This window comes from Bidens hawaiensis, unplaced genomic scaffold, assembly GCF_021521415.1.
Source record: "Bidens hawaiensis isolate Kalapana, Puna unplaced genomic scaffold, B.hawaiensis_p1.1 tig00050724_1, whole genome shotgun sequence".
NCBI lineage: Eukaryota > Viridiplantae > Streptophyta > Magnoliopsida > Asterales > Asteraceae > Bidens > Bidens hawaiensis.
The window spans coordinates 1-72,089 of record NW_027499096.1 but is presented as its reverse complement, the minus strand read 5'-3'; the positions used below and the strand labels follow the sequence as shown (position 1 = coordinate 72,089).

At 33.9% G+C, this 72,089-nt stretch overlaps 6 protein-coding genes across 6 annotated transcripts; 1 reads left to right on the top strand and 5 right to left on the bottom strand.

Moving 5' to 3' along the window:
- Window positions 1-13,568: 13,568 nt before the first annotated feature.
- On the bottom strand, window positions 13,569-18,392 carry LOC143598701 (CDPK-related kinase 5-like). The gene is made up of 11 exons (XM_077076852.1): window positions 17,773-18,392; window positions 17,113-17,243; window positions 16,969-17,010; window positions 16,748-16,856; window positions 16,231-16,309; window positions 15,846-16,142; window positions 15,656-15,768; window positions 14,878-14,985; window positions 14,736-14,798; window positions 14,472-14,639; window positions 13,569-13,857 (listed from the first exon to the last, which is right to left on the bottom strand). The coding sequence occupies exons 1-11, from the start codon at window positions 18,295-18,297 to the stop codon at window positions 13,717-13,719; spliced, it is 1,776 nt and encodes a 591-aa protein (XP_076932967.1). The 5' UTR covers window positions 18,298-18,392; the 3' UTR covers window positions 13,569-13,716.
- Window positions 18,393-40,019: 21,627 nt separating this feature from the next.
- LOC143598696 (phylloplanin-like) lies at window positions 40,020-43,293 on the top strand. Its single transcript, XM_077076846.1, has 2 exons — window positions 40,020-40,227; window positions 43,013-43,293. The coding sequence occupies exons 1-2, from the start codon at window positions 40,020-40,022 to the stop codon at window positions 43,291-43,293; spliced, it is 489 nt and encodes a 162-aa protein (XP_076932961.1).
- A 6,798-nt stretch (window positions 43,294-50,091) lies between these two features.
- LOC143598699 (peroxidase 10-like) lies at window positions 50,092-51,916 on the bottom strand. The gene is made up of 4 exons (XM_077076849.1): window positions 51,443-51,916; window positions 50,833-51,024; window positions 50,575-50,740; window positions 50,092-50,501 (listed from the first exon to the last, which is right to left on the bottom strand). Exons 1-4 carry the CDS (start codon window positions 51,644-51,646, stop codon window positions 50,092-50,094), a joined length of 972 nt encoding a protein of 323 aa, XP_076932964.1. The 5' UTR covers window positions 51,647-51,916.
- Window positions 51,917-53,028: 1,112 nt separating this feature from the next.
- Window positions 53,029-56,229, bottom strand: LOC143598702 (mitogen-activated protein kinase kinase kinase 5-like). The gene is made up of 10 exons (XM_077076853.1): window positions 55,937-56,229; window positions 55,286-55,492; window positions 55,124-55,211; window positions 54,972-55,034; window positions 54,733-54,896; window positions 54,569-54,644; window positions 53,680-53,736; window positions 53,378-53,503; window positions 53,140-53,289; window positions 53,029-53,065 (listed from the first exon to the last, which is right to left on the bottom strand). Exons 1-10 carry the CDS (start codon window positions 56,227-56,229, stop codon window positions 53,036-53,038), a joined length of 1,254 nt encoding a protein of 417 aa, XP_076932968.1. The 3' UTR covers window positions 53,029-53,035.
- Window positions 56,230-63,923: 7,694 nt separating this feature from the next.
- On the bottom strand, window positions 63,924-64,796 carry LOC143598698 (LOB domain-containing protein 10-like). The gene has a single exon (XM_077076848.1). The coding sequence runs from the start codon at window positions 64,794-64,796 to the stop codon at window positions 63,930-63,932; it is 867 nt and encodes a 288-aa protein (XP_076932963.1). The 3' UTR covers window positions 63,924-63,929.
- Window positions 64,797-70,612: 5,816 nt separating this feature from the next.
- LOC143598697 (upstream activation factor subunit spp27-like) lies at window positions 70,613-72,079 on the bottom strand. The gene is made up of 4 exons (XM_077076847.1): window positions 71,917-72,079; window positions 71,763-71,819; window positions 70,882-71,069; window positions 70,613-70,778 (listed from the first exon to the last, which is right to left on the bottom strand). The coding sequence occupies exons 1-4, from the start codon at window positions 71,972-71,974 to the stop codon at window positions 70,653-70,655; spliced, it is 429 nt and encodes a 142-aa protein (XP_076932962.1). The 5' UTR covers window positions 71,975-72,079; the 3' UTR covers window positions 70,613-70,652.
- Window positions 72,080-72,089: the final 10 nt, after the last annotated feature.

Here is a 72,089-nt window from a genome sequence, read left to right as displayed (position 1 = left end):
TTAACCCTGATGAGTATACATGCGTATTTAAATTTATGTCATTATGATTAATTGTATTTACATATGTATATGGTTGTATAGGGAGGATCCCACTCTGGATGGCAATATCTTTTTTTTAACAGCTTGATGTTGTACATTATGGAGATTGAACCATTGACCTTCTATTTAGCATCCAAACCACCTTACCACCTAATCAAAATGGGAATGGCGGATGGCAGGATCTACGACACATGGTGAATGAGCTTGCAAAATCGGTACATTGAGATTATGAAGCGTTTGATAGTGAGCACTTCAACATTATCATCCACACCCTCCTAGTAGGAAACGAGAGTCATTTTGCCACGACATGATCAATCAAGTACTTGTTACTTTCATCGACATATGGCTAACAGACGGATCTTGGCATTGGTGAACTTTGTGTGAATTATAGTGCTTTTCTTATTCATGCATGGGATTGTTTTAAAAGGGTATGTCATGAATTAATCCCAGCTTAAAATATTCATAAAATCTCGAAATAATATTTTTAATGTCATGTGTACATGTTTCTGCCATACAAAATAAGAGTTTGACTGAAAACTTCCAAAACAAGAAGACTGCCGAGAAATACAAATTAATGTTTCACCAACCCCATTAAAGAAATGCTATTGGAGATGACGCCAACCAGTCAACCACTATACACTGGCCCATGCTAGTTTGGTGTGCTTCTTAATTTGTCTCAAGCCAACATTTTTTTCTATTATATATGGTTCGATATATTTCGGTGCTTGGATTTATTACTATTTGCCGTTAAAGTTTTCAGGTCAAGCTAGAACTGATCAGACGTTAGCTATTTGTTTTTAAAATTTCTGATTTTATCTAGTTATTATTTAGGGTTTTAGTTTTAATTGGGTTATTAGGCCATTTCTTAATTGAAATTATGGGTTTATTTGGGTTTAGTATTTAGTAATTAATTTAGTTTCTTTATATATTTTATCTAAGAAAAAGTTTATTTACTAACTTTTAACTAAAATGTTCTTAATTAACGGCTTTAAATATATGTTTTTTTTTAAAAAATGATATGGTTTCGCTCGTTAATGTGATGTTATACTTATATATAAAACTGAAAATAGATTGGGTGGGTTCGGGCGAAACTGAACCCGCAAGCCTAGCTCAGCCGCTGCCACGTACTGTGCTTAACGCCTAACACTCTAGCATTTCGGGATTCGCAACCAGCATTTCTTGACCAATGTAAGTTAGTTTTTGTTGTTGTTTGCTATCTTAATTATATATGAGCTGAAGCATGACCTTCAGCTCCTTGATCTAGGGAAAACATGCATGCCGCTTTTGGTTTATTCCACTGTAATATTATATATACATTGCAACTTGTGCTGAAATTGAGAATCTTTCTGTTAACTGCCAAGAATCCTTGTACATTTGGTGGGCTATTAAACTAAACAGATCTTAATTGCTTTGGCTGGCTGGCTAGTTAGCTTTATGCGTTATGGAAAGGGCACTTACTCTATACCCGGTGCTCTTAAACAACGTCCCCCCTTTAGTAATATTTATATATGCGTAGATTCTTTTCAAAAATAAAATAATGTTATGGTTTTATTTTATAACAAGATGGAAATGTGTTTAAATAGGTAAAGCATATATCTATTTCCTTATAAATGTTACCGATACAAAGTTGTACTCGGTAAATCCCATCAATTACAAAACTATAGTAAGATCTGAGAAGGATAAGATGTAGACAAACTTACCTTTATCCCTAAGAATAGAAAGGTTGATGAGGCAAAGTAATTAATTAATTCAATTCACAATATGGAACCATATAATAAATACCAAAATAAGCCTGTTAGACCCAAAATATTTTCAAATTAGACATGAAGAAGTTTTTTTTACCTATTTATAATAGATGATCACTCACACACTGGCGAAGCTTGGACCAAGATACCGAGGGAGGGCTCAAATTTTCGAACGAAAACAAATAAATTTACACTACTACGCAAAAAACAGGAGGACCGGGCCCACCCCAGGCCCTAAGCAACCTTCACCACTACACTCACATAGTCAGATCTTAACACATAAGCTTTCATGGCCCCTATTAGGCATCAAAGGGCCGACACAAAATACCATGTAAACTGAGTTGGCAAAACCTTAGTATGGCGTGCATTGTGATCAAGCTATAGAAATGCCTAAACGACGATAAATGGGCTCTAGTGATGCTATACACTTCTTTTTATGTTTCTTGGGAAGGGCAATATCTACAATAATGGTTAGACTAAGGTTATGTTTGTTTTTGCTTAAAAGGTCTACAAGGGGCTTACGTCTTCGGGCGCGCAGATATAAACTTCTGAAGACTGTTTGTTTTTTTTAAAAAAATATGAAAAATGCTTTTATGGTCTTAGAAAATAAGCTATTGTTCAACTTCTTCACACTCCTTCACCGTCTACTACCACCACCCATCGTTCGCCAACACCTCTGTCCACCACCCACCACCACCACCACCACCACCACCACCCACCGTCACCGTCCACCACCACCACCCACACCGTTCGCCACCACCACCGTCCCCCACCCACCACCACCACCACCACCGTCCACCACCGTCCACCACCGTCCACTACCACCGTTCACCGTCTACCCAATCGTCTGTCACCAATCGTCCACCACCACCCACTTCCACAGTTCATACACCACCACTAATTATTTTAGCAGTCTACAAACGTTAAATGACTTCTATCTACTGTGATATGTATGATATGTAACTAATTTTCAGCTTATGCAGACGATATCTAGTTTATAAAACAAACAGTATTATATTTTCAGATTGCAGATCTTCAGACCACATCTTCAGTTGCAGACATGAAATCAGATTGCAGACAGTTTTTCTATTTAAAAACAAACAACACATAAGTTGGAGCCTCACTATCAGCGTCTGGGCAACAGTGGTTGCCCAGGCACATGGTTGCAAAAGTGTTTATAAGCTGCTAGGTCGGTTGACTAGGAAGTAGCGAGTGCTCGACCTATGTGGGGACTGCCGGGGAGTACTCGGACATGGCTAATTACAAAGAAATTAACTTTTGGAAAATTATTTATATGTTAAATTTAATAAGTTTACTAATATTTAAAATCAGATACGTGAATAACAATATTAATCAAATGAACACATTTTCAAAATCGCCTAAATCAAGTAATCGCTGAGTAGTTTTAGTAATAATCGAGAAGTTCCGAGTTGACCACTGACTAGATCCGAGTAATTGTCGACTAATTCCAAGTAATCGTCGAGCAGCTCCGAGTTTAAGTAATAGGGCCAAGTTAGAGAAAAGGGTCTCGAAAGGGTACCGAATAGCGAGTACTCTGCTGAGCATACTGAGTTTTATGACACTGCCCAGGCATGGATGGTGAGGCTCCACCTTAGCCCAGATGTGAAACACCCCTGAATCAGAAACATCTCAGAGATTGGGTTTACACACACAACAGTTTTTAATCTTGGAATTTACCAAAAAGAACAGCGGAAAACACAATATCATACGTACCCAAAGGTACCATATTCAAATATTATCAAGTAAATTGTATGAATATAGCATACTAAAGAAAAACTTTCTTGGATGCCGTACTAAAGAAAAACCTAGCCTTGTGCTGGTCATTCCTTATTTTAACGTCATTCTTGTTAACTTGATGTGCATATGTATTTAAAGTCAGGCGGTGACTTGTATATTTAATTTACCAAACATACAAGTTATCATACAATAGTATAATAACACATACGCATACCTTAGACACTTTATTACTTACTGCATAAGCTACTTATAATTTATTGTTTAAATCTACGCATATATCAGGGATATATGGGTCATAACAACCCCAACCTCATTCAACTCATAATACTGTGCAATTGCTGACAAGCCACAAATTCATTGCCAACTATGCGTCCATACAAGGACCTAACACGTGGCCATCCAAGGGGCCTAATACGTGCCTATACGAGAGGGATCTGATACGTGCCCATACGAGGGGCTTAACAGAGTATTAGTATCTCCTCTTTAGATACATAATTAGCCTTTGATCATTTCCTTTGCTTCCATAACACCTTGACTAATAGTTGGTTAAGGGGGCGTAATACTTGGAACAATAACCTAGAGGTTGTGGGTTCGAAAGCGATCCTAAGCGCCAATAGCCTTTCCGTTGAGAGAGGCTAATTTACCTCTCACGTGATAGTCCTAGGACGGTCTGACGTGGGCCGGTTTGCATGTCCGGAACAACACGTCTTTTGGAACAATAACACCTTGACTAATGACTTTGTTATGCTCCGTTTGTCTTTTCGGTCAACAATTTTCATTGGCTCCTCAATATAGTTTAAATGGTTACCCACTTCTATATCTTTTAACGATACATGAGTCGTATTTTAAGCCAGCAATTCCTTAGATGAGAAACATGGAAAGTAGGATGAATCAGCTTAGCTCGTCTCGTAGTTGCAACCTATAAGCCACTTCTCCATCTTAGACCAAAATTGTAAACAGTCTAATGAATCTTGAACTTATGTTTCCTTGTTTTTTAAATCAAGTAACCCTTTTCTCTGGGTGAGACCTTTAGCATTAGCTTATTGCTAACATTTAATTCAACGGTCTATGCGGCTTATCTGCATAAGACTTCTGTCTGTCTTGTACAATTTACATACCAGCCTTGATTTGGTTGAACTTATAAGAAGTCAACCTAATCACTTCCAAGCCTCCTAGTTCTTTTTTTTTTGTCCAATCTCACCCTAGCACACAAGAGTCCTACATCGTCTCCCATATAGCATCTCAAAGAGTGACATTCCAGTATTTGCGTGATAGTTGTTGTAGGAGAACTCTGCCAAATGCAAATATTCATCCCAACTAGCACCGATATCAATAACACATGCACGTAGCATTTCCTCAAGAGTTTAAATGGTCATTTTCTAAGGATGATATGCTATGCTAATGTTTAACTTCATACCCACTAGCTCATTAAATATTTTCCAAAATCTAGATGTAGCCCGATATCCTGGTTGGATACAATTGGCACTGATATAGCATTCCTTGCCACAACTTTGTTGATAAGCGTCCCAACCAACTACTCCGAGTTAAAAGTCTCGCGTATCTGTAGAAAATGAACACCTTTTGTTAAATGGTCTACTATCACCCAAATGGTGTCAAACTTTAGCTGTTCATGGTAGCTTAGTTATGAATTCCATGGTAATGTGATCCCATTGCCATTCTGATATCTCTAGCGGCTTAAGCTTACCGTAAGGTTTCAGCTTCTCAAATTTGACTCTAGAGCAAGTCAAATATTTGCTTAAATACTTATTGATGTCACACTTCATGCCCGGCCACTAATAATCTTTCTTTTGGTCTTGATACATCTTATTGATACCCGAATGGACCAACTACTGCGAGTTATGCGCCTCATCTAAGATAGTTTAATCAATTGTTTAAGAATTTTGCAGGGTAAACTTTTGATCGGTACATTAAAAAGTTAATCACAGAACAACTAGAAGAAAACTTAAGGACGGTTTGAGTTTCGATTTAATTACGACAAAAAAAAAACACACACACACATACACATTCAAGACTGTAATTCAAAATGAACAAATGTAATTAAACAATAGCCTCTTGTTTTTAAGTTTTCACACCCGAGTTATGCAGAGGAATCGAGGAGCATATGCTTTTTCTTCCCAGCGTATATTGAAAAGACCAAGAGGATCAAAATGCACATGCATATCATCTTGCATTCAATATATAATGCACATGCATACCATTTTTTACATTCAATATTGTAATTAAAGTTTCTCGTTTCTCTTAAAGCGTAGAGATTTGAATTAAGAATTAATAAACTTTTACCATAATCTTGTGTTTAGGTTGCAACTTGCAAGCATATAATGTACGGTGTTAAACATTTACATTGTTTGTGACCATGTTAGTGCATGCATGCAACATGCATAAGCTGTTGAAAGTAGTCCTCTATACTTAGAATATTGCAAGTTGAAGGAAATATCATGTGAGTTTGAGCCGCAAAGTTGAAATATATAATTATTATTAATAATAATAAACTTGAAGTAGCGAGTGAAGGCATAAGGAATATTTGATAGAATCAGTTTAGTTATGGTGGGCGCTGTCTTTTTACCAAGATCCGTGGAACAAAGATACCCCTTCACGTTTGGAGCTTTGCCTTGTGTCTGACACACCTATGTATAATTAATCCTAGCTAGCTAATCACATGCTTAATCTTCACCATTACAGCTGAAGTTTGATTTCTTTTGAGAAGTAGGCAAGTAGTTCGGAGTTGGTTCTCCTTACACTAATATTTTAGAGCCTAGACTGACTTTTGTGAGGTACATAAGATCGTAAGGAGAGGAGGAACAAGACAATATAAACTTTGAAGCATACGCTCGGCACAAAACGTGACTAGCTTGTTAAGAACTTCAATCTAGCTAGCTGCGTAGCTACAATCCTAAGATGATACGCGACTACCAGGATGATGCGTTTACTATCACCGTTCAGTGGATTAACTTTCTTTTCAAGACTTACGCACAAAATAAAGACAATATTACCAATGATATATTTTTCCATGTTGTTCAAATTAATTATAATGATAATATAAAAAGAAAAATGAATAACATAATATAAAATACACTATAGGGGAATGTTTTAACTTCGGCTTGAAGTTGAGGACACCTTGATTAATAGATCTTTGGTTTTTGGATTGACTTGATCACTAGCTAGAATATTGTTCGGCCTCTTGATCTTGAGTTAACTTACTTGATCGACAAGCAGCTTCTTGGTCGAGTTCCTCGGTTTCATAAGCTAGTCTTAAAACAGCCTTTAAGACTGCTTTGTGCCCGAAATTACACTTGCGAACTCGTTATTTTAAAAATGCATGTCTAGTTTATAAAACAAAAGTTTCCTTACAAATATAATAATGAAAAAACCATGTGAGATTTGAGCCGCCAAGTTGGAAAATATAAAATTAAAGTTTGTCATAAAAAAGAATATCTTATGGAATCATGGAATCAGTTAAGGTGGCTGCTTGGTTTTAGTTGTCTTTTACTAGATTCCAGGAGTTTTTTTTTCTTTTTAAACAAATTTATTAATAACACTAGAATTCCACCTAAGGATTTGAAGCCACTATCATAATTGTAAAAAAGACACTATATCACAAAACCAATATATCATAAGTAGATTCTAGGAGCTAGTAAAGGGTTTTAACTTTTAAGTTCCGGAACCATATATAACCACGGTGTTAACAGAATATAAATTATTAACAAGGAAAACTATCAAATATATATTCCGGCCCGATGTTAAGTCTTCTCTATCTTTGCTTAAACATTAAGACCATACGCATAGCCATTAGTTGGAGACCCTCCGTTCCCATGTGGCAAACCCACTCATAAGGGTAGCGATGGATGCGAATTAATTAAGGCTATGTGTAAATTGTAACACCACTATTTTTCAATTGTTGTCATTTGAGTGTTACATCACCATCACCGTCTCACGATATGTGAGCATGCATATTTTTTTAGTTGAGCCCTCACAAAAGAGAAACGATATGAGTGAGCAATTACCACGCGTTAAACACATTACCAGGTTAAGCAAACCATGAACATTTTGGTCTTCACATGATTAAGTGTTTTTACAACCTTTAATCCAAGAAACTAGTACATAAACAATCAACCATCTCCTAGATTAAGCAATAATAACACTTCTTGCTGCATTCAATGAGGGGTGAATGGTGATTTAGGGATGATCAACAAGTTACTTGGCAGTCTAAGTACTTACTATGTTTACAGTATATATACTATCTCTACAAACATACATCCAATATGCATGTGTTTGTATATATATAACTATATAAGTATTATGGATTTTATTAGGACACTTATTAGACCTATCAAAGTTTTTAAGTTTACTTTAAAATAGTTGCAAATAAATGTTAACAAATATGAGGGGTGGTTTAAAGAATTAGTTGAAACGATATGCGGATGCACACAGCCCATAATACAGTTAAGATTCTGTCTTTATTGGTCGTCTACCCCAGGTTGTCGTCACTACCGGCATGCTCTTTGTATTTTACTTAATTAACACCTTTAAGTATAAATAAGTAATTAAATAAACAGTCATCACTACCTCGTTCCTAGTATACCTAACTTTTTCTGTTTTCCTTTGGCTATATTAGCTCCACAAACTAAAACTACTTCATTCTAACGAAAGAGTTGGCATATGGTGTGTCAATTAGCAAGTTTATATTTAACTAATAAACTTTCCGTACCTTCGCATGGTTTAAAGTCCATTTTCAATTTGACATACATGTGACTAGGGTCTAACACAATCAAAGCTTCAATGATTTTTTAGATTGATGTTATATAAATTAAAGAAAATACAACTTGAAAATCTCTTTTATACATAACTCGTGTCTCTCTTATGAAACCCAAACTCGGTTAATCTATATATGTGCTAACAAATCTTAGATAACAAACAAAATCTATCAACCATAGCTTGGTTATTAAGAAACCCATTAAACCCCTTAATTCTTGGGTAGGGTCTCTTTCTAGGCCTATAATCCCCATAATTTCGGACTTGAAATAGGTGAGCCTTCAACTTCAAGTTTGTCATCTTTGTCTTGTTTCTCCCGAGACACTTCTTGATATCTTGTTGTGTTCTTTGGCCTCCACTTAGCTAGAGCAAACGCCTACTTCTTATAATCATTGCCCTTCCTTTGGTTTGTATCGACTTTACCTTTGAATTCTTGAACTTTCTTACTTGGACTTTGAACCTTGAAACTTGGATCTTTGATTAGAATTTGACTCATACTTGTCTTATTACCTTTAGTGCAACTCTTTGAAGATCCCAACCCGAAAAACCCTTCATTCCAATGCCAGCCTTAGTATAATGACTTGCTATCTTGAATGATTAGTAAATCATATTTCATGTGAATATTACATTCACCTTTAGCTTAACCACAACTTATGATATTGCTTTGTTGACTCGGAATGTAGTAAACATCAGTCAACAAGTGTTGCTCCCCGGTTTTCCTTAAGTTAGTGCGACCTCTTGCCACAAATGTCAGTACAAATCTGTTATCGAATTTCACCTTTCACATGATCCATTCATTTAGTTCATAAATTTAAGTATGATTACCCATCATGTAATTATATGCTTCATTGTTGAGATACCAAGTGTCTTACTCCATGGACTTGGTTTCAAAAATCTTTGGAATCACCCCATTTTCTTTTAGAAAAGACTTTTCTTGATCACATCTTATCATGCATATAGCTAGATCCATACAATCAGTTTGGCTAAGTTAGTTGGATCCGTACAACGATATCACCGAATTTGTGATTTATCCTCCTCTCCCCTTTGACAATCCTTAAATCTCCTTTGACTTGTCTGATTTAACCCACGATCTTTACCATCTTAGCTTTCATACCATCTTGGCCCTCATAATCCTGGTCTTAACCTGTTCCTAGGACCCTACCTTTTCCTTTATACGATGACAATTATTAGTAAAAGACTCGTATTTTGGTAAGTATTATCTTGATTTTTCTGGTTTGGCTCTCCTCGTTCCTTATACGCTTCTTATATATATATATGCCTTTAGACATCGTAAAACACAATGCTTTTCAAATCAACAGCGTGTTTGATTGAGGCTACTATATGAATGAAGCGTTTTCGTAACCCATTAAGAAACTTCTTTGGTAATCTTGTTTCCTTGATTATGGACCACAGTGATGCCGCTTTAGAAGAGTCCGCAAGCTAGTACGTAGTTAACAAATATTGTTTTTAGTGTTTATTTAGTTTATTAAATATACACTTAAATGGATATTGTATCTCAATTGTATACAAATTTACAATAAACTACATGCTAGCTATAATGCTGCAAATTCCAGTTTCTTTTACAAATGATCACATTTTCATTCATATCAGGTGAAGTTCTCTCCCTTAAAACACTTACATTTATGCTTTATTTCTATTCATGCTCTTCTACTATAAATAGTACACCTTATTTCTCCTATTCTTGTAGTAAAGCATGTCTTTTGTATCTCTCTAGATAGCTAGCACCAAATCAAATGGCAAAGAGTAATTCTACTTTAAGCTATTGTGTGATTTTATTTGTTTTGGTGTTGCTTGCAAGTGACTTGAGTTGCGTAGATGGGAGGCGTTTGAAGTCCAGAAAAAGTTTAACTAATGTTCAGAAGATCAAGTCTAATGTAGCGTCTTTCAAGTTTCGAAAGATATCATCAGCGGAAGCGGTAACGAGTAAGACTGAAAAGGTGGATGATTTCAGACCAACCGCACCCGGACATAGTCCTGGGCTGGTCATTCTATTCATAACTAGTTTTTTCCTCCATAGGTTGTTTGCATGCATTCACTCAAGACCTTGTAATTTGATTATTGTTTCTTCATTATGCCTAGTGTAAATGATTTGTATTATCTCCTATAAAAACCGATTTGTTTCAGATAATGTGTATCTTAGATCGTTAGAAGATGTGCAATTATGAAAAAAGAATCTCTATATAACATTTCAAAACATAAACAACACACACAAAGTAGTGTTATATGTCATATGCTATTGATACACATAATCTTTTAAGATTGTGGAGGTTTTTCGATCGACCTAGCTTTCTCACTTCGTAAAACCTTCGTACATGCGTTCTTTCGTTTTGCTATTTAACTAATCAAGTGACTATTCAACTAAATAGAAAATATAACAATGCCTTTCTTTAATAGAAGAATGGAAAGCACAATGCAACTTTTACTTTACATAAAACAACTAGTTCAAATAATGAAAAGTAGCCCAAAAAGGTTTAAGGGGTTTCGTTGAATAACTTATTTTGGAAAGGCACATAAATGTTATATTACATTTGCTTGATTAATTAAAGTAGAAGGTGGCGGCTAAAAGTAATGAGTTTGGGCAGTATTTTTTTCCAAAAGTGATTTTGGGCTCTATGATGGTTAAGTTAGTTTAAGTTGAAAAGAATTGACTAGTGACCCTTTAAAATTTTATGCATATTCAAAAGTTACAAGAGAATATTTGATCAGTCACATCCATATTTCTCATAAATTTTGAACTTATTCCATTAGCTAGGAGTTTCCCCGGGCCAATTGGGAAACATGTATACTGGGTATGTTTGGCAAAACTAGCTGGTGGCTGTTAGCTGAAAGCTAGTAGTTGGTAGCTGTTAGCTGTAGCTTTTTAAATATGCTTAGATGTTTGGCAGAGTAGCTGGAGCTTTTTAGATATATTTAGGTATTTAGCAATAAAACTAATTGGGGGTGCGGCGGATTGCGCGCGCAACCTGACATCAACCGCATAATCGGTGTCGGTACGTGATTTCAAATATATAATTTTTTAAACCAACATCTTTTGATCTGAAATCCTATCCGACCCGGCACCGTTTTAATTTGAAACATGTTCTGACTTGGCCCCTTTCGACTCAAAACCGTACCGACACGAACCGAACTAAATTAACCCTTTTTTATCGACTTGTTCCGACCCTAATTTGGTCTTACACATGACCCGAGCTCGTCTGACTTGACTTGTTGGCAATCATAACCGGTAAAGAAGTATAGCAATATCATACTCAAATTAAAGAGAATAAAATGCTCTTTTTTATGATGTAATTTGTTTAAAAAAATATTAACGTGCAACAAAGTTATGGTCTTTTTAAGAGTCATGGGGTAGTTAGTTTTGAATAAGGGTAAAATATATAACTATTATATAAATTAACAAAATTGATAGAAAGTTCAAATACTAAACTTGTAAATTCAAATGTAAAAGCATCTATCTTTTTCTCATACGCTAGTAGTAGTAGTAGTAGCAGCGTTTAAAAAGGGGAGCTTTTTCTCCAAACTTAAAATCTTGAAGATTTTTCAACCAAACAAAGTTTTTTATTGAGTAAGAGCTTTTTCTTAAAATTTTGAAGCTTGAAGCTCCTAAAAGCTTTTTGCCAAACATACCCACTATCTTACGAGGTCGATTAGGGCTCGCCAAACCGCTCAATGATTGAACCCCGCCTGTATGAGGCTGTGACTCTGCTTGACGCCTCGAGTCTTGTTTAGGGCTATCCAAACTGCTCAACACTTGAAAACCGGTCAACACTTGATCGAAAAATGCTCGCTTGATTTCGACTCGATTTGAATACGAGTCAATCGACTGGGTTTGGTTTATAAACAAGCGAAGCACGAGCAGACCCTTGTCTGGTCCGACTCGTGAGCACCCTTAGGACTGGCCCAAGGGTGAGGCAGCCCAAACCCTTGCTTTGGGCCCTCACTTTCCAAAGCACTTCATTTTTAAAATATATATATATATATAAATAAATTTATGTTAGTCTGGCCCAAGTTTCTACTGACTCTACAATCAGACTTCGAGTGGTCCTCTCTGAGTCCCCGACTCCTGTTGAACTGACACAACTTTGTGTGTTAAATGGTTCATAGTTTAGGATAATCCGCACCTTTGTGTTCGTTTCTTTTTATTAGTTAATTCACACTTAGTTAGTCTTCATTTTCTGTGTTTGAAATATTGTGCAATGTAATATTGTTTTGGAAATGAAGACTTGCTTTTTTAGACCAAAAACATAGGTAACAATGTTACCATAATCCTTATTGTTGATGTCTAATATGACCCTTCGCCACCGTTAATCATCGTCGATTTCATCTAAGAATGCTAGATGTTAGCAATTGTAAGGTTATTATTAAATAAGAAGGATTTTATGAGTTCCTATTTCTCTCTCTCTCTCTCTCCCTTTGCATGTGATGAAATAGACAGATACCGAAAAATATGTAACGCTAATAAGAGCATCCCCACCTATAAACCAATTCAAACATTTACCTCATCGTCACATCATATTCTAAACTTTTCACCAAAAAAACCTCAGTTTTCCTCCACCCATAAACCAATCTAAACCCCATTAAAATATAATAAATATGTATATATGTGTGTGTGTATATGATTTGTGTGTAGTGGTTGTGGTGGGGCCACTACAAACCCACCTCCTAAACGTTTGAGAATGCAAACCAAACCTAACACAAACGTTTGTCTCCACCCATAAACTAATCTAAACCTCATGCCATGTCACCAAAAACTAATGAGTGGAGATACTCTAAGAATCGTACAAACTGCATTAAACTAATCTAAACCTCATGCTTAACACTAACACATTATGAGTAGCCAAGAACTTGCAAATTAATAGATATATAATTTCAAACTCAAATCAAGCGAAATCAAAACTATTATTTCCTATTTTGCTTAAAAGTAAGATGCTAATGATACATTTCCATAATCTAGTAAGAACCAAAGAAGTGATCACTGTCCATTAGTGTCACGGACATTTAAAATTGTGGACCTAAGATGAATCTATTCACATCCAACCCAACCAATAGATATTTGTTGTGTGGTGAGTATGCTTCTATCTATTGTCCACATCTTTATCTATCCCATATTAGCCTTTGGCAAAATCATTAATAAGTTATCATAAAATAAGATCACAAACACATATCCCATAAGTTCTTGCACAATGGATTTGAATAATTGCCTTAGAACATGAAATATAATTGATAATACACTGCCAATTGAATACATGTTCTAGCTAGTTTCTTGCTCAATCTGTAAGTAAATCAGGTATAAATAAACCAAATATAAACCCACAGAAACTAAATTTTACAGATTTACAACATGATCATCAATCATTACACTCGGTTATTCATGGCGGCTAGTCTGTTAACGCGTTTTAGCAAGGGTCCGACTGGATACGCCATGCAACAACTTAACAAACCCAAGAAAACTGAGCTTTCCATCGGTGTGCCTGATCCAATCATGCAAAACAGAATGAACTGGAACCGATGGCCCGAGACCAAGTTCCTGAAAAGGCAAAATAATGGGTAAAGGTCAAGAAAAGAAGACGATTTTAAAAGGTTTCTAGGAAAGTTAAACAGCGCAAGTTCATCAACCAACGCATGTTAAAATGGGTCGATTTCGGTCATATTTTATTGTTACAAGCAAAATTTTTAAAATTGGTTAAAAGGGAACCATCGCGCATAGAATAGAACTTATGCGTGTACAACATCCTAGATTGTCTATATAGAAAAAATGGATCATGCTTTTAAGTTTTAATAACAATATTTGTAGCTATAATTAACATGATTAGGAGTAATTAATTATCTAAGAAATTCTAGAAGTCCTTCAACCTGATATTAGTATATTAAAGTCCCTAAACTTGCCAAAACTATACGAAAAAGTCATTAAACTAATATTTGTATATATTAAGGTCCCTAAAATTTTACAAATTGCACATACTTATGATTATTTTTTTCAAATAATGGCGTGTTAACTCTTAAGCTGGTCAAACTTTAATAAAGTGACCTTTAACATATTTATGAAAAAATATATATACATATATTGACCGATACAAGAGTTAACAAGTCATTATTTTAGAGGGAAAAAAAGGTTAATGTTGTTTATATATTATTACTTACAGAAGCGAGTTCTTCGATCATGATGGCCCTGTTCCCATCTTTGTCAAATATTTCATATGCGCCACGTGCAATCTCTTCCCATCTATCAAGAGCCTCAAGCTGATGCACACTTAATGCAGCTGCACAAAATTCATCAAACTCCATTCTTCTATATTGAAGTGCATTAAGCTGCATACAAACGAATAATGTTCTAATCATCTAAAAGATAATAATATGTAACCGAGTAAGAAATACATCTAAGGTTTGTTTTACTAACAACCATACCGATGTTAGAAAATCATGGACTCGTGACTCCTTCATGGCTTCGGTAGCATGCTTCAACAAGGCCTGACCAGATCATAAAAATTTAAGTAGTCAAGACTGAGGTCAAATTTAAGGAGGTTTATTCGTTTGGTTGATTACTAACCGTTTTGATATTCTCCATGCTTATGGATCCGGTTTTGTTTGGTTCTAATAATGAAAATTGCTCCTTTAGATAGAATAACTCATCAGGGCCTAATGTCTTTACTAAAGCCTGCAAATGAGAAAAAAACCAAATGTGTTACTTCTTTTCAACCATATAAGTCGGTCGATTTGGGTTATCTTAATCTCAAACAAGTCAAAATAATTATTAACCACGGGGAATGGGTCAAGAGGGTTAAATGTTTATCTATAATTCCATATGCATATAACATCCTTAATAGCTTTATTCGAAGAATGAGATTATTATCAAAATAATATTGTCTTCATAATCAAACTTAGTGTATTAAATAATTATTTAAATTTTAAACGGATGGACAAAAGGGGGTTTTCGGGTCAACCTGGCCTGTACAAAATTTGACTTGTTCCAACCCGAACCCATTTTGACCCGTTATCCAGCCCGCCTATATAGAAAAGCTAGATATCTTGAATTTGAAATTTACCTTTCTGGTTCATGAAATATAGCAGTTTGACTTTGTTAACTTATGTAGAGGTCGTGTTTCAATCATAGTCGGTCGATGTAGGTATTTAAATCTCAAACGGGTCAAATTAAAATATTTACCTAAGTGAATGGATCAAACGGGCTAAATGTTATTTATCTTTATACAAACAACCTCCTAAATAACTCTATCCAAACATGTTATTAATGCAAAAATAATATCATTAAAATCTAAATTAACATATGTTTATTGATAAGTTTAGGCAGCCCTTCAAGAAAAACATACCCGTATAGCGGCTTTACGAAGAGCAGACGAACGCATATAACTCTTCATGTGTCTCAGTATCGAGACATCAAGTGGCACTTTTACATCATTCGTATCTCTAATCCACGGATGACCTACAAAATTCCATCCTAATCAATTCAAAACATTCAAACCTTAATTATCACTAAACACTAAACCGAAAAACACATACTCAACGCTTGAGCAGCTGTCATTCTTTTCCTAGGATCCTTGTTTAATAATCGTTTAACAAAATCTTTCGCCTCAAAGGATAATGTAGGCCAAGGTACTTCATCAAAACTTGGATGAGCTTTTAAAACGGCCCGAAAGATCCCAGATTCAGTTCGGGCCCAAAAGGGCCTGCTTCCGCATAATAGAATGTATGCTATAACACCAATACTCCATACATCAGCCTCAGTGCTATATGATCTATGTAGAACTTCAGGCGCCACATAATATGCACTTCCAACGATGTCATTAAGACGTTCGTCTACAAAACATATATGTTTGAATCAGAAAAACAGATATTATATATGTGTGAAAACTGAAAACATATATGTATACTATATACAAAGTACCTGGTTTTACGAAATCAGATAAGCCGAAATCTATGGCTTTGAGTTGTGAGTTTTCGTCTTTGGATGTAAATAAGAAATTCTGATTCACCAACAAGAAACCGTTAAATACTGATTTATGGAATTAATTGATTTTTTGTGATTTAATATTAAAACATAAGACACTTCTACTGACTACAAAAGTGCAAACTTGGCATCATTGTGTCAAAGTATTTAAATTATAAAACTTTCTAGAAAAGAAAATTTTGAATTCTCAATGAGACAAGACATCCTTATGAAATATAAAATTACAAAAATTAAATCAAAAGCATGAGTTGACACATGAAAACTACAACATTACTACTTTAGGTAAGTTTGCACTTTTCATGCTACATTTGCTTAATTATTCATTTTCATACATATATTCATTAAATTTCCATAATGCCATATGTTTGTAAACATTTTTTGTGCGCAACAGTTTATTTTTCGTATATCATTAGAAAAGTGATGACTTTGGCCTAGATCGATTTGATTAGCTCACCTCAGGCTTTAAGTCACGGTGCACAACACCTTGAAGATGACAAAATGCAACGACATTTAATATTTGCATTAACACAACCTTAGCATCGTCTTCTGGGTATTTTCCGCCCCTTCAAACACAAATTCACATTTTAATTTTAAAATTTTAATAATGTCTTTTGGGATGAAAATTGCAGGTAAAATACAATATTAAACATTTAAGTAATCAGATAGACATGATACCTTGAAAGTATTCTATCCAAAAGCTCCCCTCCTTCACATAGCCTAAAAATTGTATAAACATCAAGAAAGCATAAGATTAAATTAATTAGATTGTCTGCCCCATAGACTTATTCACAAATAATAAATTAAAATTTCACCACTTACTCCATTACAACATAGACATTATCATGGTCTTCATACGCATTGTAAAATTTCACCAAGTTTTCATGTCCCGACAAAGCTTTTAAAATCTTTACTTCCCGTCTCACATCTTCAATCGCTATGGCGGTTGTCATCTGCACGAAAAAAGTGTTTCAAATTATATTTGACATTATTCATAATCTATCTATATATATCAAACATGGTGCAAAAGCAAATACACAAGTTCTCCACTCATGTTTCACTAAATTTGTAACATTACCATTTAAAGAAATTTCAAAATAACCTAATTGATTTAACAATCACACCACAAGATTCTTCTTTTGGTTATTCTTTCTTTGTCTTCTATTAAAGGGTACTTTAGGTACTTGATTACTTCCTCAAACTGCTTGTCAAAACTGGTAAGAATATGTATGCTAACTTCTGGATAAAAAGTCAATATTTTAAAAACAAAATCCAACTTTTAAGATCAAATTCAAAGCCCAATTCAAGATATAATAACAAAGAGTAAAACCTAATAATAACAACAAATACTTTTAACAGCGAAAGGAAAAAACGTAACAATATACTTATAGCATCTCATATTCTCGTGTCAATAAGTATTTGTATTGATCCCGAAACTAATCACATAAACTAACAACACCTTAATTATTCAAAAAACCAAACCTTTGACTTTGGGATAATTTTAACTGCAACTTCTTGACCCTTAAATTCACCTTTCTTGAACTTAGCTTTACAAGTATGCCCAAAATGCCCTCTGCCCACTTCTTCACCAATTTCATATTTACTCCCAAAATGCTTCGAAAACCCGAAACTTTTATCCAAACCCGCATTCCTTTCGGCCTCATCCGCCTCCGGTATCGCCGCAGTGGCCGCCTTATGCCGCCTCGCCAACGCCTTAATATGCTTCGCCGGAGACGGCGGCGGAAACGGCCGTTTAAAGAATCTTCTGGGTGTGGTTGAATTTGAATTATTATTATTATTATTTGTTGCTGGTGATGATTTCTTTGAGAACAAATAGTGTGCTGGACTTGGACTGTAAAAAGAAAAAAAAGGTGATTTTTTTATATTTACACCCACTAAAGATTCATCTTTCTTGATATCATTTGGTTCTGTGTCACCGGAATCTTTCGCCGGAATATTCGTGTTCCGGTGGCCGGAGAGTTTGGGTTTTGAGGTGCAAACACCCATTTGGCAAATTGGGAACTACCCTTTGAAAAAGATTGAAGCTTTTTATGAGATCTTGAATAATCTTGAAATCAAGATTTTGAAATTGGTTTGGGGTTTGGTGAGGTTTGTGTTGGGTGATGGAGAAGTGTTGTGGTGTTGAGTTGAGATCTATTGGTGATAAAAGGAATGTGGGTTAATGGGAATTGACCAATGAGAAAGTGGAGATTAAATGATGGTTGTTTGAAGTTTGAACAACATCAAGATGGTCCAAAGATTGATTATTTTAAGCGAGCTTAAACCTTATAAAAGGAATATTAAATAATAAAGAGAATGATGGTTGTGTGAAAGAGTCCATTTGGAAGTGGACACATATGTTAATAGTTAATACTCTTAGCAAGACAAATTGAATTATAACTTTTAGTTTAATAAAGATTATTTTTTTAATTAAAAGATATTTGACATCACACTTAAACCATGGTATGATGTATGATTGTAGGAATGCATGTAGTATCTTACATCTTAGATACAAGGTAGGATGTTGAGGCATCTGATTAATGGTCATCATGTTTTTACATGTTGGACTGACGTTAGAAGTTTACGGGCGATCACTATATTTCTTGACTCTCACTTATTTCTTGTTTGAGAATTTCTGATCCCACGGATTTCACCCTGAATCTCTTCTTACAACGTAATATGTGTCTATTTTTTCCTCTTTATCTTTCTTCTACGTTAACTTAAAAATCTCTTTTAAATATTATTTTGTTTTATTGTTGTTATTATTGGTGTTATTATTTTACTTGAATGAAAGCCCTCACTACCTTTTACGAGCCAATATGACTATCATCAATGTAAAGCACGTGTTCATAGAGTGGAGTTACTTTGATAATAGCAAATAAAGCAAGATTTTATAAACAAGTCAAATATGGGGATAACTAACTCATGGATTATAAATAAACGGTTCTTCTTTCAAATTTCTTGTTCACATCTTACAATATACTTACTAATAAAAGAAAATGTTGAAGCTTAGGTCAAACTTATATTTTTTCTAATTTCTAATCTCTCATCTTATTCATTCTAGCTATCTATGGGTCATGAGTCAAAATCATTTTGTCAAGCGGGTTATAACATAGTGTGGATTTTATAACATAGTGTAATTTTCATGCCTGAAGTTTGACCAAATACGCAATTTTAGCACATTTTTTAAATTTCTTGCAAATTCACATCTGATGTTTCCAAAACTATGCTATTTTAGTAATTTTCGTTAACCTGTTTGTTTTTCCTTTTAATCTACATTAAATTAATTCATAAGTATTTTGATAATCATAATTGAAATAAATAACATTTTTTTATTTTTATCGTTTGATAAATCCCATGTAATACACGGGTTCAAAAACTAGTGTACCTGATATAGTTGGAATGCATCTGGTGCGTCTTTGTCAATGTTTGAATGAAGTTAGAGCTATTAATCGTCTAAGCACTCAAAGTTGGATCTCCATATTTTGAGATCAATAACATGTAAATTTTCAAGGAATTGGGATCCTGTTTATTTTATTTTTTACTATTTATATATTTTGGAAGTTTATTTAAAAACTTTTCAAATTTAGTTTCCTTATTATTTTTTTTATCTTGCTTCTTTTTGAATTCGGTCATATTCTTCTATGAGATAAGATATAGAGTTTTGGTTTTTATTACTGTTTGACATTATTCTTTTAAGGGTTCGATCAAAACATTTGATTCTTCTAAGCTTTTGATTAAGAAACGTTTGTGTTCCACCTTGTGTTTTCCTTCGCATCACATTGCATTAGGTAGAGAATGAAAACCCTTCAAAATTGCACTACAACACCATGCTATTACATACAACAAAATAATATTAAAAGTACAATAAAATGAACTACAATAATTATTATAAATCTAGTTTAAATTATAACATAATAATAACCATTTGAGTATTAACATAATTACTCTAATGTCACATATTAAATAAATAACTACCTGTTAAACAATAACCCATAATCACAAATCATAAATAAAGAATATACTGTTAATTGATAAATGATATATTTGAAAAAGGATATATATCAGAAGAGATTATTTCAAAGATATAATATGAGGGAGGGAATGCATGTATGTATCATTGCCTATGTCATGGCCTCTTTCTTTTATAACCATTTACCATAAGCAATGCTGCTTTAGAGCATAAAATAATAAACAATGATAAAGAGAATGTCAACTGTCTATGTTTTTTGCTTTTTGTTGCAGCAAATGGAATGTCAATAAGTATTTTTGGTCCGGATATAATATTGTCATTGAGGGATTTAACACCTTTTGTATGCTTTTTCTAATGTTAAAATGCTCTATATATTTATTTTAATATTCGGTGTCTTTTTCTTTTTACACATACAAAATTTTGTAAGTGTGTGGTGTTTTGAGTACTGTTTCTAAAGAATTGTTATAAATATATTTCAACACGCGGCAAGTCAACATTATTTTTTGTAGCTTATTAAATTTCCTAAAAAGCAAAAGTTGTGACCAAAACTCCGAAAAGGAATAAATGGACAATATATTTTGTAAGAGCATCCATAGCGTAAGGTTTGCGGATGCTCGTCCATCTTATGTGACAGACCACAAACAAATGACGTTGTGAAGCAAGTTTGTGACGGGTTTTGTGTCTTCAAAAGAGAGGCGGACAAGAGGCATGGGCAGATCCAATATGTCCATCTCATATGGCATGGCACAAACGAGTGACGTTGTGAAGCAAGTTTGTGAGCTTAAGTTTGTGGCAGGTTTTGTGTCTTCAAAAGAGAGGCGGGCGAGAGGCATGGGCGGATCCAATATGGGTTCATCGGGGATCACGAGAACTCAATGACTTTAAAATTTTACGTCAAAACTATATATAAAAAGTTTCAGTGAAGCCAAGATTTTTAGAAGTAAAGTAATAACAAAAGGTTTAAAATGTTGTAGTGGTAAACTTCTTGTCCCGAAAAATGAACCGAAACTGAAAAGTTGACGAAAACGAAACAAAAAAACAAAATTGAACCAAACTAATCGAAACCGAAAAATCGATCAAAACGAAACTAAAACACTGACCGTACAAAAATGAAACTAAAAAAACCGACCAAAACGAAACAAAAAACCAAAAACGAAACCGAAATCGACCAAAAAGAAACAAAAGAAACCGAAAACCAACTTGTCCAGTGTGAAAACTGGTGTCGGCTAGAAACCTGATCCAAGCCAAAACCTAAAATGAACTCGTTCCAACCCAAAACCTGTTTCGACACTTTTCCTTAAGACACTAACCCACATCAACCCATTTCTTTAAATTTGTCAACCCATTTTGACCCGAAAATTTCAAGTGACTCATTTTGACTCATTTAGTTAAATCTATGACTCAAACCAACCCATATAATTTTTAAAACAACCCAAATTGACCCCTTTGAAATAGTTTGAGTTAAGATTGCCACCCATATTAAAACCCTTTTAATCTTGAAATGTTTCAAGTTCAAGTCTCTTTACGCCTGATTTTTTTAAAAAAAATTTCTTTTTAGCGAATCACTACTATGTTATTAGTTAGAGTTTTAAATAGCTAAAAAAGAAAGTTTCATGCTTGCACAACCCATTAGTTGTAATTCTTCTCCCCTAAGGGCAATTAAGGTGTCTAATCCATAGAGAATCATTGGAAAGTGTCAATCAAGTTTTGTTAATAATAATTATGTTAGGCGGACATACGATGTCAAGCATATTAAATATTGATTTGATTGTAAAACAATTAGAGAAAAGTAACCAAACAACAGGTTTCAGGTTGTGAAGCAAGCTAGGCCAATTGATTAAACTTATTTGGAAAACTCGTTTGATTACACCTATAATCAAAGGACTAAATATCGACCTTACTGATTGACAAAACTTAATCCGAACAATTGGTTTGGATGAATAATAATCTAATTGATTACCAATTTTAGGGTTTGATAAATGTAAATGATCTATTGGCTAAAGATAAACTGGCCAATGACTTTAAAAACCTAATCCTAAAAGTTGATAACCACAAATCAATTAACTGATAAAATCACAAAACATTCAATTACGAAAAACTGTTGAATGCACAAACAAACGTAAAAGATTAATCAACCAAATGATTAATCAACTCTAGTTCCATTGTAAAGATTCAAACTACAAAAAGTCTTGCTTACAAACACAACCATACTCCTAGAGATGATCACGAACGGTTTAGCTTTGCATCTTGATCTTGACTACCTTCATTGATTGTTGCAAGAATGATAACATAAATGAATATGATGATTGGAAGGTGTTATGATGACGGAGAATTTCCTCAAAATCGTCCCTGGTGGCAAGGGTATGAAGAATATTCGACTTTAGGGTTTTCTAGGCTTAAATATGGAAGAAAAACAAGCAAATTCCGATTTCCCGTCAGATCGGGCCGTAACCTACGGCCTGGCCACCATAGCCTATGATTTCTATCTGCTGCCTTACAGTGATTTTTCTTCCATTTTCATATTCATCTCGTTGATAAACCCAAAGTTCGTATATTACGGGTTCCGTAACTCATTTTCTAGCCTCGGATATGCTCGTTTTACTAAAAGACACTTTCCTGTTAACCTGTCTTGTTCAGTTTTCGCTTCGGCTTCAGGTTTCTCATCCAAAGATTTCCCGAATCCTTCTTAACCATCCATATATGTTTCCCTATGCTTCTGTCTTCTCGAGGCTTGCTTAATTTCATCTGAATGACTCTGAATTAGCCCGTTTAAGCTTCGAACACCTGTGATCATAAAAGAACTCAAAGTAATCGTGCTCGCCATATATAAACAATTAAAATGTAACATTCAGCCCCTCGCACCACCAATATTGTCCGCTTTGCCCACAAAGAGCTCACGGATTTGTTTTTGGTTGCCAAGATGGAGACTTCCCATGAGGTCACCCATCCTGATACTGTTCCCACCTGAGCACGCTTAACTGTGGAGCTCTCCTGTCGTCCACTACCATTAAGCCCAAAACACGTTGGTGATTTAAGAGGCAGGGCATTTACTTATGAACCAAGGATCTCTCTTGTCCACGGCCGATGTGGGATTTGCCTAGGATGTTACATAAAATACATGAAATAACACATATATACACATGATTTATACCTGACTCTCATTCGACCCGGCCTGCAAAATTTAACGTTTAGATGTGCAAATTTGAACATAGAAAGAAGGTAAACCCATAGGAAAAAAATCCTGGGCCTACCACTGGCGAAAGGTTGATGGGTTTAATGCCACATCACTCTCACATACACGTATATATTTGTTGTGTGTGTGTGTATTAGATTTAATAATCCAAATTTTGGTCTTTTGGCCGACCTTAATTCCAACTTACGAAATTCCCTATGTTAAATTCCAACTTTCACCATATTGGCCTCCACCGAGCCTTTTCCTAACGAACACTAACCCGGATAGTTTTTAGGCAAAATATGTCATTTCTCCAAGTTGATGAGGATAAAATAAGACGTCTATTTATTATAAACCAAATATATTTTTCTTCTCCAACTAGGGGTGCAAACGACCCTCGCCCGAGCTCGAATGGGTTTAACCTCAACTCATTTGACTTACACAGAGTTTGAGTTCGGCTTGCTTCTATCTCTATTTCTAAAGCTTGAGCTCGGTTGATGAGTGGTTTTTCAAGCTCAATGTCAGCCCGGCTTACTAGTTATTAATCAATTTTTATATATCTATAATTATTTTTATATATTTTTTTAATTTTAACTTTATATAATATGTATTATTTGTTTATTTTTTGTCATTATTATATTTATTAATTATATAAATTTTCAAACCCTCCCTTTATAAACCTTTAATCTGAATGGTGGCGGTGAAGACGACGGTATCGGTGGCGGTGGTGGGTTTTTAAGTTTAATTACCTCTTTTCGTTTGTCCCCTCAATTAGAAGAAATGACATATTTTATCTTAAAATTAACCGGGTTTGTCTCTGTTAAGAAAATATTCGGTGAATGTCAATAGGATGAAAGTCGGGACTAACCTAGAAAATTTCTTAAATTAGGATTAATACCGGCCAATAGGCCAAAGTTTGGACTATAAAAATCCAATATCCCATATATTAATATTTTTAATTTTAATTTGGTTTGTAAAGGTTTGGTGTTATAGATATAAGTGAGGGCTTCTAAGAAAAAAAATTAAAATATAATATGAAGATGCTGCTGTGACAGTTTGTATAGGTTTGACATTGTGGATACTCGTGTGTATCTAATAGTAAACACTCATTGTATATTTTGGATTGTCAAAGTCAAGTGGAAAATTAAACAAAAAATAAATAAATATACTTGATTAGCTTTTCAAAGCTACTTCACCCCATTTTACTACCTTTTGTTATCAATCTCATACATTCTTGAATATTGTTTTTTTCATGTGGTGGAAAAGGAAGACTCTCAGCTCTTGTTTTGCCTGTTCCGGTGGCTGATTAGGTTATGGGAAAAACGCATAAAACAAATGACAAAGAAGGAAATTAAATGACATCGGGGTTAAAAATAAAATGGAAAAAGAAACAACACGTGGTCGGTTTCAGTAAGCGGGCTTCCTTTTTCCCTACTTAACCATCAATTAGCTTCGACAACAGCCGCATCAATCTATGTTAATCCAAATAAAGCAATTTGATTGCCTCATTCGTAGGTAACATCTTTTTACTCTACGTCAATATAAATATAATATAGTCTCTTCATTACCAGTTATAAGCATGCATACTGTTTTAATCAGGTTTAAACATTTGACTCAACATCCCTTCCCAAGTTATCTAATGAGGCTAAAAAACTCTAGCAGTCAATCTTAACTCTCATGTTGAAAAAAATTAATGTATGCATGTTGTTAGCATTAGTTATTACTTATTACACATTGTAAATTGCTAGCAAATTAGGCAATAGTAACAACATTTCTCATTACAAAGTGCGGCCCTATTTACTAGTTGTTTATTATTGATAAACTTTATCTATACTATATATAATACATAAGTAAATGGCAAATTAAGACGTTTGTTTTAATGGATTTACAATTTTCAACGCATAAGGTACATATTTATATATGGACAAAGTAGTCTTTTAAACACAATCTATCCACGTTTATTTGATTTCAACAAATATAATTACAATTATGGTACCTCAGCTTTACTCAAATTTTGATAATTTAAGAAATAGTTACAACTTTGACCTCTCATGTTTACCCACTTTTAACTCAACTTTATCCTTTTTTCATTTTAATCTTATATGTTTTACCAAAATATGATTAAAAAAATCCGAGCATACCCATTTAAACGGGCTTATTTTTGTCGACGTTTCGATATAATTTTTTTTTCAAGTCAGATGGACGGTTTGAATGTAAAAGTTATTACTGCATGAATGTACAAGTTTTTTAATTGATAAATGTTTACAATTTGATGTTCCCATTAGTTACATATCTAACCCCTTATCTCTTTGATAAAAAAAACATAAATAAACTTGTCAAATCCAGACAATCTAAACCGAATAAACCAAATATTCTGTTATCTGATCCGATGAACACCTTCATACTAACACATGTAGTTACATATGTTATACATAGAGAGAAGCTAGATAGCTAGTCAAGCTCAAGCGTAGGAGAGCTCAAAGTCGTGTCGACCCATTAACACCATATGACAAACCGCTCTTACCTATCAAAAGGTCATACTAATGCAACGTATCTTGTAATCATATAGGAAAAATACATGTTAGATAAACAAGTTAATGCTAGTTGACAAAACATAACAATTTTATCATTGTAAGCAATGTTTTAAAAACCGGAATTTACTCGTACCAAATTTATTTTTAAAATGGTACGCCGGTTGAACCGGAATGTACAGGAAGGTTCAACCGGGTTGAATACTTTACCTTGTAATTTCATATAGATACAATTTCAATTCAAAAAATAAACCCAAAAGTATATTAATAAACATCGCACTTGAACCAAATATCACATATGAACATTGGCCGAGTTAGATAGAAAGTTTGTACTTTGTATACGAAACTAGTCAGTTACAAAAGATGTAAATAAACCTACATTTAATTTGCATGATACAAAATTGGTTGATTAACGAATCGTCATTTACCGTGTTTACTCGTTTCAATTTTGTCCCGCTATATGAAAAGTCACATTTAAAAAATATGGGCCTAAAAAATGTCACACCCCGATATAGGGCCTAGGAGCGTGACACAGAGTTGGTACTTGTTTTGTAAATATATCAGAGTAGCGGATTTATTTTAGCGGAAGAATTTTATAAAATATTAATTTACGTAAAATTTCTCGGGAATTAAACACCCGAGTATTCGGTTACAAAATATTATTGTATTATTATTACAAGGATTATATTTAAAATTGAGCCATCTTGAGTGATCTTCTATTTTCATGACTCTAATCCTTGTCTATTGCTAGTAGCACTTAATTACCTGCAAGGGTTGGAAAAATACGTCAGCTATGTCCTGGTGAAACGTTGACTCGATAAAATAATTTATAACAATCGTTAAATACAAACATAGTTTTCTGTTTCACAATCTCAGCAGGAATGCCTGTCATTCCCGGGATTTGTACCACTGCCCTACACACACAATTCAAAGATTCCCCGAGTTACATAACTCATGTTCGGAGACATTCTTCCCCTGGGCTATGTGTCCCTATTGGAGAACTGGTTATGACTAACTTGGTTTTGTAAGCCAATTAGTCAGTTATGTATGTATCCAGACACATATGTATTCGATCTGAGTTGCTTTTTATTATCTATTTTGTATTATAACGATTTTTAGGACAAGTAATCTCATGCAAACATTTGCCATACTCTTTGTAATAAACAACATGTTTACTACAAGAGTAAAATCAGTCCAGTGTGTAAAAGGTTTAACATACTCACCTGTTGTTGTCAGTTCAGTGTCCTTTGAAAACCTTTCCTTTCAGTATGCTATTAACCTATATTTGTAATAGGTTTGCATAAATACCTTGATGGTGTATTTTGATTAATCAGCAGACTTTAGGTCTTATTTAACTCAGCAGACTCTAAGTCTGATTTAACCATGATAGAGTTATAGTCGTCTATGAAAATATATTTGTATTTAAATATGACGTTTGGGATGACGTGTTTTGGCCTAATAGGTTCTATCACGTTGGCAAGTTTCTCCAGATTAGCAAACGAGTCACGCGGTTGATTGGGTTTTGTACAAATTACTTACCTTATGCATGAAACATCTACTAATGATATCCCCCTTCCAGTTACTACATGCCTGTTAAAATATATATTTTTGGGAACATTACTTCTTATGAAGGTAATGTCATTACTTTAGTAAAACGTTGTTTGGAAAACATTTACGATTAACGACTATACCCTTAAATAGGTCTTAAATAACTATATATAATAAAGTAACTAAAGCACAATTCCTACCTTAAGCGATCACTCAACGAAGAGAATAAGAAAAGATCGGCAACTCATCTTGCTAGATGCGTCGGTTGGTCTTGTTGATCGTTAACAGGGCTACGGAACCTCGTTTCTTGCACAAACCTAGTGAAAACAAGCCGTCAAAACGTCAGGAAACTCATGGCACGAACTTCTAGGCTTAATGTGTGTAATGTCAGGTGTTTTGGGATTGTTTGGCCCAAAACCGTAGCTGTCTTATTTATACCCGTTTTTGGCTTCCTTCGCGTCATGCGAAGGACAAGTCTCCGCCGTTCGCGTCACGCGAAGCAGGCCTCTGACATGACATGTCAGGCCACGTAGCTTGCGAGAATGTGCCACGTGTTGACACGTGTATCAAATTACTTAACGAGGTTTCGTGTAACGCAAGTATGCCTTCGCGTAGTGCGAAACTCCCTTTTCCTCGGTTTCAGTGCCAACAATTTCGCGTAGCGCGAAGTAATTTCAGTTTCAGCTTCGCATCGCGCGAAGAAATAGTAAAATGAGATTTTTCATTTTTGAACCTTTAACTTTCAGAATTGATATTTTTAGCTCAAAATTAGATGGGGTATTTTCATGGTGTTACAAAAAAATATAAAAAATCTCTTGGGTTTAACCGGTTTACCGGTTTAAACCGGTATTTTTAAAAAACCGACGGTACAATGTTTTAGAAAACATATCCAAAAATACCGGGCTTTAAATACTATTGGCCTTACGAAAATCCGGTTTAACCGATTCAACCGGTCAGCACGTACAAGTTTTTAAAACATTGATTGTAAGTTGTAATCCCATAATAAGTTTATAGCATGCGTTGATGTATACTACAACCTGGTATGCCAACATTTGAATTTGAGAGATTGAAGCACAAAAGTCATCATTTGTTTGATAACCATTAATACTTTGAACCTTAACTTCCCTCAATATTAGCATTTCATCAAGCCCTTGATTGTAAGAACAATTTACTTCAAATGTCAAGCAAGTCCATCATCTTAATCACCATTTTGGTCGTTGTTTTAGCGGCAACACAAGCCGAAGCTCAACTTCCTTCATCTCCTATCGTTGTGTTTAACATAATTGGAATTGTGTTGTGTTTGATCAATGGAAGTGTTAACGGCACAACCTCAGCCCCTCCTTTCCCTAGTAAGAACACCATTCCAAATTTATATTCATGCTCATGTCAGTTGTCACAACCTATAAGAACTTTAACGGTTTGCATGTGTACACAAAATAGAAGACAAATATGGAATAATAATGATTTAAAGTTATATAAGTACAACATATATTAAACTGATCATGTTGGTCGGTATAATAGTTGGTCGTAAAAACAACTCTGATGAACAAACAAAACACTCCCTTGCTTTTGGTTCTTAACTAATTGGTGATAGCCTCTTAAGTTGTTTGGCTTGATGTAATGCTTGATACGCAGTATGCGTTAAGATGTTTTTCAAGCCTTTTTTACATTAGAGTTTCAAAAGGTGCATGTAAAAATAACAGCTATATGTGGTTAGATAAGACTATGGCACTCAAGCCTTTGCACAAGGCCCTTTTAAGTTTTACATCCAAAGGCATATAGTATTAAATTGGTGCCGCTGGGTCAAGAGGCCTCGTTGTCCGTCTACATTCTGCCTCGATATAAACACTGCCTTTTCATCAATCTAATACTGAACTTTCAATTAAAACACATAGCTTATATTCAACGATTATTGAAACAAATAAGAATCCAAACCGAATGCGTGCAAGTGATTTATGTATATTTTCGTGTTCACAGATGTGGTAGTCCAGTTATCATGTGGTGGAAATACAACTGCCTCGACCGTAACAAATGCTATGGGGGGATTCAGCATCATGGTCACTCCGCCTCAATTTACTCTCCCCGTCCTTTTATCATCTTGTAAGGTTGTTGTTGCAACACCACTCGCGAGTTGTAACCCTACTCTACCTTCAACTGGTACTCTTCAAGGGCTGCTACAATGCACGGGAACCACAGTGTTTGGTGGATTTGTGGCCGATCTTGTTGCACTCTTATCCGTACTATTCGGCAGCGTTACTAAAGCCTACTGTGATGGATCATGAATAAAGAAAGATAATGATTTCTATAATAATGCTTTCCCATTTTAGGGTATTGCTTGAAACAATATGTGCCCAGTTAAGTAATACACGTCCATGTATAATCTACCTATTCTAATAAAGTAAAATAAATGTGGACACATGTCATGTTTTGGTTAATTCTCATAATTTTTTCCCCTCCAAAACTAATATATCCTAATATATGTAATAAATCAATAATTATTCACTTTCCTTTTACAATATATTTATATAATATCTATATATTTTTATAAATATAAATATTAACATATTATTTTACTATATATTTCAAAATACTTGGTAAATTCCAAAAATCAACAACAAATCAAGTTTCTCAAATAAAAATTGTTTCGGGTTTTTTGTGGAAGTTAAAATTTGATTTTATGGGTCAAAAGTTGGTAAATAAATTGTTTGGTACAAGTTAACTATATTTAGGTCAAAATTTTTTACAGGTTAAAAATGAAAATTTTGAGTATTTTTAAAAGTTTGAGAATGCAAAATAGATTTATCGTCAAATTTGTTATGGGTTCAAAGTGTTACTTTAAAATGTCAAAAGTATGAACATTAGAATTTTAAACATGATTTAGGTTTCAAGTTTATTTTTAATGGCATTTTTTGAAATAATCTTCGGGATTTGACAAATTGACTATTTTTCCCTCAACTATTAAAATTTAAGAAAATAATGCGAACACTTTCGACATGCCACCCCATGCCTATCAATGCTTGTAACTTTGATCAAATTTGAAATATTTTTGTCAACATTAATTTTTCTTCAATGGTGATCAGAACGTTGTATGGGAATCATGTCATGCAAAACTATGCTCAAATGAAACAAAATATTCACAAAATTGAATGGGTTAACACGTTATTTTATATGTTGTCATTATGACAAAGTCGAGAAGCCCTCTAAAATTTATCAAAATCTTTTTTATGGTGTAGCTCAGAAAAACATAGTTCTTGAAGAACATCCATTGCTACAATCTAATGTCCTACTTAATTTCCTTTGATGAGTGGTAAATTGATAAATATATCAATAAAGGTAACACTTTTGTATTTAGACTGAGTGGTTAGAACTACTATCGTAGAAGTCTTATTTTCGAATTGGTTCATAACCAAAATCTTTTCAATTATACATATCTGACACCGAGAATGAATTTTTCAACAGAAAGAAGCATTCTCGGGTACGATTTTGCAAGTACGTTTTTTTATTAAGTTCATTTAAAAAAAATCATTTTGTGATATAAATAAAATCAATTTATGTACACATTGTATAGATACAAGCATAGATGTAATACATTTTTTTTTCATATACGCTATGTAATTATTTGTTTTACTTATAATTTTATAATTTGAATTATCCCGTGTGTGACACGGGCTCTAAAACTAGTGTATGAATAAAGTAAGACGCGTGATGATATTAAACTAATATTTATTGTGAAAAATAGTTGGAAGAAAAATGGATTTATTATATGCGATGTTGGGCTTTTAACATGTTTTCTTTATTGGGGATGGATAAAAAATCAAATCCTCACAAAGGATGGGAATCGAACACCGGTGGCGGAGGAAATAGCAGGAACAAGTTAGCAAACTACCACTGCACTAATGCAAAAACTTGTGTTCAAAGAACACAAGTTTTTAAATGGACATACGCATAGCTTTTTTAAATGGACACCTTAACAATTTGGAGGGCCCAAAGCCCTAGCTTTACTTGGTTAGTCACTTCGCCCGGCTCTACCAACCCAACGAATTAACTCAGCCTGTTATAATTCGCCACGCGTACAAATGTTTCGTTGTATCGACGGAATAAATAATCATCCGAAGTAAAAGTAAACCGTCGTCTCAGACGGTGCAGATCCTGCTTCCATCATATCCAATGGTTTAACCCTTCCATCAAATTTCTCTTAATTGAATTCAAGGGTTCGTCACTTTCTTGCACGGATTTCTCAACAAGAAATGTGATTCGTGGAAAACAAATATTATGATTGTGTTCTCCTCGAAAAACTAAGCGATTTACAATATGAATTTGCTTGATTTTGTGGAGAAATAAGAAAGATGGAGATGGAGGTTGGTTATGGAGGTTAAGTGTTTGAAACATAGAAGGTGAAGTATTACGTCCGAAGATGAAGTTTTACGTCAGAAGATGAAAATAATTTTGTCGAAAGAAACCTTTTCGTTTTTCATTGGAAGAATGACACGTGCCAAGAATTTAGAGCCCCAATTGTGATTATGTCATATCCGACGGATTAGTATGGCTATTTTGAGCATTTGATAAAAGATTGGTCAAACTTGTATAATTTCAATTAGTTACACTTTTACGGACAATAACTACCTTCCAAGCTTTACATGTCGTAGTAAGTATTTTTATTTTTAATATTAAAAAAATACCATAAATATAAATTGAAATTGAAATCACCTCAAATGACATATGATTCAGATCAAATATAAAAATTAAAAACTACATTTATATTCAAAAACCTAAAATAATTCGATGAACCCAATCTAAAGTAAATAACAATTCTCATGTAGAAGATTTTCAAGGCACCAATGTTATTGAACATTTAGTAGGGCGGTTGGCCTTTCAAAATAGGTTATTATGAAGTCAATTGCGTTTAAAGGGGGCAACCAATGATCATGATTCATGGCGAGCCGACCTTTGTCTATGATTATGATCATTCCTTTTGACTTTCATATTTAAATAATGGAAAATTGAGACATATTTATTTGACCTATTTGCTACGGTATAATTTTAACTTTTGCATATTTGGTCTCTTAAGATTTGAGTAATGCGTTTTTGGTTCTTTTCCGAGCATAGAAAAGGGAATTATTAGCAGCGGTGAAGCTTGGATGAGTTCATCGGGAGGCTGGACTCAAAATATATTAAAAAATTTATAAACGTGGAGCCTGGGCTCAAATTTTTGGTCAAAACGGGCTCAAATTATTTGATTTTTTTTTTAAAAAGTGTTTTTATGTATTTATTTTATCAATTTATTTTTTTTGATTCAGTTCTTGTACCGTAAGGAATCTTATCGTGCCAATCAACTTTGGATTCAGTTCTGATATTGTAACGGACATTATCGATGCCAACCAGATTCGTGTCAACTAGGCGCAACAAAGCGGGGGTTTACTGATTTATGTTTTAAATACGTTCATTTACGAATTTCACTTTTGAGGTTAGTTATGCTATCGTAACGAACCTAACCAGTACCTACATCAGCTAGCCACCGCAACACCATGTTTTACTAAGGCCCAAGTTATACCGAATTTTGTTTTGAAGATGTTTTTTTCTTTCTTATCATTTGTTTTAAATATATTTTTGTTGGGTTTAGTGCGAATACCGTAATGGGCCAAACCGATTGAATTCATGTCTCTTCAATAATAAGTTGTACATGTGCCGATACTATTATTGGCGTATACATGTTTATATTTTTGGATATAGTTTGGGGTGGTAACGAGTTTAACCGGTACCGACCAAACTTGCTTCGCCGCAACATGACGGGTTTTACCTAAGTTTTATGTTTTGACATGGAACATATACACACCAACCTAGTTAATAATAATAATAATAATAATAATAATAATAATAATAATAATAATAATAATATTGCATCAATATCATGTTTGGTGTTATAGAAATATAATATAACCTGATAAACTGTTTACTTATTTATATAAGCGAAAATACAAATTTCGAACTAGATTGAAGTGATAAAAATTGAATAGTTAATTATACATTGATGGAAATAATTTAAGTTCTTATGGAATCTATCTATCTATAATATCAATAATATATATAAACGAAAACTCAAAAATCCTACGTGTCGCGATATGGTCGCTCTCCTATTTTATGGAAGTCACCAGATTGTTTGATTTTTAAATGGAGACCTCTTATTGATTTAACCCAAATTCAAGGGTATGTGTCTTACCAAAACCAGATAGCTTTTAAACGGGTTATAACATCTCATTAAATTAACAATTAATCTTACCAATTATTTGATATGAAAACCCTACAAAATAGGAATATACTAAAATTTATTATCCAATTTAAAAAGAAAAAGATATTATTTATAATTAATAAACAATTTTATAGTAAAAAACATAAGCGGGTCATTGGTCACCAGATAGCTTTTAAACGGATTATAACATATCATTTATTTATGAAAGCCTTTCATCATCAAACCCTAAGTATATTATTAACTTTCTTACAATAAAGAAAATTAAAATCCAAAAAATAAATATTAAAAAACGAAAAATGTTAAACAACCATTCTCTCAAGCCATCAGATTACTTTATTTGTAAATGAAGGTTTCTCATGCATTTGACCCGAATTCACGGGTAAAGGTCTCACCAAACCCAGATAGCTCTTAAACGGTGTTATAACATCTCATTATATTGAAAAATAATCTCATCAAATATTTGATATGAAAATCCTATAAAATAGGAATATACTAAAAATTAATATCCTATTTTATTTTAAAAAAAGATATTATTTATAATTAAGAAACAATTTTATAATAAAGAAAATAAACGGGTAATGGGTATCACCAAACCCAGATAGCTTTTAAATCGGATTATAACATATCATTTATTTGTGAATCCATTTCATCATCAAACTCAAGTATATTAATTATTAACTTTCTTACAATAAATAAAATTAAAATCCAAATATACATATATAAATATTAAAAACGAATAATGTAAAACAACCCCCGTAATACGGGGGATAAAATCTAGTGAAATATATATAAAAGGAGTTTAAAAAAATAATGTCTTACATACGCTATATGTAATTGGAATTATACCTAAAAAATATAAATGGTTTATATAGTAAAGATCTGGGGGCCTTGGGCCTAAAGTTATGAAAGAGTTGGATAAAGATTTTCTTATCCAAGTGTAAGGGTTCAAAAATCTAGTATTAGATCGAAAAAAAAAACAATAATAATATAATAAATAATAATAATAAGTAATTCCAAAGTAACATCAGAGTGCGTGAGTTTTTCGTTCTTAAACAAAGTTACAAAAGGAATGACAAGCAAGGCTGATTCGTGTACTGTTTTAATATTTAGAATTTTGATGGATCATGGATATAATTAACCTTTTATTTGATTTGAACTTTTGTTTGTGTACCTTTTATTTTAATTTTCTGATGTATTTTTATTTAATTAGAGGTTTGTTTGAATGTTTGTTATATAGTTAATTTCCGGTTAACGAATTATCCGAATTCGAACTGAATTCATCTGAAATCAATTCAGATCGGATAGGAACACCCTAATTCGTATCGAATCAAATCGAATTTCAGATATGGTCCTAAAAATTTCAAATCCGAACCAAATAATCCGTTATCCGATCCGATGAACACCCCTATTCATACATGTAATTACATATGCTATACACGGAGAAGCTAGACAGCTAGTGAAGTTCAAGCATAGAAGAGCACAAAAGTCGTCTCGACTCATTAACACCATATTACAAATCGCTCTTAATTATCAAAAGGTCATGCTAAATCAACCTTGTAATCATGCAAGGAAAAATACATGTTAGCTAAACAAGTTAATGCTAGTTGACAAAACACAACAATTTTATCATCGTAAGTTGTAATCCCACAATAAGTTTAATTATAGCATGCGTTGATGTATACCACAACGGTTTGCCTGTGTACACAAAATAGAAGACAAAATATGGAATAATAATGATTTAAAGTTATATAAGCACAACATATTATTAAACTGATCATGTTGGTCGGTATAATAATTGGTCTTAAAAACAACTCTAATGAACAAACGAAACACTCCCTTGCTTTTGGTTCTTAACTAATTGGTGATCGCGTCTTAAGTTGTTTGGCTTGATGTAATGCTTGATACGCAGTCTGCGTTAAAATGTTTTTCAAGCCTTTTTTACATTAGAGTTTCAAAAGGTGCATGTAAAAATAACAGCTATATGTGGTTAGATAAGACTATAGCACTCAAGCCTTTGCACAATGCCCTTTTAAGTTTAACATCCAAAGGCATATAGTATTAAATTGGTGCCGCTGGGTCAAGAGGCCTCATTGTTCGTCTACCTTTTGTCTCGATATAAACACTGCCTTTTCATCAATCTAATACTGAACTTTCAATTAAAACACATAGCTTGTATTCAACGATTATTGAAACGAATAAGAATCCAAACCGAATGCGTGCAAGTGATTTATGTATATTTTCGTGTTCACAGATGTGGTAGTCCAGTTATCATGTGGTGGAAATACAACTGCCTCGACCGTAACAAATGCTATGGGGGGATTCAGCATCATGGTCACTCCGCCTCAGTTTACTCTCCTCATCCTTTTATCATCTTGTAAGGTTGTTGTTGCAACACCACTCACAAGTTGTAACCCTACTCTACCTTCAACTGGTACTCTTCAAGGGCCTCTACAATACACGGGAACCACAGTGTTTGGTGGATTTGTGGCCGATCTTGTTGCACCCTTATCCATACTATTCGGCAGCGTTACTAAAGCCTGCTGTGATGGATCATGAATAAAGAAAGATAATGATTTCTATAATAATGCTTTCCCATTTTAGGGTATTGCTTGAAACAATATGTGCCCAGTTAAGTAATACACGTCCATGTATAATGTATGAATACAAATTTTCAGGCGAAAAAGAGTCAATTTGCACCACTACACAAAAAAACAGAGGGGCATGGCCACTCCGGGCCCTAAGGAAGCTTCGCCCATGATGATCAGTAGAAGTTTAGTGTTTACATATATTGGTCCCAACAGTTTTAGATAGTTCAATTTGCTTTTCGTTATGTTTGCATATTTAGCCTCTTTAGTTTTGAATAGGAATTTCTTCTTTTTTTTTCCCCTTTGTTGTTAATACTTACTATTTTATTAGTTATAAAATTGAGTTGTGTAATAATAAACAATAAGCAACGCGGTACAAGTCATAATGAAGACATTAAGATATCGAAATTATACTATAGATAATTATCGGAAGCGGGTGTCGCGGTTGAGTTTTTAGGATACTTTATTTGATTTTTTTAAAAAGTGTTTTTATATATTTATTTTATCAATTTATTTTTTAGATTCAGTTTTGGTACCCGTAAGAAACCTTATCGGTGCCAATCAAATTTGGATTCATTTATGATATTGTAACGGACATTATCGATGCTGACCAAATTCGAGTCGACTAGGCGCAGCAACGCCAGTGTTTACTGATTTATGTTTTAAATACGTTCATTTACGAATTTCACTTTTGAGGTTAGTTATGTTATCGTAACGAACCTAACTGATACCTATATCAGCTAACCACCGTAACACCGTGTTTTACTAACGCCCAAGTTATACCGAATTTTGTTTTAAAGATGTTTTTTTTCTTATCATTTGTTTTAAATATTTTTTTTGGGTTTAGTGCGATTACCGTAGCAGGCCAAAACGATCGAATTCATGTCACTTTTGATGATAAGTTGTACATGTGCCGATACTATTATTGGCGTCTATCTGCTTATTTTTTGGATTTAGTTTGGGGCTGTAAGGTCAATATTTGTGACTTGCGATATTAATATAGCGAAACTTGTTAAATATATTATGGTCAAGTTAATAATTAAAGTGGCGAGAAATCTGACACAAGGCAAGAGCTTCGGTGCACACGTTTAGCTTCAACGGATTCTAGAATGTTTAGTTTTAGCTATAAATATGACTTTATGTAGTTAGTTCTTTGTGTGTTTCAATGGTGTAAACCACCCACCCAAGGGGAGCTCACCTTGGGTGGGGTCGGTTCGTTTATTAATATATCAAATCTTTAAACCGATAACGAGATCGTTTCTACTTATAATATCTTTATGTTATATGTTCGGTCGTTTGATTTACGCATCCGTTTCGAGCACTTATCAAGAACAAAACCATTCGTTGACGGATCCGATTTTGAGACCTACAGGGGCCGTAACAAGTTTAACCGGTACCGACCAAACTTTATAATTTTATAATTTTCATTCTATTTGTATTCAAAAAATACATTACACATTATTAAAAAGAATAAAATAAAATAATATAATAGATATTTAGATAAGGTTAAGGCAAAGATCTTTCTCACAATCCCAATAACTCAATCCTCATCCAGACTCACGCACCTCCGTGCTCCGGCTGCGTCGTTCCGACCGCCGCCGTCGCACAGTGGTCGCTCTCGTCTCCTTCATTATTTCCTGTGCATGTTGTTTCTGATTTTGTAGGTATGCTTATGTTCTCTCGATTTTAGCAATAATATATGTCTTTATTAAGTTTAATGTAGGTTTAATTTTGGTTGAAAACCCTCAAAAAAATTCATATGATTTATGGAACTGTAAATGATACGAATCGTAGGGTTTGTTTATTTTCACATTCACAAAAAGTAAAAGAAAATAAATAAAAATTGTAGCTTTATGTATATCGGAGCTCTCTTTCAAAAGATATGGTGGAAGTGATTGGTTAAAGGACTGCTCAAAAGCAACTATAAAAACATTGGAAGTAAGCTTTTATTACTTTATTCTTCATCTATATTTATGTTTATACATTGCACACTTTAACATTTTTGGTTGCTTATAATGTGTAGCAATCCGCAAAGGAAGAAGAAAAATTGGATATTGAGGTGTTGATTCCAGACAGATGTACCGACAATTGAAAAAAAAGGTATATTTTGACATGTTTTGCCAAGTATGTTTGCCATATTTTTTTTTATTTGATTTGATTAAAGTGATACAAGCCTTTATTATAATATATGTTCATTTTTCTCTATTTGATCCGTTTGACGTATTGTAACTAGTGTTAACTGGTTGGATAACAGATTATATCTATCGGTCTGAAGGTCTGAACTCTGAAGGGGGATTTTGTTGATGAAGACGCCGATAGCTCGCTTGAACTTAAACATGTTTTTTTTTTGGGAATTTGTTGATGAAGGCTGAAGCCCGCTTGAACTTAATCATGTTTTTTTTGGGAATTTGTTGGTGAAGGCCGAAGCCCGCTTGAACTTAAACATGTTTTTTTTAGCGAAACAATTTTACATTTGTATATGTTGAACTTGTTATGTATGTTGATTGAATGGCAACGGTATTATGGTAGCATTTAAATTTGAAAACTGAAACTGAGCGAAATCGAGCAAAACCGAGCCGCTCGGTTGTAAATCAAGCGAGTTCGAGCAAGGATTTTCTGCTCGTTTCCTTATATTCGAACCGAACCGAGTCGCTCGGTTTCAATTCGAGCCGAGTTCGAGCAGATGCTTGGTTTGGCTCAATTCATGAACAGCCCTATTCTTAGCTCAGTTTGTGAATAGCCCTATTCTTATCCAAGTGTAAGCGTTCAAATCTGGTAATAATAATAATAATAATAATAATAATAATAATAATAATAATAAATAAGTAATTTCGTAGTAAGATTAGAGTGTGAGTTTTTTGTTCTTAAAACAAAGTTACATAAGGAATGACAAGCAAGCCTGATTTGTGTACTGCTTTAATTTTTAGAATTACGATGGATCATGGATTTAATTAAACTTTTGTTTGCATTTGAACTTTTGTGTGTACCTTTTATTTTAATTTTCTGATGTATTTTTATTTAATTAGAGATTTGTTTGAATGTTTGTTATACAGTTTATTTTGGGTTGACGGATTATCCGAATCCGATCTGAATCCATCCGAAATCAATTCAGACGGATAGGAACACCCTAATTCGGATCAGATATGATCAGATTACGGATATGGTCCTAAAAATTTCAATTCGAACCGAATAAACCAAATAATCCGTTATCTGATCTGATGAACACCCCTATTCATACTAATACATGTAATTACATATGTTATACATACAGAGTAGCTAGACAGCTAGTCAAGCTCAAGCGTAGGAGAGATCAAAGTCGTCTCGACTCAATAACACCATATGACAAACCGCTCTTACTTATCAAAAGGTCATACTAATGTAACCTTGTAACCATGTAGGAAAAATACATGTTAGATAAACAAGTTAATGCTAGTTGACAAAACACAACAAGTTTATCATTGTAAGTTGTAATCCCTCAATAAGTTTATAGCATGCGTTGATGTATACTACAACTTGGCATGCCAACGTTTGAAACATTTGAGAGATTGATTCACAAAAGTCATCATTTATTTGATAACCATTAATACTTTGAACCTCAACTTCCATTATAAATAGACAACTTTTAAGATTAGCATTTCATCAAGCCCTTGATTGTAAGAACAATTTACTTCAAATGTCAAGCAAGTCTATCATCTTAATCACCATTTTGGTCGTTGTTTTAGCGGCAACACAAGCCGAAGCTCAACTTCCTTCATCTCCTATCGTTGTGTTTAACATAATTGGAATTGTGTTGTGTTTGATCAATGGAAGTGTTAACGGCACAACCTCAGCCCCTCCTTTCCCTAGTAAGAACACCATTCCAAATTTATATTCATACTCATGTCAGTTGTCACAACCTAAAAACTTTAACGGTTTGCATGTGTACACAAAATAGAAGACACATATGGAATAATAATGATTTAAAGTTATATAAGTACAACATATTATTAAACTGATCATGTTGGTCGGTATAATAATTGGTCGTAAAAACAACTCTGATGAACAAACGAAACACTCCCTTGCTTTTGGTTCTTAACTAATTGGTGATCGCGTCTTAAGTTGTTTGGCTTGATGTAATGCTTGATGCGCGGTCTGCGTTAAGATGTTTTTCTAGCCTTTCTACATTAGAGTTTCAAAATGTAAGGCCCCCCGACCCGGGAACCCTACTTTCTCGCTGGTTGGATTTACTCATTCACATAATTCGTAAAATCAGAGTAAATTAAAACATTTCGCGGAAATAAAAGTCATCCATTCATTCATAACATAACCATCTTGTCTTAAAATAACTCAACGTAAGTCTTAAACATAACACATAAAACATAAAATGATACGGGTGCCTTCTTCATGGCGATGCCAGTCTTCCTCTTATTGCCACGTGTGCTCATCAAGCAACTTGTCCCATTCTACTTGCCTGCGTGCATACTAAAAGTCAGCTACGCTGAGTGAGTTCTAGTTAATTAACGTACATTACATTCACTTACTTACCAATACCGTCCGAAGATACATATTGATACTTACTCGTTCGTCTATCATTTATATTTTCATACTTTTTACTAACAACATACCTCGAATACTATAAAGATCCGGTCCTCACTTACCTTGGATATTATAAGGGTCCAGTGCCCTACATACCTTGGAATTATAAGGATCCGGTGTCCTTCATACTTTGGATCTCCTCAGAGTCTAGTCCCTACTTACCTTGGATATTATAAGGGTCCAGTGCCCTACATACCTCGGTTATTATTAGGGCCCGGTGCCCTCTAACATACCATACCATTCTAACTTCATTTCATTTCCTTCTAATTCCTTCAATCATAACTAATATAACATTACGTGCATACTAATTAATCAATCCATAACGTTCACATTCATACACAAACATATATCTAATATACACTTACCATTTAAGTTAAGTGTTTAAATCTAAACACATCGTAGTATGCACACAGCCCCGAAAACATAACACATAAAAGGGGCTAGAACTCACCTGGATCCTGTTACGTCCACCGTTTATAGTAATGCCCTTCCTGAGTTGTGCGCGGCTAACTGTTTAACACATATACTCATTAATTAACCACGTGCTAACATAATTAATTAGATTTGTATTTATTAATCTAGCGTACCTGATAGGCTAGGCTCGTTTGTTTGGGCTAACAAATCTAACGAAATAACTTTATTTAACGACGGTCTTTATTTTGCGTTCATTTCCTCCCATTATTATATATATGTATATTTCTCTTCTTCATTAATACATGTTCCTTCCTTTTAATATATTATTGTGTATGTGTATATATATATACGTACCTTTCTTTTAATTATATATATACAAATATATTCCTTTTCTTTAATTGATTATTTATCTTAAAATATATCGGGTTATACGGAGATAACGAAGTTGGTTGGTTTGGTTTATTTTGTTGGATTATCTTAGATTAACTAGGAATGGCCCAGTTAACATAGCATGACTCAGTTCGCATCATATGAACCCCTCAGTTCGCTTCGCTTGGCCCTTCCAATACTGCCTTAATCCTTCTATTCGCAAAAAGGGATGCAGGAGCCGGGACTCGAACCCGGGTATAGGATTCTTTCACTTTATTTATATAGTCATTTACCTGCATTCTTTCCTTTCCTTTTCCTTTTTTTTCTTTTCTTTCTCTCTTTCTTTTTCTTTGTCTTTCTTCTTTCTTCTTTACGAGAATTATTATTATTATGATTATTATTATTATTGTATTATTATTATTATTATTAGAACTACCACTGTTGACGTTATTATTATTATTATTTCATTACTCCTATTATTTATATTTCTATCTTTATTATTATCATCCTCGACCAAGATCTAGCTCGTTTTGAATAAAGTTCAAGCCTTTATTGATTTTTAGTGCTCGGTTTAGCTAGATCTTGAATCCCTTATACAAACTGAACCTAAACGAACAAGCTTTTCGTTATAAAACGTACCTTAGACGAACCGGTTTGAATCGGTTTCTCGTATACGGTCGGATCTTGGTGTATTTCTTGCTTACTACGATGCTCTAACACCAACGACTTCTTTCTTTCTCGGATTTGGATCCGAAATGAAGAGAGTATTTGTGTGTGTTTTAGAGTGTGTTGGTAAAAATAGAAAGATATGAAATTGTGAGATCTAGGGTTTTAGGAAAGGTTTAAGGGTACTTATACCCTTACCTCATGGACCTTAGGCCCATTAATTCACTAAGTCCAAGTTTTATTTTTAAGTCCATATCCATTAAGCCTATCATCTCTCATTTTAATTTATTAATTATTATTATACGACGATTGAATAACAAACTTTATTTAAATATTTCTTTGTCTATTATTTCAAAAGGTCGGACGTTACACAAAAGGTTTAAAAATAACATCTATATTTTCAAGCCTTGGCATGAGGCCCTTTTAGGTTTAACATCCAAATGCATAGTATTAAATTGGTGCCGCCGGGTCAAGAGGTCTTGTTGCCCGTCTACCTTCTGTCTCGATGTAAACACTGTTTTTCATCAATCTAATACTGAACTTTCAATTGAAACACATAACTTATATTCAACGATTATTGAAACGAGTCAGAATCCAAACCGAATGCGTGCAAGTGATTTATGTATATTCTCGTGTTCACAGATGTTGTAGTCCAGTTATCATGTGGTGGAAATACAACTGCCTCGACCGTAACAAATGCTTTGGGGGGATTCAGCATCAAGGTCACTCCGCCTCAATTTACTCTCTCCATCCTTTTATCATCTTGTAAGGTTGTTGTTGCAACACCACTCTCGAGTTGTAACCCTACTCTACCTTCAACCGGTACTCTTCAAGGGCCGCTACAATACACGGGAACCACAACTGGTGGAACTGTGAACACTCTTCTTGTAGGCTTATCCACACTACTTCAAAATATTTCATGATTCCTGCAGTTCTATATCATGTATGAATAAAGAAAGATAATGATTTAGATAATGATTTCTATAATTATTGCTTTCCCATTTTAGGATATTGCTTGAAACAATATGTGCCCAGTTAAGTAATACACACGTCCATGTATATAGGAGTATAATGTATGAATAAAGTAAGACACGTGCTGATATTAGTTAGTACACAAGTTATATATATTTTTAAGATATGACATAAACTGGCCTAGACCCTCGTATAAGAGTCCATGAATATTAAAAGAACGAACCGACATTTATAAATTATAGATCGAGTTTGGAAAACACCCAGTTTGTTTAATATTCATGAACTTTTATAAAACCTTTGTTAAAAGATAGTTTAATGCATGTGTCATAAAAGTAAATGAAATGCTACATATTACAAATTAACGCAGAACGTAGTACATAACGTTAAAGTTTAATTAATTTATGCTAAATATAATACATACGAACTATTTTATTGGTAAGTTATGAAACGAAGATACATCTATGAAGTATGCATAAAAGTTTTGAATTAATCACAGTGACATATAATTATAAGCTAAGGTTTAAGAAACCATTTATGCTTATTGAAAGCAATTGTTTAGTAGTCTGGTGAGCTATTTGGAAGCATGAAAATGATACGGTCTTCATGAAGAGTCATTCAAAAATTGTGTTGTTTGTTGATATTATGTATTTTTCGGGTATAAGTGCAAATTAACTTGGATAGACTGGTTACAAAATCCTCTAGTTTTCATCTACTTTTTGTTCTTGCTAGTCCATGTTTAATAAAATTCGCCGTTCAAAAGAAAATCGTAGTTATAATTTAAGAGAATCTAATTTGAGGGTTTTGAAATAAAAGACTTGATACGAAAGAAAGGTGTTTGTTTCAATTCAATAGTTAATTCGTACGAGAAAAGCTTAAAGTTCTCTAACTAACATGCATAAGATCATTAAAATTGCCATGTAATGACGGATCGATCTTAAACTTAAATCGTGTGTCCTTTTTATTTATTTATTTTTTTTACAAAAATGATAAATAAAAGAGTGTAAGTGTGTAACAAATTTTTTTTTTTTAAATTTAAAAAATGTGTTGAACTACAACCCATTACATATGGCCTCCTCATTATGTCAAATTAACTTTTTAGCTAAACATATTTTTACCCAAACACAGTGATATATACTTATCCTTCTCATATACAACCCATATTATATTTATTAAATATTAAATGTGTGAGAGAAAAATATATAAAAGTAAACAAAAATAAATTTTGCGCCAAGGAAGGAGCATTAAGGATGGCCATGCCTCAACGCCACATGCATGTAGGCCCGACTTAGAGCATAAGAGTAGTTAATGTTAGAGACATATAAGTTTTTAATTTCTTTTAATATATTTTATATATTATATTAGTTTAATTAATCAATGGCTAACTTAAATATATATATAGTCTAGGCTCATTTTTATAACTTATGGCAAAAAACAGACTAGTTCTTGGGGATGGCCCTGCATGCATGGCATGCGGCTTCCATGCCAGCCACGGATAAAACAATAACTACGAGTTGTGAGTAATCTTACAAAGCCAGGAACCCAACCTAAAATCTGTAAGATCTGTGATATAATAAATACCGATTAAATTTCATCTATACCCATGAGTACAAAAACATCACTGTCCATGCCAATGCATAATTGATGAATCAAATCTAGAATCAGCCGAAATATTCAATAACATCCCATTACAAAAAGACACCATTAATGATAACACACGATGAAACCCAAGTGACCTCTTCCTTAATATATTAATCTATCAATAAGATCCAGAAAACATGAACCAGAAATGAGTTCTTATGAAGATGATAAATCATACAAAGCAAGAGAACTCTACGTACTTTCGGACAAGATCGAAGAACTCCATAGAATCAATGATGAACTAAAGCATGCTAAGGATGAAGCCATGCAATCATGGCTAGATTCAAGACCTCTGATTGATGAGCTAGAGAGATTGCAATCGGAGTTAGCGAATGTGAAACTAAAATCCGAGAACACGATTGTTACAAAGCTGGAATCCGAGCTTATGGCGATTAATATAAGCATTAGACTCAAGAAAGAGGAAGATCTTAAAGCAAGTACTGAGATCAATGAAATGGCTCGAGTTTCCGAAAGGTTAAGAGAAGAAATGGAAAGAAATAAGGTTGGAATAGCCGAAGCGAAACAAGAAAGATCGAAGATGAAGATGGTGATCAAGATGAGAAGACAGACACTTCGGACGCTTAAACTCACTTTGAGAGCGGTTCGGTTAGAAACCGAGGCTTATCGTGCATCAGCTGAAGCCGCGCTAGAACAAATTACACGCGCTCAGGCGTCAAACCATGCTTCAACGATCGAACTAACCCAAGAAGACTATTTTGCATTAACGAGACGAGCTAAAGAAGAAGCATCGTTGGCGGATTGGCGGGTGGTGGTAGCCACTGAACAACGACTTGCAGCCGAAGAAGGTCGTGATCTGGCTTTAAAAAGGTTAAACGAATCAACGTTAAATGACGGGTTGGTTGAATATAAAGATGAAGAAGAGATATCAGGGAAAGAAGTCCCAAGCTCTAAGGTAAGTGCTCAGACTTCTTTCCCTAAAGCTCAGGCCAAAGTGATGGCCCATGCAGGAGTAAAAAGCGAAACGAATCAAAGTCGATTGGTCTCTAAAAAGAAAAAGAAACGATCGGTCTTAGGTAAAGTGAAATCGTTCTTGGCTAGAAAGATGAATTACTTATTTGGATGAACACTTGTGTATCAATTAGCAATAAGTTTCAAGTTTTCAAAATTGATTGGTTTATAAGTACTAAAAAGTTGTAATTGTCTTCACAGAAGCCAAATATTTGATATATATAAGCATTATTCATCCAAACATAAACTGGTTTTAAACCAAATCTGCAACAACCATTAAAAGCTACAAATGTTCTAGCTTGCATTTGTCTCTAACTTGACCATTTTGCCTCATAATTACACGCGAACAACGCTGTTTATCTTAACCATCGAATCACCAAAATCTTTAGCAAACAAGAAAGGAAACTTTATATCTTACTACATGAAGCTTTAATAGTTTGTTTCAATACATATACACAAAATTATTATTGAGCCTCTCTTCTCTCAACCTTTACCCTCAAGAGAAAGGAACTGGAACTACTCATAGTCGTATACGTACTCTTATCTTGAATGTTCTGATCTTAGCTTTTGTACCTGAAAAGAAACAAATGTTTAATCCTTAAACTATGAAATAACAGATTAATCATTGAATTATGTCAAAATGTTACCGTACGTCAAGAACTTGTGTTTAAGTAACATGCTAGCCGTCGGCCTCTCAGCAGGATTCCTAACGAAGCAACTACGCAAGAAATCTTTGCCATCCGGTGACATTGTTTCAGGTATTGGTGGAGTCTCCTTCATGACCTTAAACATTGCTGCAGGCTGCATTAATCACACACACTTCAAATGATTTATGTTAAGATTCAAAAACAAAAATCAACCACTAGTTAATTCCGTCGATCTGCTTACCGCTTCATACTCACTCCAAGGAGGTTTCCCGTTCATCATCTCGATAATTGTACAACCCAAACTCCATATATCAACGGCTAGAGCAAGATCAGGATTACCATCTATCTGAGGCTCTACCCGCAACAACTAAAGCAAAATGGCTTCAGATCAGGGTAACAATATATAAAATGTTTTTGTTTTTGCGTAGAACAATACCTCGGGAGCCAACCAGTAAGGACTTCCTTTCAGAGAAAGATCAACGCGTCCATCTATCTGCGAAACAAAATTCAAGTTTTAAGTTAAACCATTACGCCTTTTTCGAGTGAATAGTTAGTTAGTGCCCCCCATGCCTATGTGACAGTAAGTTAGTGACATAGTTTAAACCACTACACATAGTTTAAGAACATAAAAACTAGTAAAGACCAAGATATAACGTGGCAAGAATCTTTACATGTTTAGCCATTCCAAAGTCAGCAAGCTTCACAACCCCATTAGCATCAACTAGCAAATTAGTCCCTTTGATATCCCTACAAAACACATTCGTGTTCAAAGGCTCGTATAAGTATATAACATATAATTAGTTGCATCAACTTTCATTACACAATAAAACACGACAACATATAATGGTTAGTCGGTTACCTGTGTATCGTCTTTGTGCTATGCAAGTAAGCCAGCCCAGATACAATATGTCGTGTAAAGTTTCGTACAATAGACTCGGTCATTCCTCCACAATGATCACGAACATACTTATTGATTGAACCCGGATGAACGTATTCCAGATATACATAAAACCTGTCCTCAACCTGCATTTGTTTAATGCAAGATCTGTATCAATGTATCATGTCTTAAAAATATACAAGTACTAATTACATGAATTAGTAATATGATAAGATAAAAAAAACATACGATTTCGCTACCATAGTACTGTACAATGTTTGGATGTTTAAGCTTACTTAAAACATCAATTTCCTAAAAAGAGAATAACCTTGCTCCAACAGACTAGAGCAAGGGAGTTCGACACCATTAAGTGTTTACCGACTGAAGAAAAAAAGGACGTTAATGGCAGGTAACGAAGAAAGACCGATAATCCAACCCAAAGCGACCGGGGGGATATCACTGCAGGTTACAAAGCTGAAGACGGAACAAATTACATCACATGGGCGATTGTGGTGGAAGCAATTTTGGGCGATCAAGGGTTATGGGAAGTCGTTCAACCAGAAGAGGGTGCGGCTATTGATTCGAAGAAGAATAAAACAGCAAGGTCGTTTTTGTTTCAAGTTGTGGAAGGTGATATCATTCTTCAGATTGCTCAATACAAGAATGCACGAGAAATATGGGCGGCTTTGAAGGCACAGTATGTTGGGGCTGAGCGAGTACAAAAAGCTCGACTCCTAACGTTGAAAAGTGAATTTGAGAAACTCAAGATGGCGGAAAACGAGACTGTTGATCAGTTTGCAGGAAAAATAATCGATATGGTTTCAAAGGCAACGGGTCTTGGTTACGTATTCGAGCAAGATGCTTTAGTGAAGAAGTTACTCGACGCGGTTCCAGACAAATACTTCAACCTGGTAGCCTCAATCGAGCAAACTGTTGATCTTGATAGTATGAGGTTTGAAGATGCTGTTGGAAGACTTAAGGCGTTTGAGGAACGTCTACTAGGGAGAGAGCGCGCTTCTGAGTCTCAAACTCAGTTACTTTTAATCGATCAGAAGGTAGTTACAAAGGTAAATCGTATGATCAGTCCGGTAGCCGAGGTAGAGGTGGGCCGAGTTCATGGGAACGTGGAAGAGGCTGGGAAAGCGGAGGACAAGGATCGTACCAAACCGAAGGACGGGTAAGAGAAAGGAAAGACCGCTCCCAGATTAAGTGTTTTCGGTGTGACTAGATGGGACACTTCTCGTCCTCGTGTCCGGAACGAAGACGAGCAAACCAGGAAGCAAATATGGCTGAAACGAAAGAACAAGCCGATAGTGATCCGGCTGTTATTTAAATCTTCACGAGACGGTTTACTTAAACGAAGAACGAGTTAACCCGAAAAGGCTTGAAGCCGAGAAAGTGGAAGAAGGCACTTGGTATCTCGACAACGGAGCGTGAACCACATGACAGGTAACCAGTCGTATTTTTCTGAACTCAACAAAAATATAGCGGGTAAGGTAAAATTCGGGGACGGGTCGTGTGTTGATATATGCAGTAAAGGGAAGATTTTATTAAAATCGAAAACCAGAGATGATTGGGTTTTATCTGATGTTTATTTTATACCAAGTTTGAAAGATAATATAATAAGTCTCGATCAAGCAACGGAGAACGGGTGTGATGTTCGTATGAAGGAGAATTATTTGCTCTTGTATGATGACGGGGGTAAACTTATGATGAAGGCGTTTCGAACGAGAAACCGGTTATAAACGATTAAATTAACAGTGGAAGTTCCGGGTTATGTTAAAAAATCCACGCCGATTTAGAAAAAGTTAAACGATTCGGGAACAAAAGATGATCAAGGAAAACTGTTGTTCGCTCGATTAGATGACACGAATTGCAACCAAAGGAGCGGTTATGCGAGTTCATGCGGCCGAGGGAATGGTCGGGGACATGGTCATAAAGGAGGTCGAGTTTGGGAGAGCCGAAAGAACAAAGTCATGGATCAAGAGAAGTTCCAAGAGGTGAAGACCAAGATGATGAGACCAATATGGTTGTGAAAGCCGAGAAGGTCAAGATAAATCAAAAGGAACAAAAGAGACGTGTTCGAAGTTAAAGGTCCGCTTATTCCGGTTCGGAAATTAAGGGGGTGATTGTTGGAGGTAATTCCCGAACCGAGTTATGGGTTGGGAAGGTGGGGCCGGTTCGAGCTAATGGATTGATCTTATTAATTAATTAATTATTATAATTAGAGATAATTATCTATTTTATTTATTAGATAGAGATGGAATTTTATTTAATAGATAAATAGGAGTTTGTATTTTACTCTAGTTGTAATCGAGCCTCTATATAACCCCAAAGAAATCATGTAAGGGTTATTGGAGAATTGATCAAGTTTTGAGTTATTTTCTTGATTAATAAAATTGGTGAGTTGTGCCAAAGTATTCTCCGAGTTTAGTTCGTGTTCAATTCGATCTGGGCCATTAATATATATGTTTAGGGATTCTGGGTTGCAAATGAGTTGATATTGTCACATTTAGCAAAGTCCAAATATTTGCAACAAGCATAATTCAATATTCATCCAAACATAAACAGCTTTCAAACCAAAGCTACAACCATTAGAAGCTACAAATTGTCTAGTTCTAGTTCACAAGGTTGCATTTATCTCTAACTTGGCCATTTTGTCCCGTAAGCACACCCACATTACTTAGCTTAACCATCGAATCAGCAAAATCTTTTGCAAACAGGAACGGATACTTGCTATAGTTTATAACCATATCCGTGGTTCTATTATCGCTCATAAGAGCTTGATCCGAACTTAAAATCCCTGAATTGTTCACAAGATTCCTAAAAAACATGTTATCAAACTTTGTAGTTGTGACTGCGTCTAGAGGGACTAGTCTGGTGTCCGAATCATCTTGATTCGGACACTGAGTTTGCAAATTAGTTGCAAGTGACACGTCGAGTGATGGATCAGGACTACTTGATCCACTAAAGTTAAAGAGTCTGAACTTGAACGCGAAGCATTGTACAAATCCTATTGTGTGCGCACCTTCACACGAAAAATAATCATTTAGAGAGTCACAAAAATATTATCTGGACTTGTGATAGTGTTTGTTTTATACCTGATAATGCGACGACGTCTTTTATATTAAGACCTTTTGATGTGAACTTTGCAATAATGTTATCTAGAGACTCGAAAGGTGATGGTATCTCCGTGTTTGCTGCAGTTATGTTTGCTGTTAGACCATCTCGACGCCCCAAGGCCACCGACCAATAGCGCCCTCCCGTCTGTTATATGTTAGAAAAAAGACGGTTATTTGGATATTTGTTTGTTAGAGTCATATTTCTTTACTAAAATTATTTTTAAAAAAATATCTTACAAGAAAAACAGCCTCTCTAACCGCGAGTGTCAATATGTCGATACAAGAAACTGTTTTAGGACAAACTTTCTCCACATTTGCTTTTATGGTTTCGATAACTTCAAACCCTCGAGCTGAATTTCGATTAGGAAACGCGTCCTTTTCGCTCCTGAAACTGCTAGTCTCGTCAAGCAACACTGAACCGTCGCATCCCTGAACACAAATAAATATTTAATTTTGTCCCTCTAGCATGTCTTTGGTTTAAATCCAGCTTGCACTAGTAATCTGTTAGGGTGTTCGTCGGTTCGGTTTTTGTTTATTCGGTTTCATATTTATTCAGTCGTAACCGAATAAGAGAAGTGTATAAGCGAACCGAATAAGAACTCGGTTCAGTTCAAGTTAAAAACCAAATAAACCAATTTCAACTAAATTAAAAAGACTTGACATTTTCTTTAAAAAAACAGCATTATAGATATTCGGTTAGTCAGTTAATACGAGTTATGTGGTTATAACCGAATTCTGAACTTGCATACCGAATAATGAGTCATGTTGAGGTGCTCACGGTCATAAAAAATAACATTTAATAAAATCATTTCCAAAGGACACAAAAATGAGTAATGGTGAAGCTTACATTAGAAATACAGTCATGAAAATGCAGGCGAAGAAGCGAGGCAGCCATTCTGGTATCGTTAGCCATAGCAGACCAGACACCGAACCTCACGATTTTTGTCAAGTTAGGACAAGTGTAATCATAGAATCTGTAATCGAGTTGACCGTATACAAACGGTTGAAAAAACAAAAGGCAAAGGACAAGATTAATAGTTGGAAAATGCATATCTATTATGCTGCAAGAACTTCAAAATTAGAGTTATACTGAGAACATATGGTAATACAAGAGGTGTTTAAATAGATGTTTTTATGTACACTACAGTGGGTGTGCCACTAGAAATAGTTTGGAACTAGTCAATATCAAGGTGACATGAAGGCACTTTTGAGTTTGGATATTAAGATGAAGCTTTAAAGTGGAGTTTGTGCACATTTAATATGCATAAAGAAGTTGATAGTTCAAGACACTAGGATAACACTCTATACTAGTGGCTGTTTTATATGTGCTTTTGGTGCAAAGAAGCCTAATTCATTGAATTTTGGTGTTCAAATAGAATATTTGGATCAAGATGATAGATATATAGTTCTTGGTGGCTGCTGAAGAGTTTCAAGTATGTGTAATTCAAGGTTTACAAGGCCGAGTACTTCCTGAGTACTTGCTAAAAGGTATGTAGTCGAGGGGAGTTTCTTTAACTCTGCCTAGTTACTAAGAATCGATCAAAGGTGGTCAACCTCAGCCAAAATCGCATATAGTCCTTGAGCTTGTGCCGTTTTTGACTTAACAAATAAAACATAATTCATACTTCTATAATATCAAATAACAAATATCTTTTGTATTTGATTAATGATTAGTAGTTTTTTGAATAATTTATTATTTAAAAATGTATTCCTCTTATTTATATTGATATTCACATATTTTGTTATAAATATTAGTAAGCTAATGATATTTTACATATATATAATATCCAAAAAATAATTTTCATTATATTTACCATGTCTGAGTACTCCCCAAGTACTCCGAATACCCCAACTCCCTAGTCGGCCGTCTAGCAACTTTTGCAACCTTGATGTATATATATAAAAAATACATACATGTGTACATGCATATATACATACCGGACAGAAACTTAAAAACAAAGGGATTTAGTCCAAGTCTTATACGAAACACGACATCAAAATAATCAGGTTTATGTTATAAACTCTTTTGATAAACGCGCTATTTAATCCATTTAATTATACACGGCCGTGTTTAGGTAGACATGTTTAGCCCGTTTAGTTAAACAACCTGGCAACCCATTTGAAACTAGAATAAAATATATGTATTTGATCTGGCCAACCCGTTTACAATCCGTTAAACTCATTAATTATATTATAACAATCTGCCAACCTGTATGTCTTTACAGCACGTCAACCTGTTTAGATAAATGGATTAAACCGTTCGAGTTCGGGTTGAATGATTTTTAGTGTGTCGGGGTTAAGGTTACACAATATAAGAAATACTATAAGATCTATACTATATACAGTTATAAACTACACAATTTCAATAGCATAATAAGTTATCCTAACATTATATAAATGCATTTTCAAATAATCCATAAAATAACAATTGTAGCTACTGTTATCTTGAATGTTCTCTTATGTTTTGCACCTGAAAAATGAAATTAACTCTTCAAACTTTGTTATATATAAGTTTATAACATTATCACCTAAAATAAAAATTACCTTCAAGAACTTATGTTCAAGTAACATGCTAGCAGTTGGCCTTTCAGCAGGATTCCTAATAAAGCAACCGCGTAAGAAATCTTTACCATCCGGTGACATTGTTTCAGGTATTGGCGGACTCTCCTTCGTGACCTTAAACATTGCTGCAGGCTGCATTATGCATACTTCAAATAGTGAGTCATGATTTAAGTTAAAATTTAAATTCAAAAACATAACTAAAATACTATCTTCTGCTTACCGCTTCATACTCACTCCAAGGAGGTTTCCCGTTCATCATCTCGATGATTGTGCAACCCAAACTCCATATATCAACAGCTAGAGCAAGATCAGGATTATCATCTTTTTGTGGCTCACCTTGTAAGAGCTGCAGTTAAGATTATTATATCAATAATTATATCAAATCAAGACAGCCTTTACTTATAATGAAATATAATGTTTACATCATGACAGAAGACAAATGGGCAACAAGCTGCGCCGCAAGCCCTTAAGATTATTATATCAAATTTATTTAATCAGTAATTAAATGATGATCAATAATACCTCTGGAGCCATCCAGTAGGGGCTTCCTTTCAGAGAAAGACTAACTTGTCCATCTAGCTGTGCAACAAGATCAAAGTTTTAATACGTTCTTTGCGTAAATGAAACATTAAACTATTACAGTATAATCGGGGTCTTTGAATAAAATGATTTATGAAGTCTTATTGATTAAATTAGACTTTGGATGGCTTTCAACCTGTTTGACCCGTTTGACCTGTTTGACCTAAATTCTTTGATTTGAGTATTTGACCACTACTACAACATTAAGAAACTAGAAAGCAGATAAACACAATGATATAACGTGGCTAGTAGGTTTGTAAACAAACCAAACGAACATGAACGGAGCATGTTCTTGTTCATGCGTTTAGCTTTAACCAAACAAGCAATCGAGCATGAATACTTAAACGAACAAGGTTTTCTTAGATGTGTTCGTTTGTTTAGAAAATAAACATGTTTGGGTTCGTTTATGTTCGTTTATTAACAGTATAAGCGAATGATTCACGAAGGTAACAAACGAACATAGATGAACTAAAACTAGTTAAAAATAATGTGAAGGCCAATGTGTTGGGCTTAAAAAGTTATTAAAACTATAATAAGTTGTATTAATACAAAAAAAACACACACATATATATATATATATTAACGAACGTAAAAGAACAAACTTAAGGAAATATAAACTAACAGACATACAACGAAGGTAAACGAATTGAAGTAAACTACAGTTCACGAACATAAATGAATGAATGAGGCATGTGTTAACGTCTGTTCGGTTAACTAAATGAATGAAAGTTTTTGTTCATGTGTTGAGCATAAACAAACTTCCTACCGAGTGGTTCACGAATTGTTTACTAAGCGTTCGGTTCGTTTACAGGCCTAGTGGCTAGAGTCTTACATGTTTAGCCATCCCAAAGTCAGCAAGCTTCACAACACCATTAGCATCAACTAGCAAATTAGCCCCTTTGATATCCCTACAAAACGCATTTGTGCTCAAAGATGCATATAGCATACAATTAGTTGCATCAACTTTCATTACACAATAAAACACGTAACGGTTACCTGTGTATGGTCTTTGTGCTATGCAAGTAAGCCAGCCCAGATACAATATGCCGTGTAAAATTTCGTACAATAGACTCGGTCATTCCTCCACAATGATCACGAACATACTTATTGATTGAACCAGGATGAACATACTCCAAATATATGTAAAACCGGTCCTCAACCTGCATGCGTTTGATCATTAATGTAAATCTCTTCTATAAATATTAATTACATTTAGAAAAAGAAGAAAAACTTACGATTTCGCTACCATAGTATTGTACAATGTTTGGATGTTTCAGCTTACTTAAAACATCAATTTCCTGAAAAGAGAATAAGAATATTATGAATACAAGCCAAAAGGCCCAAATATGCATAATCAAAGACTTAACAGATTATAAAATATACTAACTTGCTGTAATTGTTTAATAGACTCCGCGGATTTAGGGTCATCTGGTAGTATTTCAACTTCTTTCATTGCACATAAAGCTCCAGTCTCTCTATTAAACATAAAATATTATCAGTCTATATGCACCATATGATAGCAAACACTAGGCATGCAATGTTAACAGACCTGTTAGAGCCAACATAAACACTTCCAAACGTCCCGCGACCTATAAGTTTTCCCTTTTTCAATTGGCTTTGTCTCGGTGTCTTTGCCACAAAATCAGGTTTGTTAATGGTTTGTGGTGAGGAAGAAGAATATGCAAGTCCTGCAGCTCCTGGAGGGAGAGGCAACTGGTGGACTCGGGCGTTGCGGTCAGGTCGACTAAGATTTGGGCTATGAACAGATGAATTATGCATATTTTTTGAGGAATAGTCTGATCAGAATAATATGCAACACTTGGTGTTCTTGAATAATCTAGACTGGCTATGCCAAAATGAGAAATATAATAAAAAGTGAATCAATTCCACTTGATATTACATTTTTTAATATCTAAGTTGCCCTATATAGTCAAATTATTTAGGCAGTTACCGGCAACGGTAATTAGGGATGAGCATTTTTTACTGAATACCGGTACCAGCCAAACTCAATCATTGCCTGTATTTGTTTTTTTTTCAGTATTGGTACCATTGAGTTTCGACATTTTCAATGGTACCAAACAAAAAAAAATGATTATGTACTTTTTGGTACCGTACTAGTACAGTACAGATCTCATCTTGATATTGCAATGTTAATGATCTATGGTAAAATAATAAAAGACAGTGAATACTTAAATCGTACCCCGGAGGTCGCTCAGAATCGGTGTGACTAGCTCCAACGTTTCGGCTTTTTTTGGCGCATTTCTTATTTGCGGATTCAGGCGAGGGGAATATGTTATTAGATTTACGACTCCCAACTAATTCATGCTTCATGAGAGATTTTAAATCCGGAAGAGGCAAAGAGAAGGAGGCCTGAACGACGTCGTTGTTATCATTGAGTTTCTTGTGCTTCGTACGAATATTATCATCTGCGGTAGAAGAAGAAGAAGATGACGGAGAAGAAAATGAAGAAAATGCGGTATACAACCACTGCATTTCAATTCAGCGAGTCAACAACTAGCGAGTTATGCCGGTTTTCGGGTTATTATGCTCCGGCTTTGCTGTTCGTCCGTTAATCCGTTGGAGAAGAAGAAGTGACATCGATTAGGAGTTTATTTGTTTAGTATTTATAGTTATAGTTATAGCTATTATACATTAACGCGGGAAGGTCAAACACTTTGACTTATTCAAAGTGCAACATACAACTCCTTTTGCATTTACTGATTGGCAGAAAAAAAAAAAGGTAAATGGGAGAAATAGACATGTTTACCAATTGTTTGTTACTTACACTTTGACTTTTAGTGTATAAGTTTTAAGATATATTTTTTGAGATCACCAACAATTTATGTGGGATCGGTACCCTACTTTATTTTTTCAAATTTTGCCTCCGGTATCGGTATCGTACGTATCGATTATTTTCGCTACCGATACATATTTTAGAGGTTTTCCGGTACCAGTATTTTCGATACCTATATTTTCAGTGTCGCTATCAAGCTCATACCTAACTAACATCCATGGAATGCTTATACTCTATTGTGAATTCGTTTAAGTATAAAGATAAGCAGTGGCATATAGATTATCAACTCGGGTTTTTCGGGTTGACTTGAAATCTAGAAAATAAAATCGTTAACCGAATCAACTCACTGTAGATCGCATTCAGGTTTTTAGTTTATCAGGTTAGGGTTCATCGATTATGGCTTATTCAGGTTCGAGGGGCTATGGTATTGGTCGGGTTACGACTTACAGTTAAATATAACAACCATAGTTATCATGTTCAATTTCAAAGCATGATTTTAACCGGTGAATGCAACTTTTTTATATGAACATATAAAAAATAAAAAAACTAAGCAGGTTTTGAGTTGTTATATGTAACATCTTTAATAAATGGGGCATTTATATATATCCTCTCCCTAATTTCTCTTATTACATATTTCCCTAATGCTAAACATTTAATTACATATCTCCCCTCTCTAAACAACATAAATTACATATCTCTCCATTTCATTAAAATTAACTAACCAATTGACTATTTTACCCTTAATAAACCAATTTACATATATCCCCTTCTTAATATTAAGAATTACATATATCTCTAACTTAAACCCAAACCGAGTCGGTTTTAAGATGATCATATCAAAGCTAATAAATTCAATTGAAGTCAATTTTTTTAATCTTTTGCAAATATAAAAAAAAAATATTTTTTTACATAGTTTATAGGTTCAATATTTTTAACATAAGCGCGAACGCTGGAGGAAGCCGCGTGATCGCCGAAGGAAGTGTGGCGCCGTGAATATGGAAGCGACTGCTGTGTTGTTCGTCCTCTGAATATGGAAGGGCGTTTGAGTTTTTTTACTAGGCGTGTAAATTGATAAGGGTAGGTATTGTAAATCGAAGAGAGTAATATGGTAATTATATACTAGAAGGGGAAAAATGTAACTACATGTTTAAGGTTGGGAAAATATGTAATAAGCAAAGTTAGGGAGAGGATATATGTAAAAATCCCTTAATAAATAGGTTGTGTTTAGGTGAACTTGTTTAAGTATACAAGTCTATCCGTTGAACTGTTTAATTAAAAAGGCCGACCAGCTAATCCGTTTTTGATCTAGTTAATCCATTTTTTACAACCTATCAACCTGATTAACAAGTTATTTGAGTTGAAATCAATGTTCTTAATACAAACAGTATTATATATGTTTCATCTAGAATAAGTCAATAGCTGCATGTTGACCAAATCAGGACTTCGTCCAAGTCTAGAACCCCGATACATTAATTTCTTCTTCTTGACTCGACTACTTAAAATGGCGGCGGCTAAATATTAACGTTATTCAACCACTTTTTTCCCTCCAAATAAAGGATTTATGTGCAGTGACGGAGTCATGTTATTTTCACCGGGTTCGGTCAAACCCGGTATTTTTTCGGTTTTATATATAACCTACAGTATCGAATTAACAAGCGAACTCATTCTTTTTCGGCGAGCGAACCTAGTATCGTTTTAAAAAAATATTCCGAACCCATTGGCTATGAAAAATTTAGTTATATTTTTTAGTAATGAATATTCTTTTTATAAAATATAAAAAGCTTTTAAAAAACTATAAAAATTATTAAAAAACCCAAAATTACTCATAGAATGGGTCAATAAGCCCAACCTAATTAACATTTTTAAACATAATACCTAAATAAAAAATAAATAAATAAACAAAAATATCAGTCATCGCCTCAGCAACCGATCAGCTTCTTTCTGTCGACCAGACAGCCATTGCCTCATCGCCTTCATCGGTTCGCCTAAAGGTCTCAACGATCGCCAACAACCAATATTTGTTGGTCTCCGTTTGTGAAATGTTTTTTCTTCAATAAAGCATGTGAAGACGAATTTGCTTATTTGAGTGGCGATAATATGAATGATACTTATACTTATTATATTAAAAAATGAGTTCTTTTTTAAACTCGCGATTGAAGATATCGTTTTCAAAACATGAAGACGCGTAGGGAACAATTATCATATGTAATATCTTTTTATTTAATATGAGTTTGTATTTTATTAATTGTTAACTATATATTTTTGTTACGGTAGTGATATTGCATTTTATTTATCTAGCCCAATGATTGGCCCGGCCCGACCCATTCGTGCCCGAAAACTTTGATGTCGGAAAAGTAAATCAAGCACCAAAAAATCTCGAGCACATAAAAAAAAATTTCTGCCTTCGTCACTGTTTATGTGAGTGAAAAAACTAATAAAGTCTTTTATCTTTTTATAGGTTCAACTCAATCTTTATGAATGTTTGATCATTTCTTAATTTTCTTAACTAGTTTTATCAAAACTAAAAGTTATTAACTTATTTTGGAGGGGTGTTTATGAGTTTTACGTTAGATTCACCTAAGAGTTTCTTCTATTTGATGTTGCAGATGTGTCATATTCTAGAGTTTAAACCTAGGTTAAACAACACTCAGTCGATTAGGCCTCACAATTTCAAGCCCCCTGAGAGCTTTTGGATGGTTTAGCAGTCGTTTATTGTTTAAAAAAAAAAGAAAAAAAAAGTTATTAACTTATCATATCTATCAAAAAAAGTGTACTTTTGCATGACAGAATTAGTAACATAATCAAACTATATTATAAAATATTCATAAAGATCGAGTATAATGAACTTGATTAAAGTATTGTTCAAATGTGTGTATTGATTAAGTACACAATTAAGTACAAATAAATATATGGATGGATGGTACTTAAATATAAATGCCACGTGAATTTAGTTGTCAATACTTATTATTAAATTGGTGGTCTATGTACTTGATATCTAGCTTCTTGGTAGATTTTTATATTATGAAATCATCCATAGAGGTTAACATAAAGTAAGCCCAAAAAGACAAAAGGTAAAAGCTAGCTACTTCTCAAATTCATTTGGAACATGTAGTATTTTCATAAAAAGAAAGTTAACTAATAATTGTTATCATGTAAGGCGTGTGAACTTTTAATATTTAACTATTCACATAAGTACATAACCCATGAAAGTTGTGTATATGATCCTTTATTGCTTGATTAATGATTATCAAAAGTAATAAACAAAAGTTTAAAGTTTGAACCCAACTCACCGATATTGACTTGAAATGGGAACATAAATATAAAATTGAAAAACAAATATAATCTTTAGTCAACGTTATATGAATCCTTAAAAGTCACATCAATTCATAGCCGTAATGCCGGCCTATACACCTCCTTGATAGCATCTACAAAATCATTGCCAAGCTCTTGGTAAAATAGGCTCAAGAAGGTTAGCACTTAAGCCTTTGCATTCTAGACAGCCCGCTTTTGGTGAATGAAATCATCTCATTGGTTAATAAATCAAATGCGACTTATAAAATTACATTATGCTTTTCTTTTCCTCAAACGAAAATAAATATAAAAGAAATTGATGCTATTTTATAAAATTACATCATGTTTTATATATAAAATCTATATAATGTTTGCTATTTTTTTCTTAGGAGAGACAAAGAAAATTGATCCATGAGCTCATTCGTCGCAACAAACTGTCACTCGCTCTTCGTTCACCTGCTGCCAACACACAATGTGACGTTCGTGACCTTGCTAGTCCTTCGCCATCACTCGAGCACCATCACTAGCTCTACATTGACTGTGCTCAAAGTATTTGTATTTTTCAATACCTTTTAAAAGTGTAATTTTTTATATATGTTATTTTAATCAAATTTTAATATTGTTTTTTTTTAGTAATCAAATATTAATTGATGATGACAACCTTTCTTCGTCAAATCTATGAACATGTGAGTGTGGTTTTCCCAGTTTTTGAATTCTGGAACCATTATTTTAATATATGTTTCCTCCATACTTAATATGTTTACATTGAGATTTTATAATTTGAAGTGAGAATGAAGAATAAAAAGCATTATTGATTGTGATCTAGTTTGATATCTTTTTTGCCCTTGATGCATCCACATTCTCTTCTAAGCAAAAAATCCTTTCTGAAAATTTTACTTTTCTAAAATAAAATTCTTTCGCGTTGCGTTCGACACTATTAGAATTAAGGTATACTTTGAGAAAACTTTTTAACACTCAAAATTAGGGATTTCTTTATTCTATTACGAAGCAGATGAATTCCCATTTATTAAGTTTGTTCTTGGTAGCATCTCTATTTATCTTTTAACGGTACTCTTTAAAGCACCTTCATATATAGGCCATTCAGAACTCAAAGATATAAGAAGATTTCTTTGGGGCGGTGACTCCCAAACACAAAAGATATGTTGGATTGCATGGGATAAAACTTATCGGAAAAACCATTGTGGACTTGGTATTGGGAGCATAAAGCCGCAAATATGGCCTTATCTATGAAATGGTGGTGGAGGTATAAAAACGACCCGAAAAACATTTGGATGAAAATAATCAAGTCTATTCATTATAGGAGGATATGGAGAAGCTTGCCGTTGAAACAATCTATAGCCGAACCATGGGAAGGGATATCAAAAGTGGAGGTTGAGTGAAGTGGCGGAACCAAGATTTCTTTTAGTGCAAGGGGTCGAAAGAGAACAAATCATTGTCTCGGACATCTCTTGTTATTTTGCGAAATTTGTTTGGCGACATGTCCAGCCTAGGTGCGGGTACTTCGTGATACCACCCGAGAACTTCAAATTAATTAGTTTCCCTAACTCCTTATACTTTGGCAAATCATTAAATAAGCTAGTTTATGCTATCATTACAGTGTCACTATGGTTTATTTAGAAGACTCGAAATGAAAAATAGGGCAAAAGCTCAAAAGTACTTAAATGGGTCATTTTGGTGTAATCTTGATGAATATAAATTCAATTACTCTCTTCATTCCCTATCAAAACTTAATTGAAAAGCCTCTTTATAGCAAGGGCAAACAGCCTTTTTTGTATTAGATTAATAATCTTACATAATCTATCTACCTATTCTAATAAAGTAAAATAATTATGGACACTTGTCATATTTTGGTTTAACTCTAACAATTTTTCCCTCCAAAACTATATATGTAATAGATCAATAATTATTCACTTTCCTTTTATACTCTATTTATATTATATCTATATATTTTTATAAATATAAATATTAACATATTATTTTACTATATATTTCAAAATACTTTGTGAATTTCAAAAATCAACAACAAATTATGTTTCTCAAAGATTAAAAAGAATATAATTTCAAACGTTATTCATTCACATATTGTAATATGTATATTGTAGAAGATTGTAAAGAAAAACAAAACTCAGATATGCTTTCATTTTATAAAATAATTTTTTAATTATTTAAATTATAAATATATGCTTAAAAGTTGATCAATTTTTTTAAAATCAATCCATTAATCTATTATTATTATTACTATTATTGTAAATTGTCATATAAATTTATAAATTATAAATATATTCTTTAAATCTATCCATTTATTTTTTCGGTTAATTTAGTAACTATATATATGTTAAAATGTAAGGATATTATATACGAATCACTTTCAGACATAACAAAGTTTATCATACTTAATTTCTTAGTTTTTTTATCAACGATTGTTTTGGGTTTTTTGTGGAACTTTAATTTGAATTTATGGGTCAAAAGTAGGTAAATAGATTGTTTGGTACAAGTTAATTATATTTAGGTCAAAATTTGTTATGGGTCAAAAATGGAAAATTTGAGTATTTTTAAAAGTTTGAGAATGCAAATAGATTTATCGTCAAATTTGTTATGGGTTCAAAGTATTGACTTGAAAATGTCAAAATGATGAAATTTGGAATTTCAAACATGATTTGGGTTTCAAATTTATTTTTAAGGGCATTTTTTGAAATAATCAAAAGGCTCGAGATTTGTCAAATTGACTATTTTTCCCTCGAATATTAAAATTTAAGAAAAGATGACAAACACTTTCGACATGTCACCCCCATGCCAATCAATGCTTCTAACTTTTATCAAATTTGAAATATTTATGTTAGCATTAATTTTTCCTTCAATTGTGATCAGAACATTATATGAGAAGCATGTCATGCAAAACCATGATCGAATGAAACAAAATATTCACAAAATTGAGGGTTAACATGTTATTTTTTATGTTGTTATTAAGACAAAGTGGAGAAGCTCTTTGAAATTTATCAAAATCTTTTTCATGGTGTAGCTCAGAAAAACATAGTTTTTGAAAAACATCCGTCGTTATAATTTAATGTTCCCATTTCCTTTTATGGGTGGTAAATTGATAAATATATCAATAAAGGTAACGCTTCTTTTGTATTTAGGCTGAGTAGTTAGAACTACTATCATATAAGAAGTCTTATTTCCGAAATTGGTTCATAACCAAAATTCTTTCAATTATACATATATGACATTAAGAATGAAATTTTCAATAGAAAGAAGCGTTCTCGGGTATGTTTTTGCACGGACATTTTTTTATTAAGTTTATTAAAAAAATCATTTTGTGATATAAATAAAATTAATTTATGTACACATAGTATAGATTCAAGCATAGATGTAATACATTTTTTCATTTATGCTATGTAATTATTTGCTTTACTTATAATTTTATAATTTGAATTATCCCGTGTGTGACACGGGCTCTAAAACTAGTAAAAAAATATAGAATCTTAAATCTCAAGAAAAAAGAAAACAAGTAATAATACTAGTTTTCCACAAATCTAAATGCATGTACTCCTCTCTTTTCAACTTGAAAAACTTCAAAACAGTAATATAGATGTGATGAGGTTTATGTTTTGTATGGTGTACGTATGTAATTATAAAACTAAGATCGAATATAAGTATATAACTAATACTCGTAAAATGAAGAATGAAAATGATCGTATAAGTTAGTGGTCTGTCAGTAATCCAAATAAAAATGATCGTTCAAAAAATTTAATAGATTGAATTGTAAAAGATAACATCAATAATCCCTTGTAAGGGATCATTCTTATATCCCACCTAACAAGTTTTACCTTGTTAAAGTATAAAAAGCAAAACCCGAAGTATACATGAATCTATCTCTATATATATAGTAAAATATTTGCATAAAAAGTGTTATAATATTAGCGTTACGTATTATTTTCTAATTCACCAATAATCATAAAACATAACAATTAATCAATCAATTCTAGAATAATGTAAAGAGAAAGAAATTAAGCTTAATTAATTACCTGCATTGAAAGTTTAAGAATATATGAATTAGAATAGCTGAAGATGGTTATTATTATCAAAATCAACATGAAGGAGCAACACTCCTATCCTCCTCACTAGCGGTAGCCGGCGGTGGCGGCTGAGAATCTTGCTGGATCAACAGCGGATGCGGTTGTAGATCAAGGTGGTGATCTTGTTCTTGCAGTGGCTGCGGCTGCGGTTGGATCTGATACATGTTATTCACATAAGAACTAGCTAACCCTAAAGGCGGTGACATGGCTGCCGGAGCCGTCATAAGGCTAAACCCACTCCCAGTCACCTGCCCAGTAGCCGCCATATCCACCCCGCCGCTAAACCTTACTAGATCAACCGACTGTTGTTGTTGTGGTGGTGGTGGTTGTTGTTGCTGATTCTCGTAGTTTAAGAGCATCAGCTGTTGTTCTTGTTGTTGAGGATCCATTATCTGGGCGTGCTGTGGGTCCCGAAAGCTTCCAGGACCTGGCACGCCCAGCATGGGCTGCATGTTATAAGGCAATACTGGCACGGACGACGACGGCATATTCTGCATTTGTGGGATAAACCCTTGATTCAAAACTGGTAACATCATAGAAGGTCCCATGTAACTAGCTAATTCTCTTTTCGCATTATGTAAATCGGTTTGAACTTGCTTTAACCGGTGCTGAAGAACCGATATTAGTCCCACGCATCCATAAACCGGATCCTTTAGCCTTGCATCCGCCTCAAACGCCAATGAGTTAACCGCATCTTCTCGTTGAGCAGTGTTAAGTTCATTAAGGATCTTAGCAACATTACTAGCACCAAACACTTTGTGCACATTTGCAAACTTTTGAGGCTGGTCCGGTGGGAAGTAAGGCGCAAACACGCATTCTTGCGTGCATTTTCGGCGTAAAAACTTGCAAGCCGCACATGGTGAGTTTGAAGATGACATGTTTGATATGTTTGATATGATCCTTTTCTTCTTCACCTTGAGATTTACTAGCTGCAAATATTATTATTTCATGATGAGATTTAAGAATATTATTTATTCATGGAATTCACAAAACCATTAACATGTGATCATGTTGACAATTATATGTAAATTATAATATAACTTATAAGTGCACATGAATTCAAGAAGGTTCGTTTACCGATATTAAGAAGCAGGTGGTGGTAATTAAAGCCTTAATTTCTTCATGTATCGAAACACACAATTCCAAGTCAAATAACTTGTTTATTCAAATCTTGCAAATTGAAAATTGTTAAAAGAAACTAAAAATAATATTGATGATCGTATACCATAATACCAAAACTTTTAGATCCAATATATATTAGGACCATATATAGTAAAAGAAAAAATGAAACTCACCTTATGACAATATAATCAGCACGATAATCGATAAAATCAGTACGGTAAGCGTTTACAGCTTGTGCATCTCGTTTATAACCTGATTCCTATAATCAGCATCATATATTTAATATTAATAGTAGATCAACAAATTAAGGAAAGAGAAACAAAAACTGAATCATAAGTCATTCTAATCCTACCTTTTGATTTGTCTCAAAAAATCTTGATCAATTACACTGCAAATAATATAAATATTAAGGAAATAATAATACATATTAATTTGACATGTATATTGATTGAAAGATTTATGTACCTTGTTATAAGATGTATGGTAAGGATCTTTGATCCGATCTTCAACGTTTTCAAGATCTCAACCAAGATGAAAAACTAATACGACACACACAAAGCTTATTGAAGAAGAGTTAATTAAACCATTATGTAGCTTGTGAAGGTGTAATATTGTAATATGTATATGCATATGGAATTATGGATCATATAAGTGTCTAAATGAGTCTTGTTGTGTGTATGTGTGTGAGAAAATTATAGGGTGTGTTATCACCGTTTGATTGGAATAGGGTTGTGTTTTGACCGTATGATTTGTGAGAGTGAGAGTGAGAGAGAGAGGGTAGATTTCTTAAGGATGATTTAAAGGCAAGCTGAGTTTCCTTTTTGTCCCTGTCTTCTTTTTAACGTGTTATTAATTATGTGTGCGTGCATTAAAGTATTACAAAATTAAATTATATATATAAGTTTTAAAAAATATATCTAACATCAGTTATGAGAGTTTTTAACCTTTTATTGTAGTGCCTTTTATATAAAAGTTTGGAGGAAAAAAACCACAATAATTGAAGGTTTGTGTCGTTGGCGATCTGTTACATGCTAAATAGTAGAGGATTCCGATTGTAATAGTTGAATAGTTGAGGGTTTTTGTGAATTAGGTTAACCTTATTTTACTTAAACAATCGGATAAGAATGAGCTATCTATGATTTGAGTAAAACTTCTTCTTTTGTCTTCTTCTCTTTATCGATCTTTTGCTTGATTATCAAATTGTTCGTAACAATGGTATTAGAGCTTTCTTTCCTCTAGACCTTGGGTTAGGGTTCGAATTTCTACAGCAACCATCGAAGTTAGGGCGTCAAACGGCTCTGTTGCAGAAGCAACGATCAACTATTACAATCATAGATAGTTCATTCTTACTCATCTGATTGTTTAAGTACAATCAGGTTAACATAATGTCACGGAATAAACCCTCAACTATTCAACTATTACAATCTCAATCCCTCTACTATTTAGTATGTAACACCTTCTAGTCCATTGGTATGAGGTGATGGTTAAGGTTTGTGATTTTATAGTCTTATGTTTGAAACCCGACTCAATGGGGTTTTTCTATGACGATGGGTTTTCTCCTTCATGGTGTTTGGGTGTGACTCAAACATAGAGTATCAATATTAGTATGGGCGATTGACATCTTATATTAGAAAGTTTCACTCAAATATTGGTGTCAGTTGTAAGTGCTATTACAAAAGTAGAGGCTTATATTTGGAAAATTCCTTTATATATAATTAGCTAACATTAATTGTGAATATATCTACATCTTGTATGTAAATACAAATTTGTTTGTTATAAATCTTGTATGTGGTGAGCACTCATTTACATATAAATTAAGAAAAATAAAAAAGAAAAAGTTAAAAAAAAAAAAAAAACTTATACCATGTATAACTAATATATTGTATGTGTAAATTGATCATTAATATAGTTGGATGTTTATATTTAGAAAATATCCTTTACATATATAACTTAGCATTGTAAATATAATTCTCGTATGTAGATTGTTTGTTACAAAATTTGAAGTGAAAAGTTCGAAAATAAGCATTTATGAAAAAAAAATTTAAGTTTTAGGTGTTATTTACAAGAAATTCTAAAAATGTTTATTATAAACTAGTCGTGACGAGTATATTATGATAACGCACGAGTAGTTTGTATAACCAATTAAAAATTTCCACGTGTCTTTAAACTAACCTTAACGAACACGCTCACTAATCATTTACTCGTCACGACTAAATAAGTTTCATGCCTCATAATCAACGCTCACGAGTAATTCATAAGTCCTTTAGTCGCGACGACTAGTTTACCCGGTTTACATTCCCTACATGAGTAGTTTATTAGTAGTTAACTCGTCGCGACTAGTTTAATCTTACAATTTATTCGTCGCGACTAAAGGACTAATTATAAATTACTCGTAGGCGTTGATTACGAGACATGAAATTTATTTAGTTGTGACAAGTAAATGATTAGTGAGCGTGCTCGTTACGATTAGTTTAAGGATACGTAGCAAGTTTTAATTGGTTCTACAAACTACTCGTCACGACTAGTTTTAATACCTATTTCTGAAATTTCTTATAAATGATATCTAAAACTTGAAATTTGTTTTCATAAATGCTTATTTTGTTAATTTTTCCCTAAAATTAACCGTTATTAGTTATATATACATGATCTGCTGGTCTATACGGCAAGCAAAGATAGGTAGATAAGACGTCGCATGAGAAGTCAAGGCTAATCCAAACTGTCACCGTTTCTCACCAATAAATTCCCCACATATTCGGTCAAATCATGGAACTATATATTACTATTACTAGGTTAGATACCTGTGTCCTACACGGGTTGAACAATTTAAAAGAATGATATTACATTAAAATAAGTACAAAGTTAAATTGCCACTATAATTTACAAATTTAAAAATAAATCATATATCTCTAAATATTTTTTTCGATTCAACATTAGATGATACACTAAAAATATGACACTTTCTCCCTTCAACCCTTTGAGCGAAATACGGCAAAAGGAAGGAAAATCCATATACCGACCCCATCATCTCCACCCCGTAGGAACTACGAGATTACCCCAAGGACGCCTTCGGCATCCAGGGGTCACGGACCGACCATAGAACCCTATTCAATAAGTGGAACGTATTAGCTGTCCGCTCTCAAGTTGGACAGTAAGGGTCGGAGAAGGGCAATCACTCATTCTTAACACCAGCGTTGTTAAGGCCAAAGAGTCGGCGGAAAAGGGGGGAAAGCCCTCCATTCCTGGTTCTCCTGTAGCTGGATCCTCCGAATCCACAAGAATCCTTAGTTAGAATTAGAATGGGATTCCAACTCAGCACCTTTTAAACCTTTTGAGTGAGATTTTGAGAAGAGTTGCTCTTTGGAAAGTAGAATAGTATTATGAGAACATAACCGGTACAATTGGACAAAACGAACCTATCATCGGTGGAAGAAAGCTTTCGACTAGTCAAAGAATGTGCAGTAAAAGAAAATCGATATGGTTATGATTAACAATATATGGACAGAGAAAAAAAAGGCGGGTCGGGTTCATTTAAAAATCCGTGTGTTTTTAACAATGAACCGAGTAAGTTTTAAAGGCAAAAATGATTCATATATATGTAAATGTTTTTATATATATATAAATGATATAATGCATATTAGAGAAGTCGTTAAATCATGAAAAATGCTCAATTTATAAAAATATGTAACAAACAAACCTAACTTTTTTTTAAATAAAATACGTTTTTTAAAAGCAATTATAGAAGTCAAAATGAATTTAAAAATATGTATATTTAATTTATAATTAATAAGAGAAAGAGACGGAAAGAAAGAGTAAATAATGCATCAAAGAATGACACGTGGCGTAAGAAAACTTTTATTTATTATATATAGTATAGATTTTCTAAATTTGTTTCATTTTGACCTAGAATCTTATGGCCTATCAAAAATAATTTTTTTTGTAACTATTATTAAACTATATATAGTTTATGCTACGAATTATATTAGGTTGCTAGTCACTTAATTGTACTAAAACGGGCGGGTGACTTTTATAAAAATGTAGATAAAAATAAGTATATTTCTGAAACTTTTATAAAATGATGTATTTAAAAAGGAATAAAAATATGCTTCATCGATCGAAAACCATAAGAGCATATACCGACAACATATACCATAATATTGATACCGGTGACGACACTATTTGATCGGTATGGGTTTGTTTCACTTCGTTATTGGGATGGTACCAACAATCTGGAATAGTTTACCAGACACAAATATATATATATATATATATATATATATATATATATATATATATATATATATATATATATTGTTCTGAACATAATTGATCGGTTCCTTACGGTACCAAAACTCATTATTGTTTAGGAAAAAAAAAACGCTTGTTTACAAGTTACAACGGTTACATCACACAAAAGTTGTACGATGAAACAAATTTAGAAAGCGTCAACCTATTGTACAACAAAAATACACGTTGGAGTTCATTATCACTTCATTCGTGAAAAGGTTTAGACCGGGGAAACCAATACGAAAGTATGTGGAAGCTTATAAGGACCATGTTGCTAATATGTTTTCCAAGAATTTGCTTTGGCCAACAATTTTTCATTCAGCGATAGCTTAAATATAAAAGAATCAGGTGTACAGGGTCGGCCTATAGGCCAGCGAAACCAAGCAAGAGCTTTTGGCTCACACTTAATAACTCCTTCATATCCCAAAATAAATAAATAAAAACATAACCATTAAATGTAGATCTAATATAATGGGCAGATTAAAATTGAAATAATTTATTGATCTATTGGTAAACTTGTGTGTTCTTAATATGTAGGTCATGAGTTTGAGACCAATTCAAGGCAATTTTTATTTATTTATTTTCAAAATTGTCATATCATGGTCACAAAATCAATCTCATTTCGATAGGCGTTTGTTTATTTATTTATTTTCAAAATTGTCATGAAATGACCACAAATCTCATTTCGATTTAGGCCTCCAAAGTCGTTGAGCCGGCCCTGTGGGTGTAGATACGCCACCTAAACAACACCACGCTTCGTTTCCTCACCTTCGCAACTCTATGTGCACTGCTAATACGTCTCTGCCACCCGTGTGTCCCCGTTGCAACTTAATCTCGATGATTATTGAGGACCCAAATCAATGAATCATCTTTGACCACTAGTAACTCATTTCATTGCTACCAATCTCCAAAGCCACCACTTGGGTCTGAAACATCTAACCAGTCACTAATCAGAAAGAAAGTACTCACAACGTGAGTCACGAAAGGAATATACAGTGGCGGTACGGTCGTGAAGAGGGGGGGATTCATTATGAGAAGGTCTAGTTGGAGAGAAGTGACGGCCGACGGGACCAAAGGAGAAGATTAAAACATGTTTCTTTAATAAGATGGAGACAGTAAATCAAATTATCTTCATGATGGAAGATCATAAGCATATATAAATCCATTAAAAACTTGATCAGCTAAACTACCAGTTTTCAATAATCATGTCTGGTGTTCACATTTTCATTTGAGTGTTAAAAAATCCATTTTCATTGACTGACATATATTTATCAATAAATAATTCAAGCCAAAATTATCCAAAACTACATGCTCTTAACTAGCAAGATTCACCTTTCTGCCTTTATGAAATGAGTTGATAAAAGTTTTGAAACTGTGAATCCATTGAATGTGTCAACATCAAAGAGCTCTTTCAACTTATCATCACATAAAATCCGTCTTTTGTCCGAGGGATCCTATAGACATGTTCGGGATGAATGTTTAACTCGTTAGTTATGACAACATTAATAATATTTTAATTCAATAAAAACAACTAATAGTTAAGGCATACATATGTACCTGGAGGTTATTTTGTTTAATGTAGTCCCATATTCTCTTAACAACATCCGAACGTGCCAATGCGTCTTCACCTGTTCCAAGAAATTTCACTAAAGCTTCTGAAAGTGGAACCGGAGCCATAAGGCCCGAACCACTGCCGCCACCTCCGGCACCCTTCTGTTTCTTCTTTCTTTTTGGCTCATCTGAGTCTGTAAGCCAAACTGAGTGAAACAACAACTAAGCTTGCAAACGAACCAAACATTCAGTGAACCATTTGGCGGGAAGATTATTATGTTCGTTTATTTAATAAATGAACGAGCATGAACAAAAAATCTTGTTCATTTAGTTAATCGAAAGAACATGTACACATGCCTCGTTCGCACATTTATGTCCATGAATGTTCGTTCATTCAAATTCGTTATGTTCGTTCGTTAACGTTCATTTATGTTCGTTAGTTTACAGTTGTTTAAGATCATTCGTTTACGTTTGTTAATATATTCATTTTATATTTTAGGCCGATTACAATTTAGAATAGTTTAAATAACTTTTTAGACCCCACATTGTTGTTCACATTTACTTTTAATGGGCTTTAGCTCAGTTATGTCCATTTATTTATGTTCGTGAACCATTCGTTTATAGTTTATACCATTAACAAACGAGCATAAACAAACACGGGCATGTTCACTTTATTAACAAGCACGCATGAACAGAAAACCTCGTTCGTGTTCGATCGTTTGTTCAGTTAAGCTTAAACGAACGAACACAAACGTGCTCCATTCGTGTTCGTTCAGTTCGTTTACATGCCTAACCACACCTTTAAACCATTGAGAAGATTAACATCTGTACATCAAACAAAGTCATTGTTTATTTGACTATAGTTTATAAAAAAAAATAGAGCCCACCTTCTTGTTTCTCCTTCTTTGGCTTCTTTTCCTTTGGTTCTGCACTAACTGGAGCTGCTGCACAAAATAAAATTCGAATCATGAAAATAAGAAGATAAGTAAAAATATAAGCTTTACAGTTATAACTATGAAGAACGATGATATGAAGATATACCACCATCAGAATTCAATGGCCATATATGCTTAGCAAGAGCCTTATTCATTTGAAACATATCAATCTTATCCACACCAAATAGCTCACGAAACGGTTCATCACAACGTATGTTCCTTCTATTGGCCGGGTCTTGCAGATCATGTTCACGAATGTAACTCCATAGTTGTTTTTAT

Bases quoted from the DNA above. Each gene is read 5' to 3' on its own strand.
- LOC143598701 (XM_077076852.1), bottom strand. From the start codon at position 18,297: ATGGGTGTTTGCACCTCAAAACCCAAACTCTCCGGCCACCGGAACACG. The intron at 16,857-16,968 runs GTATCATGTCTA...TTGTGTTTGAAG, and splicing joins TTGGATAGAATACTTTCAAG to GGGCGGAAAATACCCAGAAG. The intron at 13,858-14,471 runs GTAAGTAATAAT...TTGCCTTTTCAG, and splicing joins TGATCGAAGAACTCGCTTCT to GAACTTGGTCTCGGGCCATC.
- LOC143598696 (XM_077076846.1), top strand. From the start codon at position 40,020: ATGTCAAGCAAGTCTATCATCTTAATCACCATTTTGGTCGTTGTTTTA. The intron at 40,228-43,012 runs GTCAGTTGTCAC...TCGTGTTCACAG, and splicing joins AAATTTATATTCATACTCAT to ATGTTGTAGTCCAGTTATCA.
- LOC143598699 (XM_077076849.1), bottom strand. From the start codon at position 51,646: ATGCATTTTCCAACTATTAATCTTGTCCTTTGCCTTTTGTTTTTTCAA. The intron at 51,025-51,442 runs GTAAGCTTCACC...ATTTGTGTTCAG, and splicing joins TTCATGACTGTATTTCTAAT to GGATGCGACGGTTCAGTGTT. The intron at 50,502-50,574 runs GTATAAAACAAA...TTTCGTGTGAAG, and splicing joins AGACGTCGTCGCATTATCAG to GTGCGCACACAATAGGATTT.
- LOC143598702 (XM_077076853.1), bottom strand. From the start codon at position 56,229: ATGCAGTGGTTGTATACCGCATTTTCTTCATTTTCTTCTCCGTCATCT. The intron at 54,645-54,732 runs GTAACCGTTACG...TGCGTTTTGTAG, and splicing joins AGCACAAAGACCATACACAG to GGATATCAAAGGGGCTAATT. The intron at 53,504-53,679 runs GTATTATTGATC...TCTTAACTGCAG, and splicing joins CCTACTGGATGGCTCCAGAG to CTCTTACAAGGTGAGCCACA.
- LOC143598698 (XM_077076848.1), bottom strand. From the start codon at position 64,796: ATGTCATCTTCAAACTCACCATGTGCGGCTTGCAAGTTTTTACGCCGA.
- LOC143598697 (XM_077076847.1), bottom strand. From the start codon at position 71,974: ATGTTTCAAATGAATAAGGCTCTTGCTAAGCATATATGGCCATTGAAT. The intron at 71,820-71,916 runs GTATATCTTCAT...TATTTTGTGCAG, and splicing joins GCCATTGAATTCTGATGGTG to CAGCTCCAGTTAGTGCAGAA. The intron at 70,779-70,881 runs GTACATATGTAT...ACATGTCTATAG, and splicing joins TTAAACAAAATAACCTCCAG to GATCCCTCGGACAAAAGACG.